The sequence below is a fragment of the Notamacropus eugenii genome, chromosome 4 (genome assembly GCF_028372415.1).
Source record: "Notamacropus eugenii isolate mMacEug1 chromosome 4, mMacEug1.pri_v2, whole genome shotgun sequence".
NCBI lineage: Eukaryota > Metazoa > Chordata > Mammalia > Diprotodontia > Macropodidae > Notamacropus > Notamacropus eugenii.
Window position 1 is genome coordinate 89,493,581 of NC_092875.1, and position 69,225 is coordinate 89,562,805.

At 44.3% G+C, this 69,225-nt stretch overlaps 1 protein-coding gene and 1 long non-coding RNA gene across 9 annotated transcripts; one reads left to right on the forward strand and one right to left on the reverse strand.

Moving 5' to 3' along the window:
- Positions 1 to 3,676: 3,676 nt before the first annotated feature.
- On the reverse strand, positions 3,677 to 54,786 carry RHPN1 (rhophilin Rho GTPase binding protein 1). 6 transcript variants are annotated; one of them, XM_072602840.1, is made up of 15 exons: positions 54,532 to 54,783; positions 35,434 to 35,549; positions 32,940 to 33,068; positions 30,055 to 30,130; positions 29,037 to 29,114; positions 26,421 to 26,545; positions 25,154 to 25,320; positions 24,014 to 24,201; positions 19,538 to 19,694; positions 18,104 to 18,223; positions 10,974 to 11,168; positions 9,685 to 9,761; positions 8,622 to 8,768; positions 6,129 to 6,287; positions 3,677 to 5,359 (listed from the first exon to the last, which is right to left on the reverse strand). In XM_072602840.1, the coding sequence occupies exons 1-15, from the start codon at positions 54,616 to 54,618 to the stop codon at positions 5,177 to 5,179; spliced, it is 2,004 nt and encodes a 667-aa protein (XP_072458941.1). In that variant the 5' UTR covers positions 54,619 to 54,783; the 3' UTR covers positions 3,677 to 5,176. The 6 variants fall into 6 exon arrangements, with proteins under 6 accessions (XP_072458941.1, XP_072458943.1, XP_072458942.1 ...); XM_072602842.1 differs by lacking the exon at positions 6,129 to 6,287 and having other exon boundaries at positions 54,532 to 54,786; XM_072602841.1 differs by lacking the exon at positions 29,037 to 29,114 and having other exon boundaries at positions 54,532 to 54,784.
- On the forward strand, positions 34,766 to 51,839 carry LOC140500345 (uncharacterized). Of its 3 annotated transcripts, none has more exons than XR_011965700.1 (3): positions 34,766 to 34,901; positions 39,375 to 39,599; positions 51,087 to 51,839. It is a non-coding gene; the product is annotated as an uncharacterized lncRNA (long non-coding RNA). The 3 variants fall into 3 exon arrangements; XR_011965699.1 differs by lacking the exon at positions 51,087 to 51,839 and adding an exon at positions 48,737 to 50,432; XR_011965698.1 differs by lacking the exon at positions 51,087 to 51,839 and adding an exon at positions 39,868 to 40,167.
- Positions 54,787 to 69,225: the final 14,439 nt, after the last annotated feature.

Sequence of the window (69,225 nt, forward strand, 5' to 3'; positions counted from 1 at the left end):
TAGTAACTGACTAATTAGTTGAGGTTATTTCCCTTCTTTCTCCAAAGGCCCATCTCTTTCCCAGCACTATGCAGACTCAGAGTCAGAATGAAAGTCAGTCCCTGGGATGGAGAGAAGGACCATGAGAATGGCTATGGGAGCAAGGACTGGGTGCTTAAGTGGGGCAGATAATAAGAGTGCTAAACTTGGAGTCAGGAAGACACTCTATCAGACACTAGCTGTGTGACCCTGGGCAAATCACATAACCTTTCTCTGCCTCAGTTTCCCCACCTGTAAAATGGGGATAACAATATAGCATCTACTTTCCAGTGATATTGTGAGGAGTAAATGAGATTACATTAGGCGAAGTCCTCTGCATATTTAAAGCCTATGCTAGCTATTATTCCTCAGGAGAGACCAAACCAGTTGAGTTTTTTGGGGGAGGACGGGGTAGAAGAAGTAGGGGAATTCTGCACGTTCAGATCTGACGTTAAGGATTGTATATAATCCCCTTGAAGCCTTTTAGTGAGAAAAGCAGCTCCTTCAGCTGTGTCTCTCTCTCCTTGTCCTGAATGAACCTAGCCAACAAATACCTGGGTCGCCAGAGGCAGAAAAAAATTCATGGCAGCTTAAGGAGAGAAGATGGCCTGAAAACTCGGGAACTTGTGGCACCCAATGCCTGCTGCTTCCATCCAAGGTCAGTGAGAGCCTTTCCTTCAGGCAACTCTGGTGTTCTCCTGGCTGTGGATAGGGTTCTTCCAGTGACCCCTCCACTGTGGCCAGTCACTACTACGCTGTCCTAGTTGCAGGTGGTGTCTCTTGGTGAGCAGATGCTGCCTCACATACTTCCTAGCTGTGTGACCCTGGAAGAGTCACCTAACCTCAAATAATAGTGCCCACCTCCCAGGTGATTTTTGTCAGGATAAAATGAAATCATATTTGTAAAGCAAGGGTGGGGAGGAAAGAGAAAAGAAATTCACATGGTAACTTTGTTGTCTGTTTAAAAGGAATAAACAAGTTATGCACAGCAGATTTGCAGTTTTGTGTGTAATTATGTTTTTTAATTGTACTGTGTTATGGAAATGCTTGTCTTATTCCACAAATGAAAAATAACTTTTTAAAAACAACCTTAAAGCGCTATATGGAGGCTATTGTCACTTGCATTATAACTGTAGAGTGACGCCACCCTTTGGACACACACATTTTCAGGACAGAGCCCACCACCTGGCCCTCCTCATCTCTCAGTATGAAAGAGAGAAGTTTCATAACTTCCCGTTGTACTTGCAAAAGGTTCAAAGGGTATGGCCTATGGTTCAAAGGGCATGCAGAAGGCCAACACAGGGCTGGGGTGGAGGCCTGGTCCTTCCTCTGCCCTGGCCAAGGGCTCTGGCTCCACCTTCCGGTCTTCTCTGAGAGCCCCAACCACACAGGTTCCCTTCCTTTGCTTTCCTTTCTAAGCAAACCCCATTCCCTCAGTGGGACTGCTTTCAGCCCTGGGCATGAGTGGGACTCCATGATGATACTGGTTTGAGCTTCACCCTGTTTTTCTCTTTGTTTCTCAGTGAAAGGAAAATGCCACAGTGTTATGGTCTACCATGTGATCTCAGGCAAATGACTTTCCTTGTCTAGGACTCAGTTTCTTCATCGGTAAAACCAATTAGAATTACTTTTCCCACCTATTATTTTTGAAAAATTAAATTGCATTTTTTTAATGAGCAAAAATTGATTTGGAAAATATTAGTGTATTTTTCAATAAACAAAAACTGATTTAAAATATTAAACTGTATTTTTTCATTGAAAAAGCGATTTTTCTTCCTCCCTTCCACTCCCGATCCATGGTTGGGGGGGAAACTTTGTAAGAACTCATCTTTTCATTTGTAAACTTCCTAAGGAAAGAGATTATTTAATCTTCATATTTCTATAGCAAAGCACAATATACAAAGTAGAAGTACAGTAAATATTTAATCTAATTGAATGTGGTTGCCTAAGTCATCTACTGCTATGAGACCTAGGACACATCCTGACCTCACTGAGCTTTAGCCTACTTAACTGTTAAATAGGGATGAAAATACTTGCTCTACTCAAAATTGTTTTTGAGGAAGATTCTTTCTAAATTTAACATGCCATAAGTATTTTAAAATAATTTTTATTAATAGCTTTTATCTCACCAATATGTTCCCATACATCTCTCCCTCCCTTCCCAGAGAGCATGGGATCCATACAAATAGAGAGGAAAAAATGTTCACTTACCAACACACAAACCAAGTCCACCATCATATGCAGTTTTCCATTCCCATACCCCCTCATTTCTGCAAAGAAGGGGTGAAGGTTCAATCTCTTTTACCTTCATTGGGGCCAAGCTTGGTCATTATGATTTGTTTGCTTTGGTGTTGTTTCCACAAGCACTGTCTTAATCATTTCACATTTTTTTCCAGGTTCTGTTTGCTTCATCTTGCATCAGTTCAAATAAGTCTTTGGATGCTTCTCTGAGGTAATCACAGCCATCATTTTTTAGAGCTGTTATATTCCACTACATTTACCTATTATAATTTATCTAGCTTTTCCACAATTTGTGACTCTCTGCTTTGCCTCTACTTCTTTACCATTACAAAATGGGCTGCTATAAATACTTTGATGAATATAGGACTTTTAAAAAACAATATTGACTTCCTTGAGGTATATGCCTAGTGGTGGGATCTCTGGGTCAAAAAATATAGACATGTTAGTTGCTTTCTTAGCATAATTCAAATTGCTGTTCAGAATGGTATGTCAAGTTCACAACCCTATCAAGTGTGCCTATCTTTCCACAACCACTCCAACATGAACATTCTCACCTTTTGTCATCTTTGCCAATTTACAGCATGTAAATTGCAACCTCAAAGTTGTTTTAATTTGTATCTCCTAACGATAAGTGATTTGGATTAATCTCTCATAAACTTAATAGTTTTCAATTCCTCCTTTGAGAACTCTTTAATATGCTGTATTAAAGGGCATTATGTATTACCTGAGAGAATCAGGATCTTAAGTTTTAGTTCTATTTTCTCTTATTCTAAGATTTCAGAAGATTTTTCTAAGCTCTGGACAATCCCTATTTAAAATAGAAGGACTGTTCCTGCCCATGACAACCCAGAGTCTACTGGGGATGGAAGAAAGGTAGGAAAATTCAGACTTAGGGCTTGGGAGGGAAGTAGGAGGCAGAGGTGGGGGAGGAGATTTTTCTCAGAGCTCCCTGCTCCATCTGTCCCCTAACTCAGAAATGTACTCTCCGGTTCTGTTGCCCTGGGACCAAGTAGTTAATCTGAAAATGGCTACACTCCTCCTGCCATTCAGAGACAGGAGCTGATACCCTGTCTGCTGAGAATCACAGAATCTGAAGACACTAGTGGAAGGCACCTCAGAGGCCATCTACTCCAAACCATACCAGAAATGGAATCTCTTCTATACTATCCCTGTTAAATAAACTTAGAAAGGTGCTTTGAGATGTGCATATCCCTGGGGAAGAGGAATGTCCTGAACCCCCACTCTCAGATGGGCCCAGGGACGAGGACCCCTCCCCTGCCTCCCTCCACCCTAATTTATCCCTGTCTCCAAGCTGATGATGTGTCATGTCTTTTCTCTCTTCTCAGTCTAACCAGGCCCCCTCCTATTGGAGTTTAATAAGCAGGATCCTGTCCACCCCCACAGGCACACAGACAAATTCCATTTGACTCAAACATTTATTAAGTGCCTACTATCCACGTCTCTGCCTTCCAGGAGTTCAGTCTGCTTCTACAGAAATAAGTATGATACAATGACAGTGTGATGGAGACCAGGCCAAGGACTCTGAAATCCAGAGGGAGAGATCACTTCAGATGGGATGATCATGGAGGGCTTCCTGGAGGGGACACCTGAGTTAAGTCTTCAAGGATAGGGCAGAGTACGGATTCAGGGGAGAAGGGAACTCAAGACTCCTTGGGCCCTTAGAGATGAAGAATTCCAACTTCCTCATTTGACAGAGGGGAAACTGAGGCCAAGAGAGTTGGCTCCTCCAGGGTCAGGGCCCATTCCACTGTCCCTCCTTTCCCCAACACCCCCCCTGCAGATGTTTACTGAGCACAATTCTCTGTTAATATAACCAGTGTGCACAGCACCAGGCCTGGTGTCAGGAGACCTGGGTCTCAGTTCTACATCAGTCTCTAACTCACCATATCACCCTCGGCAAGTTGGGTCCCTGTCCTGGTTCTGTCTCTTCTCCTGCCAAATGACAGGATGGGACTCCAGGTTCACCAAGCTGCCTCCCTTGGGCCTTCAATTAAAACCCAGTAGGATGAGGGCCCCACATGGGACCTGGCAAAGACCTGTCTCAGGGGCTGCATCTTATCCTGCTCAGGGTTTGTGAGGCTGAACCTCTGGGAGGAGGAGGAGGAGGAGGAATACCCTTCCTCCTGAGGAGGATGGTAGCTTTGAGGCAGAAGCCCCCACAGACAGCCTGTCTCATCCCAGAGATGGGCATCTCAGGGCAGGAACACAGACCCTGCACTTGGAATCAGAAGACTCATTTTTGTAACCAGTTGGATGACCCTGAGCAAGTAACTTCTCTCTTGTCTCTTGGCCCCAGTTTTGTTTCTTTGTAAAATAGATAATAAACCTAGGACTCCCTTCTCGGGAAAGTGCTTTGTACATTTTAATATGCTATAGAAATATGAGCTCTCACCAATCTGGTCCAATGGGATCAGCCCTTTCTATTTCTGCAGCACTTAAGGAAACTGAGGCTTGAGCAGGGGAAGTGATTTACTCAAGGTAACACAGCTAGCAAGTGGCACAGACAGGATCTGAATCTGGTTCTGCTGGCTACAAGTGCAACTGTTAGCTCTACTATATCACCAAGTCTCAAGAGAACAAGAAGAACAGGGCTCGTTTCTCTAGTGCTTTAAAGTTTACAAGGTTTAGAGGAAGAGATCCTGGGAATTCCTCCCCTTCCCAACACCTGTGGGTAGGGGGAAATGGGTAGGAAAGATGCCTGGGCTATCCACCGACAGCCCTGAGTTTCTGCAGGGCCTGCCTGAACCAAAAGGGAAATAAATCCTCAGGCCCTTTCCCATCACTACTGGAAAGCCAGCTGCCTCTTAGAGGTTCCCAAGCCGGGGCAAGGGGTGCTTCTGGCCCCATTCACCAGCCCTTTAGGGAGGGCCAAGGAAGATGTTCCAAGGCAGGTGCCTCAGCGGGAAGCTGGTGTGTTGTCTGCCGATGGGGAGAAAGGTTGGAGCCGCTTCAGGCCCTGGCCCCGCTTAGCCTTCTTGTTCCAGCCAAGGAAAGACCCGGGCAGTGTGACCTGCCCGCCATTTTCCTTGTCACTGCGCAAGACCCCAGCTGAGGACAAGGTGGTTGCCTTCTTATCCACCTGGTCATAGACAGAGAATGGGAGTAAGACAGTCATCCCCATACACCTTTCTCCAGTGACTCACCTCTTCCTCCTCCTATCCCCCAACCCCTCCTAACTATCATCCCCAGATCACTTCTCAAATCTTAAATGCAGAAACAAGGACCTGGCAAAGATAATATTTTAAAGGAGTCGATTAAAAAAAAAATCCCAAGCAGTAAATGACACCCATATATAGTGGGTCATCTAAAACCAACAGATGATCCTTAAACCAAAAAAATTACCCAGAACCATTAGAAAATGTCAAACAATAGATTAAAAAGTTAATGAACTTTTTCTTTTCTAAAGATTCTTCTCAGCTGAAGGAGCCAAAACCAGGAGCAATGGGTGAAAATCACAGAGACAGCTTTTGGTTTGATTTAGTCTGACAACTTCCTAACAATTAGAGCTTATTCTAAACTAGAACGGATTACTTTGGAGAGCAGTGAGTTCCCCAGCAAAGGAGGTCTCCAGACAAAGGTTGGATGCTGCCACCTATGGGGATGGAGTACAGTGAATCCTGTTCAGGTATACCTTGTCTTGAGGCCCTGCGATTCTGTAATTAAAGAAAGCACCCCTTCTTCTCTCTAGGACTCAATTTCCTGCCTCTAGGCTCTGTCTAACTCTCACTTCTATAAGGTATCACCGGTCAGACCTCCTCTTCCTCTAGAAAACTCTTCATAGAGGAAAGCTCCCTGACCTCTTGGCCCTCCCCCACAATCTCCCATCCCATCCTGGGACTCAGGGTTACCAGGATGAGCGGCTCCTCTCGCTGGGGTGTGACCACCTCGATGTCCACACCTTCCTCTCCCACACCTGTTAGCAGGGCCACCACCTCCGAGTGCTTCCCCCACTTGCAGGGTTCCCCATTCACAGAGACAATGTAATCACCCTCCTTCAGTCCAGCTGCCTGCAGAGAGGGTATGTAGAGAGTGAGCCACTAGGGAAAGTAACCTCTGACCTGATGCAGCTGGCTTCCTCTGGCCCTAACGCAGCCAATTTGTGATGAGCTCTCTGCAAATGGGCAATATTGCTTCCCAGGATCAGACAAAGCACCAGCCTATGTGGAGCTAGGCCATGCCATGTCTATTTATGAACAGCAGATTCAAACATGGGGTGTGGCCACGGCTTTGCTGCCTAGGCAGTGACTTTGGCCAGATCCTTTGGCCTTCAGGCTCCCTGTGGTGTGGCAGAAAAAGCCCTGGCCTGGAACTCAAGAGACTTGAGAACTCCTTCTAGTTCTCTCCCACTGACTTGCTATGTCAACCTTCAATAAGTCACATCCCCTCCCTAGGCTTCAGTTTCCTAATCTGTAAAATGAACTACCATGAATAACTCCTATGTCTACAGTGCTAAAGGTTTACAAAACACTTTCCTCCACAACAACCCCAAAAGGTAGGGAGGAACAAATGTTTTGATCCTTGTTTTATAAATGAGGATATACCCTCAGAGGACACAGTGAAGCGACTGGCCCAAGGTCATGCTGCTAATAAATGTCAGAGCGATAAAACAAACCAACAAGCTTTCCATCAGACCTTTCCGGATGATGACAATGGTCCTTCCCTTTTTAAAAAAAAATTAACTGAATTCTATTTTCCGTTCCAAATTCTCTCCCTCCCTCTACTTCCATCTATCCATTAAGAAAGCAAAAAATACAATACCAATTATACATATCAAGTCATGCAAAACATTTCTACATTAGCTGTAAGGTCCTCCCCCTGAACAGTTAAATCCAAGCTAAGCCTGCACACACAAGCTAAGTGGCATAGTGGATAGAGTGCCAGCTCTAGGCAAGAGGATCTGAGTTCCAATCCAGCCGGGGATGTTTACTAGCTGTGTGACCTTGGGCAAGTCACTTAACCCTGATTATCTCCAAAAAAAAGTCTGTGAACTTGTTTCTAGGGGCAGCTAGGGGGTGCAGTGGATAGAGCACTAGCCCTGAAGTGAGGAGGACCTGAATTCAAATCCAGCCTCAGATACTTATTAGCTGTATGACCTTGGTCAAGTCACTTAACTCTGATTGTCCCCCACCAACACAAAAAAAATAAATAAAAAGACTTTCACCCATTCCTTTCTTTTCATCCATACAATAGCCACTCAAGTAAAAAAAATACTCATAAGGTTACAGAAGTTGGAAGGATGGAGAAATCATTGCACTAAGGAGTTAGTCAAGACTTTCTGGAGGTAGCATGGCTCCAGATAAACATTGAAGGACAGAGAAAACCAAGAGGGGCTTCTTAGTAACAGGAATGGCTTGAGCAAAGATTAGGAATTAATTTTTCTCGTGGACAGGAAAAGCCCCATTGTGGCTGGAAGGGAAGGTGCATGTTGGGAAGGAGGAGATGATGCTGGTACAATGTGAGTCAAATTATGGGGTCTCACATGACAGGCTGAGTGGCAGAGCCAGTGCCCAGGCACGAAGTACGAAGCAGCTAGGACCACAACCAAGACAGTGAGCTCCTGAACCTGGGCCAGGTCTTGCAAGGCAGGAGAACCCCGTGGACCTGGGCCAACTTTGCCTCACAATGGCTGGCATCCTGGAAAGGACACCAGCCTTTCCAGTCCTGCTGCTGTCTCATGCTATCACCAGCCAGCCACCTCATTTCTATGGGCCTTAGTTTTCTCATCTGTAAAATGAGAAGACTGGATTAAAGGCCTTCTAAAAAGTCCCTTTTTAAAAGTCACTCTGTGACTCCTCCTCTGGGCCACGTCCATCCCAGGGCTAAAGTCAAACATACTTGGGGGAGGTGAGGAGTCAGGACATGGGCAAGAATTTAGCTTCTAGGCTGGGGAGCCAGACAGGAACACTGTGAGGTGCATATAATAGGTAGAAGGCAGGTAGGTCAGACAGACTTTACCACAGGCAGGGCCCAAGGAATCAGGAAGTCCTTGCCCCCCTTTCCTTCTGACAGACCTGGCTCCAAATTGGTCTCCTCCAGGAAGCCTCCCTCAGCACATTCCAGCATCTCTATGTATAAAGGGATGCTGAGCTGGACAGGTTATCACTGGCATCTATGTTCCTGCCAAGTCCCTGAGGGCAGGAGCTGTATCTTCCCCATCATCCATCAGGGCTCTCAGGGAGCAGAGCTAAGGGTCCCCTCTCATATGCAGAAACTCTCAGAGGGCAGGATATTCTCCCCCACCCCAACCTCAAGGGCTCCTTGGGCAGCATTGAGGCACCTCCCCCATTTCATCTCCTATTTGAGGGCAGGGCCATATCCCTGGGAATCTGGGGTTCACTTACCTCAGCCCGGCCCCCAGGGATGACAGCTGCAATGAGAACAGGTGAATCTCCCCTGAGAGTGAATCCAAAGCCGCCTTCACCTCGAGTCAGGTGTATGGGCCCCTTCAGTTGCCACTGGTTCTTGGCAGAGAACACGGACAGGGGTCCCTATTGGGAGACAGAAGCCTGAAGGGCCAGCCACACGCACTTGTTCTCCTATTCCCCTATTAATGCCTTCTTGGGGTCAAATTCCTTGCAATCAGCAGCATGTTACACAGCAACCCCAACATACTTGGAGTCTTGAGGTCCTGGCTTAGATTGCTACTCACCCTTCCTGCACCTCAATTTTCTCATTTACCCAAAAGCTATGAGTTGCTGTGTAGCCTCCTTCATTTTCCTGGGCTTCAGTTTCTAATTTGGCTAATCTCTTTTTTAAAAATTTATTTTATTTTTAATTTATGAAATAAAACAAGGTTAATCTCTTCAGAGGCATTTATATTGAGTGGGACACAGGGTTAATGGTGAAATAAGAACATGGAAGGAGAAAGGGCTTAGGAATGTTGAAGGCTCCTGAATGAGGGGGTTTTAATCCCATTGTCGGAGAGAAAAGGATGGAAGTGGACTGTAGGGGGAGAGTCTTGGGTTCCAGACTCAGTCACGGGTTTGTTCTGTGCCTGGACACCTTTGATCCCCTCAGGATGTGAAATAGGGAGAAGGCCTCAGCCACCTGTCTTCTGGAGCAGCAGCAAGAAAACCATGAGGAGAGTCGACTAGGTGATATACTAGAGTGAGAGCTGGACCTGGAATCAGGAAGACCTGAGTTCAAATCCAGCCTCGACACTTCCTAACTACATTACCCAGGGCAAGTCATTTCATTTCTTCATCTGTAAAATGTAATAATAATGTAATAACAGCACCTACCTCCAAGGATTGTTGTGAGCGCTCAGTGAGACAGTGTTTGTAAGGAGCTTAGACAGTGCCTGGTATATTCATAAGCAGTGTATAAAAGTTAGTTATTATTACTAAGGAAGGAAGGGAGGTGCGTTCCCTGATCAGAGACTCAGGCAGGTCCTTGAAAACTCACCAAGCGGTGGAAGATGTCTGTGACCTTCACCTGGGAGAAGTTGGGTGTCTTTATCTCTGGCTTCTGGTGGGTCTTGGCTAAAAATATAAAAATCAAAAATTGGTCAAATCAAGGACCAGAGAGAAAAGCCAGGACCGGCCTAATCCATCATTCTCCCACCAAATGACATAAAGAGAAACACTTTTTTACCTCCCACAGGAAGCTTTCCCAGATTAAACACTCCCTTCTTGCCTCACCCCCAAGATTCTTCCCCCTGCCACTTAACCACCAGTCTTTCCCCCAAGAAACACACTGATAAGAAACATCACCCCAGAGAAAACAAGCAAAGAAGCTTTTCTTTAGCCTATCACCTATTCTCACTGTATCTCCACAACCTGACTTCTCTTGGACCCTGTATCACACTGACTTACTCCTCTCTAGTTAAAGGCCACATAACCAATGGGGAGAAAGTGTCCCATCCCCCACTTTAAGAAAGAGAAGAGGTAGATCTTGGTTGGGTACTAACCACCTAAATGGGGAGTCACAGACCAACTAGAATCCTGCCTTAGTTTCCCCATCTATAAAGGGTTCCATTCTAAGGTCCCTCTAGGATCTAACATTCTATGGAATAATATCCTGTGTTCTAAAAATCACATTTTCTGTTGTAAATGAGTCAACGTGGGACATGCGAGAACACTCTGCAGATGCTATTTTTGCCTCTGTGTGAACAGAAGGTAAGAGGGTGAGGAGCAGAAGGAGTCCCGGGCTGAGAATGAAGATATCTGGCCCACTGACTCCCCGTGTGATACTAGCAAGCGGCTTTTTGCCCTTGCTGGACTGTTCCTCCTCTGCTCATCCTCTGAGCTGTGAGGACCAGGCATCAAGGGAGCTGTGTAAAAAATGCAAGATCTGGCCCGGGAAAGGACATCAGGCATCACCTAAGTATAAGCTCCTCATTGTACACAGGCCCAGACAAAGGCAGTTATTTGTTCACAGTCATAGAGGTAAGAGGTAGCAGAACAAGGAGCTGCACCCAAGACTTCTGACTTCAGAGCATATGATTGCCTCTTTGTAATGGATGAGGGAGATGAGAGAGATGAATTATTGACAAGTCGATTAGTCCCTTTCAGCTCTAAATCTATGTCCTAGGATCCACAGTGCTTAGGAGATGGAGGGGGTCGCTGCCTGGCCCCCTCTCTCCCTCCCTCCCTGCCTTCAGGTAGAATTCTCTCCTTTCCCTCACCCTCCAAGGTAACCACACACACACATACACACACACACACAGCCCCACTCCCAGGGCCCCCACTCACGGTGGACGTCGGGGGCTTCAGCAGTCTCAAAGAAGTCATCCTCATGGTCAATCTCTGAGTACTTGGCCAGGGAGCGCCTGTGAGCCAGGGACACGACTTCCTGCAGCAGGTCCATCTTCCGAAGGATGCGGCAGACAGCATGGAGACGCAGGGCTTCCTCATGATTCATCATGGCCTTCCGCAGGTGTGCCTTTGCTGGAGAGACTCAGAGGAGTTAGAGATGCCTGACCTCATCATGTTATCAAAGGACTACTGAGGTTTGGAGAGGGGAAGGGGCTCTCACAAGGCCACAGAGCTAGCAAAGTAGAACCCAAGTCTCCTAAATCCAAATCAATTCCAAAATGTTTATTAAGCACCTATTGTTTGCAGAGCTCTGTGCTCAGTACTAAGAGAGATGGAAAATGCAAATTAGACATAATTCTGTCTTCATGGAACTTAGAATCTAGTTAGTATCCCTAGTACTCTGCACAACTGTTGGCACACAGTAGGCAGCTAGGTGGCTCAGTGGATCAAGCACTGGGCTTGGCTGGAGCCAGGAAGACCTGAATTCTAATCCAGCCTCAGACACTTCCTAGCTGTGTGACCCTGGGCAAGTCATGTCACCACTGTCTTCCTCAGTTTCCTCATCTGTAAAATGGAGATAAAATGGGCACCTCCTTCCCAAGGTTATTGTGAGGATAAAGTGAGATATTTGTAAATTACATTGCTAACCCCAAAGTGCTATATAAATGCTAGCTGCCAGCATTACTATTATTGTATAAGCACTTCACAAATTCTCATTCATTTGTTCTTTCACAGGGTGACAAGGTACGTGCCAGGATAATTATAATGCCAAAAGAAACTGCCCCTGCTTATCAGGCTGTTGTGAGACTGATGAGACAATAATAGCTCCCATCTCTATAGTGCTTTAAGGATCACAAAGTGCTTGCCTTTGAAGTAAATGGTTTGATACGAATGCTCCCATCTTACCCTTGAAGAAACTGAGGTTCTTAAAGGTGAAGTATTCAAGGTGGGATTCAAACCCAGGACGCTCCATTCCAAGTCTAGGGCTTTTCCCATCATTCATGCCATATATTCTCAGGGCTGGGAGACCTAAGAGATCTAATCCAACATCCTCATTTTCTAGATCACAGAATATCAGAGTTAGAAGTGACTTGTCCACCTTGCACCTGAGCAGGAGCCTGTTATTAAAACATTCCCATCAAATGATCACCCAGCTTTCTCTTGAAGATCTCTGGGGATGGGGAAACTCGTTACCTCCTAAGACAATCCATTCAGCATTTGGATAGCTCTTATTCACAGTGTATAGAGAGCCCCAGGCCTAGAGTCAGGAAGACACATCTCCCTGAGTTCAAATCTGGCCTCAGACACAGACTAGCTGTGCCACCCTGGGCAAGTCACTTAACCCCATTTGCCTCAGTTTCTTCATCTGTAAAATGAGCTGAGAAGGAAATGGCAAACTACTCCTGTATCTTTGCCAAGAAAATATGAAATGGGGTCACAAAGAGTCAGACACAACTGAACAACAAAACAGTTAAGAAGTTATTCCTTCTGTGGAGACAAGTTTTCCCAACTTCCCCAGGGTTATTTTCTAAGGCCACGAAGAATAAATCTAACCCCTCTTACAAACAGCCTTCAATCAATCCAATCAACAAGCATTTCTTAACCTACTACTACCACATGTCAGGCACTGTGCTAGGCACTAGGGACAAAAACATATGATACTAGCTGAACTCATAGGAAGGAGTTTTAGTATAATTTAGTATAATCTCAAAAATTTCTAATATTCTAACTTCAAATACCAGAACACAGCTGTCATGTTTCCCTTAAGTTTTTCTTTCTTCAGGTTAAACATTTACAGTTCCTTCAACCAATCTTCATTTCTTATAGTCTGAGACCCAGAGAAGCAGGTACATCAGCCAGTGAGTCAACCAGCATTTATGAAGTGCTCACTCTGTACCAGTCACTGTGCTAAGCACTGCGGATAGGATGAAAGACAAAAGACAGTCCTGCTCTCAAAGTACCTTATAATCTAATGGAAGAAATAACCTGAAAATGACCACGTACAAACAAGATATAGATAGACAGATAGATAGACAGATGATAGATAGAAGTATATACATATATATATATTGTGTATATATATATATATATACATATATATATAAAATGATAGATTGGAAATTACCAATAGAGGGAAGACACTGGTATTAAGTGGGCCTACTTGAAGAAGGTAGGACAGCCAGGGAAACCAGTAGACAGAGATGAAGAGGGAGAGAGTCATAGGCATGGAACACAGATGGAGAAAATACCTGGGGTCAGAAGATGGAGTGTTTTAGAGGCTCTGCCTCCAGCCAGGGGGCCAGTGTCACTGGACTGCAGAGTATATGGAAGGGATTAAGGTGTAAGAATACTGGAAAAGTAGGAAGGGCCAAGTTTACGAAGGGCTTTGAAGGCTTATAAAGGATTTTAGATTGAATCCTGGAGTCACTGGGAAGCCATTGAGATGGGCACACATGCATTTTAGGAAGATACCTGAATGGAGAATGGATTAGAGTAGGGAGAGACTTAGGGCAGAGACACCAGTCAGCAGGTTCTTGCAACCATCCAGGTGTAAGGGGATGAGGGCCTCCAGCAGGGTGGTGGCAGTGTCCCAGGAGAGAATGGGGCATGTACAAGAGATATTACAAAGATAAAACTGACAGGTCTAGACCACTGACTGGTTATTGGGGATGAGAGAAAGTGAAGAGTGAAGTATGACAGCTAGGTTTCAAGCCTGTAGGCCTTGGAGGATGGTGGTGCTCTCAACAGTAATAGAGAAATTTTGAAGGGGAGATGGTTTGGGGAAAAGATAATGAATTCAGGGGGGGTGGAGCCAAGATGGCGGAGTAGAAAGACGCACATACACATAGCTCCGAACCCACAACCCATAGAACATCTACAAAGAAGTAACTCACGGCGAATTCTGCACCCAGAGGCCACAGAACATTGGAGCGAGGGAGATTTCTGTTCTGGAGAGACCTGCAAACCTCTCGCAAAAGGTCCTTTGCACCGTGGACTGGGCGCTGGGACTGGGAGCTGAGTACAGCCCTGCCGCGGCTGCGGCTCCGAGAGGAAAAGATCCAAGTGGGCTTCAGGGACAGGATCTCCAGCGGCCACGCGGGTCCCTCCACCCACAGGTGACAGGGGTCGGTGAGAGGGTCTCTTTGGCGGGTCGAGAGGGGAGTGGGGTGCCCCCATACTCAGGCCCCCTCAGAAGGCAACAGTGGAGGCAGGAGCAGACCAAGGCTCCCCAAGCAGGCAGAAGCCCAGATCCATTGTAGAAGGTCTCCGCATACACCCCCGAGGGAACTGAGCCCGTGAGGCGGCCCTGCCCCGACCTGAGCACCTGAACTTAATCTCACACTGAATAGCAGCCCTGCCCCCGCCCAAAGCACTGAGGCTGGGAAGCAGCATTTGATTCTCAGACACCAAGCGCGGGCTGGGAGGATCCGGAGGTGAGGTGGGTGTGAGGAGAATATTCAGAGCTCAAGTCACTGGCTGGGAAAATACCCAGAAAAGGGAAAAAAAACCAACTATTGAGGGTTACTTTCTTGGTGAGCAGGTTTCTCCTCACCTCCCTTCTGATGAGGAAGAGCGGAGCTCACCATCAGGGGAAGACACAGAAGTCAGTGCTTCTACATCCCAGCCCACTCAATGGGATCAGTTCTGGGAGAAGGTCTTAAAGAGCCCAAACAATTTTCAAAATCATGATAGAGAGGCGGAGGAAAAACTGGGAAGAGCAATAAAAGACTTGCAAGCAAAGTATAAACAACAAATCAGCACCCTGCTGAAAGTGACCCAAAAAAATGCGGAAGAAAATAACACCCTGAAAAATAGGCTAACTCAATTGGCAAAGGAGGTTCAAGAAGCCAAGGAGGAGAAGAATGCTTTCAAAAGCAGAATTAGCCAAATGGAAAAGGAGATTCAAAAGCTCACTGAAGAAAATAGTTCTTTCAAAATTAGAATGGAACAGATGGAGGCTAATGACTTTATGAGAAACCAAGAAATCACAAAACAAAACCAAAAGAATGAAAAAATGGAAGAGAATGTGAAATATCTCATTGGAAAAACAACTGACCTGGAGAATAAATCCAGGAGAGGCAATTTAAAAATTATGGGCCTACCTGAAAGCCAGGATCAAAAAAAGAGCCTAGACATCATCTTTCATGAAACTATCAAGGAAAACTGCCCTGAGATTCTAGAACCAGAGGGCAAAATAAGTATTCAAGGAATCCACAGATCACCGCCTGAAAGAGATCCAAAAAGAGAAACTCCTAGGAACATTGTGGCCAAATTCCAGAGTTCCCAGATCAAGGAGAAAATATTGCAAGCAGCTAGAAAGAAACAATTCAAGTATTGTGGAAATACAATCAGGATAACACAAGATGTAGCAGCTTCCACATTAAGGGATCGAAGGGCGTGGAATAGGATATTCCAGAAGTCAAAGGAACTAGGACTAAAACCAAGAATCACCTACCCAGCAAAACTGAGTATAATACTTCAGGGGAAAAATTGGTCTTTCAATGAAACAGAGTACTTTCAAGCATTCTTGATGAAAAGACCAGAGCTGAAAAGAAAATTTGACTTTCAAACACAAGAATGAAGAGAAGCATGAAAAGGTAAACAGCAAAGAGAAGTCATAAGGGACTTTACTAAAGTTGAACTGTTTACATTCCTACATGGAAAGACAATATTTGTAACTCTTGAAACTATTCAGTATCTGGGTACTGGGTGGGATTACACACACACACACATGCACACGCACACGCACACACACATAGAGACAGAGTGCACAGAGGGAATTGAAGAGGATGGGATCATATCTTTAAAAAATGAAATCAAGCAGTGAGAGAGAAATATATTGGGAGGAGAAAGGGAGAAATAGAATGGGGCAAATTATCTCTCATAAAAGAGGCAAGCAAAAGACTTTTTAGTGAAGGGAAAAAGAGGGGAGGTGAGAGAAAAACATGAAGTTTACTCTCATCACATTCCACTAAAGGAAGGAATAAAATGCACAGTCATTTAGGTATGAAAACCTATCTTACAATACAGGAAAGTGGGAGATAAGGGGATAAGCAGGGTGGGGGGAATGATGGAAGGGAGGGCACGGGGAGGAGGGAGCAATTTGAGGTCAGCACTCATGGGGAGGGACAGGATCAAAAGAGAGAACAGAAGTAATGGGGGACAGGATAGGATGGAGGGAAATATAATAAGTTCTTACACAACACTACTATTATGGAAGTCATTTGCAAAACTACACAGATCTGGCCTATATTGAATTGCTTGCCTTCCAAAGGGAAGGGGTGGGGAGGTAGGGAGGGCAGATTGGCAGACAGGGGCAATTAGAACGCTCGGTGTTTTGGGGTGGTGGGAGGGGACAAAAGGGGAGAAAATGTGGAACCCAAAATTTTGTGATAATGAATGTTAAAAGTTAAATAAATTAATAATGAAAAAAAAAGATAACGAATTCAGTTTTAGACAAGATGAGTCACCTGCCCCAGATTACATAGGTACTATGTGGGCAATACTGGGATTCAAAAGCAGATATTCTACCCAAATCCAAAGTCTTTTCCCATTAAACTATGCAGTCTCCTTCCTTGAGAGCCAGAACTGTTTCATTTTCTATCTTTGGATCCCCCAAACCAAGCACAGCACCTAGCACACAGTAGGAGTTTAATAAATGTTTGTGGAGTTGGATCATTCTCTTTGTTTCCTCTTTTCCAGCCAACACCATTTCCAGGTCTGAAAAGGCCTCCTTCTCTCTCCTCCCCTTCTCCAATTCCCATTTCTTCACAGCCCAGCTCTGGCCCCACATCCTCAGTGAAGCCCCTCTGAACCCCAACCTGTGAGGATCTCTCTCCTCCCCAAATCTCTGAGCTGATTACATACCCTGCCATATGCGTATATTGGGGCAGGGCGGGGAAAGAAATCTTCCTCTATGTGGGAGGCATCTTCTCAGCTGGCATGCTGCCTCTAATTTCTGCTGGGTCAACAAAGGCCTTAATTAAGCAAAAGAGGACCTAGGCTGGGGGAGTGGTGACCTAGTCAACAAAGGGGTGGAGTTGGGATGAAGCCTGCAGTGCCCAAGGAGTTTAGCAAAACAGGGACTGAGTAAAGACTGGCTGAGTCCAGGCTGGAAGACTTCTAGAAGTGAGGCTAATGGTGAAGGGACCAGGAAAAGACTTGCCCACTGGGTGGGTCATGGCAGGCACTCCCTATAGAGCTGCTGCTCCAACTGAACATAGGTATTACTCCCTGAGAAACAGCCAGGTAACACCTTCAGTGTCTTGATGTTGAACTAGGTAAGGGATCTAGTTGGGGGAGGGGGAAAGGAACCAAAGAGAGGATTCATACATCCAGATCTGGAAAAGCCAGGCAAAAGGGAAGACAAGTGTTAGCATGATAGCATTTAGAGTTAAAAGGGACTTTGATAATAATGATTAAAGCTAGCATTTATATAGCACTAATGATATGCTAGGCTCTACAAATATTATTTCATTTGATTCACAACACAAAACTGAGAGGTAAACGCTATTATTATTCCCATTTTACAGTTGAGGAAACTGAGGCATAGCTTAAGTTACTGCCCAGGGTCACACAGTTATTAAGTGTCTGATGCCAGAATTGAATTCAGGTCCTCCAGAGTTCAAGTCCAGCATTCTATCCCCTGAGTCTCCTAGCTGCATTGACCTTAGAGATTATCTAGGTCAAACCCCTCGTCTGATCTGCCCAAAGTCACACATCCAGTAAGGGTCAGAGTCAGCATTTGAACCCAGAGCCTTTGGCACCTTCCTCCTCCAGCACAGTAATGTTTCCACCATATCACATAACTGGGCTTAGTTGGACTCTGTCACCATGCCGTGTCTTTACAATTTGCCTTCTCATGTCAAGCTTGCACCCTGAGATTCCTCATGTTATAAAAAGCTTCTTTTTCTCTCTAAACAGCGAACTGAATGAACTCTAGGACATGCCTGACTGCACCGCTGAGGAAGAGGGATGGGGAGAAGTATGAAGCAAAAGCAGTAGGTTCCTTGGCACCAGGCGGAAGCCTGTGGGGCCCTTTCCTCCAGCCCCAGTGGACCCTTTACCGAGTTTTCTCCGCTCCTCTGAGTCCTGAAGGAGAACAGGTAGTGAAGGGCCCTCAGGCACAGTGATGTGGAACTGGAGAAAAGCTTTCTCATATTTGGGGATCTCAGAGTCTGCTACAGCTGCCAAGAGAGGAACAGGGAAAGATAGCTGTGCCATCCGTGATGTGGGAAGACCTACCACTCTGCCCAAGTCAGGAAGCTAAGCCTTCTCTACTGAGTCTGTGAGTCACCTCCTCCAGGAAGCTCTTCCTTATTGATCATCTACCTTCGTTCAGTTTACTCTGGGATTCCCAATGCCCTCAGTATTTATAACTCAGCTTATATCATAAATGTAAAACAAGGAGGACCTTCAAGATCATTTAGTCTAGAGGTTCTTAGCCTGCGGTCCATCAATTGCCCCCCAAGGGGTCCATGAACTTTAATGGAAAAAACCATAGCTTTATTTCAACATAATTGGTTTCCTTTGTGATTCTATGTATTTTATTTTATATATTTGAAAAACATTATTCTGAGAAGAGGTCCATAGCTTTGTCAGGCTGCCAAAGGGTCCACAACACAAAAAAAAGATAAATTATAAAATTCCTCTCATTAAGGAGAGGCAGGGTTGGGTGCCATATGCAAGTGACCAGCAGAGCATCTCAGCCCTGATTCATGGGTAAAGGTTGTATTTCAGTTTTCATCTCTCTATAATCCAGCCTACCCCAAAACCAAACCCTGGTCTCCCTAATAATACCCAGGATAGAAAAAGATTTGGCTGATTTTTATGAAACAAATCACAGAGATACTGGTGACAAGGAAGACAAGAGGAAGTTTGATGTGAAATGGTCCCAACAGCTTTCCCATGCAGGAGGGGAGGGATGCTCTCCCAGCAGGCCACTCCTGCTAGCCATGGGGGCGTGTCTTTCCTGATACTCCCCCCTCCCCAACACTCGCACAGAAGTTAGTAGGGCAGAAGACTCTCAAGCTTGAGGATCTGGACTCTGGGAGAGACCTCCTTCCTCCCTCCAATCTCTCCTGAGTCTGCACAACAAATAAACTGCCCAGGAGGTGACAGTGTCAACAAAGCAATCTAGCTCACAGAGGGCTGTTATAACAACAAATGAGCCAGATAAAGGCAGCAGTATTTTTTTAAAAGGAGTCAAACAGGCAGAAGAGATAACAGTGTTAATAAAGGAATGGAGCACCAGAGGGGCAAAGACATCTTCAAAGGAGCCAGGCAGAGAGGGCCGTATGCAAGGCTTCATGGAAATCATGACAGCATCAACACACGTGTCCAATCCCAAGCCAGGGCAAGAGTCAACAAAAAAGGTGGACTGGAGAAGGGACAATTGGCTTTCGTGGAGCTAGCTTCCCCCCAGGGTTGGGAGGGGTGTGGGAAACGAAGGGAAGGGAAACCCAGGGGGCCAGGGCCAGACGGTCTGGGTGTTTACTCACGGGGCCCATCACAGAGGGCGATGGCAGCATAGTAGTGGGACAGGCCTCGGAAGTGTTTGGCCTTGACATTCACCATGGTGGTCCAGGAGAAGGGCACGTAGTCTCTGACAGGTGGCTGGACCATAGTCTGGTACACAAGGGAGTACACATCCTCCACCTGCCAGCAGTGGTACCGTGAGTGTGGCCCATCAAAACATGGGGAACATGCAACCCCCAAACCACCTGCAGCCCCTGCCTGCTAGCTCCTACCCCTCTATACAGGAGCCAGACCACTCACTGCCCTTGTCCTTCCTCCCTGGACCTATCCCTCTCAGTCTCCTCCCCCTGCCTCCATCTCCCTTGTTCTCTATCCCCCATTCTATTCCTGCCGATGTACCTTCATGCCCTCTTCCAATCCTCTCTCTGCACCTGTCTCTCCCATCTACGCCTGTCCCCTCCTTTCTTCTGTTAATGCCCTTCAAACTTCTGTCTGCACCTGCCCTTTCACTTTCCCCAGTCTCCTCTCTCCAGATTCACTCACTTTCTTTTCCATTGCTCTACCAACTCTTCTCTCTTTTCTATCTGTTCTCCCTCTCTCTATCTACTTGTCTGTCCCTTCTGCCTCTTCTCTTCCTCTTTTTCCTTAGAGTCCAGGTTCTCCATTACCATACTCTTCCCTCAGCATTCTCCTGCCCCCCCATCATCTTCTGAATCCTCATCTGCCCATCTTCCCCTCCATCTCCTCTTGTATCTATCATCCTAACTCTGCTGACCCATCCCTCTATCCCCACCCTCCATAACACCTATCTCTCTCCATCCCTCCACCTCTATTTCATGATCTCATCCCACTCCAAAGAGCTAATTCCATTGAGAGTCCTTCATTCTGTCTTTTCCTAAGTGTGGTGACAGCTAGGTGGCACGGTGGACGTAGCACTGGACGTGGAGTCAAGAAGACCTGAGTTCAAATCCAGCCTCAGACACTTATTACCTGTGTAACTTGGGCAACTCATTTAACCTCTCTTTGTCGCAGTTTCCTCCTCTGCAAAATGAGGATGACAATAGTGCCTACCCCTAGAGTTGCTGTGAGGATAAAATGAGACACTATTTGCAAAGCACTTTGTAAATCTTACAAAACTATGTGAATACTAGTTATTCTTGGGATACCTGGGCATCAATCCCTTCCTATCATTCAAGTCTCCCTCCTTAATAACTCAAAACCCCTCTGCACCTTCAGCCATTTCTCTCCTCTTTTATCCAGTTTATGATAACAAGGTGGTCTTTCTAGTCAAGGCCAACCTCTCTATTTGTGCTCTTTATCCCATCCTCTCCTGCTTCTTCCAAGAGTTGGCCCCTCTGATCATTCCCTTTCTTCCATCTTCTTTCTCTATTTGTATTGGCTCCTCTTATGTCTACAAACATACTCAAGTGTCCTCCATCCTCAGAAAATCCACCCTCAACCAAGCCACACACTCAAGTTAACTTCCTATTTCTCTCTTCCCTTTTATTGCCAAACACTTAGAAAGAATCATTTCTGTTTGTTCAGTGTCCTCACTTCCCCTTCACTTCTTAATCCTTTGCAATCTAGCTTCCAATCTGACCTCTTAAAGCGTACCTCCCAAGCTTACCAATAATCTGTTTATTACTAAATCCAATGGGCTTTTTTCATCCTCATCCTTCTTGACCTCTCTAGCATCTGACACTGCTGGCCACTTTCTATTCCAAGACATTCTTTCCTCTCTTGGCTCCCACAATACCACTCTGTCCTGGTTCTCCTGCCACTTGCCTGACTGTTCCTTCCCAGTTTCCTTTCCATCCCTTCTTAGTGTTTTATATCTGTATGTACAAAAACAGGCTGTAGCCTGGGCACTCTTCTCTCTCTACACTTTTTTTCCTTGGTAAAATCATCAACTTTTATGGGTTCCATTATTATTTCTACAAATAGTCCCCAAATAGTCCTGTTTCTATCCTCACCTCCAGTTGCATATTGCCAGCTTCCTCCTGGACATCTCTACTGGATGTCCCAAAACAGAAATCATCATTTTTTCCATTAAATTTGCCTTCCCTCCAAACTTCCTTTTTTTGTGGCCATGGTACCACCATCTTCCCAATCACTCAAGTTTTTAATCTCAGTCATCCTTGATTCGTTCCTCCTCCACTCTCCTACCCCATTCCCCATTCAATCATTTGCTGAGTCTATTGATTCTGCTTCCAGCATCTCTCTCACCTCCATTCCTTTCTCTACTTCCTACTTAGATACCACCCTTGTTCAGGTCTTCATTATTGCTTGTCCAGATGACCATAAGAGCCTCCCAATTGGCTTCATGGTCTCCATCCTCTCATCTCCAATCCACCCCCCACATAGTTGTTGGAAGAATCTTCCTAAGGCATGGGTGTGACCCCATCTTTATCTCCTGATGAAAAACCTTAAATGGCTCCTGATTACTTCTAGAATAAAATACTCCTCAGCCAGACCTTTAAGGTCCTCCATCATCAGGCTCCGACTGACCTTCCCAGTATTATTTCATATTACCTCTTTTCACCCACTTTATGTTCCAGCCAAATTACTGACAAAACTAACTGCCAAATCTTCTGGCCTTCTCTCAGTCCCCATCCTTCTTGCCTCTTCAGTCTTTGATACTTATCATCCTGCTCTCCTCTCAATCAATTTTGCTTCTCTCTAGGTTTCCTGATTCTCCCCTACCTGTCTGATTGATCTTTTCCAGTTTCCTTTGCTGGATCTTCATGCAGGTCATGCCCACTAAAGCTGGGTGTCCCCAGGCCTCTGTCCTGGGCCCTTTTCTCTTCTCTCTCTATAGTGTTTCCCTTGGTGATCTCATTTGCTCCCAAGGTTTTAATTGTCATTTCTATGCTAATGATTCTCAGATTTACTTATCTAGCCCCAAGACTCTCTCCTGCAGCCTTCAGGCTCTAATCTCCTGGTGCTTATTAGACATCTCAAACTGGGAATACATTCAAACTGAACTCATTATCTTTCTCCATCAAACTCTGCTCCTCTCCAAACTTTCCTATCACTGTCAAGGGTACCACCACCATTCCAGTCCCAGGCTCATAACTTGGGTATCTTCCTCAACTTTTTACCCTCTCATCTCATCCCACCCCAGTATCCAATTTGTTGCCAAGTCCTATCAAATTTACCTTCAGAGTGTCTCCTATCTATGCCCCATTTTGGGGCACTGCCATCACCCTGGTGCAGGCCCTCATCACTTCCTGCCCAGACCCGTACAATGGCCCGATATTTCCCCACTCCAGTCTATCCTCCACTCAGCTCCCAAAGTGATCTTTTTAAAGTACAAGTCTCACCACATCAGCCCTACTCAATAACCTCCAGTGGCTCCCTATCATTTCCAGGATCAAACACAAAATCCCCTTTTTGGCATTCAAGGTCTCACCACACCAGCCCTACTCAATAACCTCCAGTGGCTCCCTATCATTTCCAGGATCAAACACAAAATCCCCTTTTTGGCATTCAAGGTCTCACCACACCAGCCCTACTCAATAACCTCCAGTGGCTCCCTATCATTTCCAGGATCAAACACAAAATCCCCTTTTTGGCATTCAAGGTCTCACCACACCAGCCCTACTCAATAACCTCCAGTGGCTCCCTATCATTTCCAGGATCAAACATAAAATCCCCTTTTTGGCATTCAAGGTCTCACCACACCAGCCCTACTCAATAACCTCCAGTGGCTCCCTATCATTTCCAGGATCAAACATAAAATCCCCTTTTTGGCATTCAAGGTTCTTCATGGCCCAGGCCCCTCCACCTAGCTTACTCCTTACACTCAACCCCATACTCTGTGATTCAGTGACAATGGCTTCCTGGTTTTTCTTTACCCAAAATGCTCCATCTCTAGAGTGGGCATATTCACTGGCTATTATCCATGCCTGGAATACTCTTCCTCTTTATACTTCCTTTAAGTCCCAACTACAATCCCACAGGTTAGAAGATGGCTTTCCCAATCTCCCTGAGTTCTAGAATCTTCCTCCACTGATTATCTCTAATTCATCCTATCTATAACTAGTTTGTACAGAGTTGTTTTCATGTTGTCTTCCCCATTAGACTAGGAGCTCTAGAGGGCAGGGGCTTTGTATCTCCAGGACAAAGCACAGTGCCTGGCATACATGCTTACTGACTATTCCCCATCTCTTGCTCTATGTGTCACTGCACGATTTCCTCTGTGCCTTTAATCTACTTCTTCCTCAGTTCTGCCTCTCAAATGTGTGATCTTCCTTCCAAGACTCCATTTTATTTTACAGATGAAGAAACTGAGGACCATAGTGGGGAATGAACTTGCCCCAGGTCACATAGGTAAGAAGTGGTGGTGCTGGGATTCAAATTTAGGTCCTTAGATATATGGGAGTAACTCTTGCTTCAAAGACTGTTTCATCTCCCCTCCCCCTCAGAGGCAATCCTGGAATCCTTCATTGTCCTCAAGAACTTGAGACAGGGAAGTAAGTGTTCAGTGAGGGGCCTACCCGGGAAGCTTCCTGGGCAAGTCTCATCTGGGAGAGAGGTTCTCGGGGGGTCCCAGACAAGGTAAGCTGCTCAAAGACACACTCTTGGACCTGGGCAGTCATGAGTCGAACCAACATTGAGAGAGAAGCCACACTCATGTCCAGGCTTGGAGCATTAGAGAAGTTTTCCTTCAGGTAGTTAAAGGCACCTGTGGGATCAGAGACACAATTTGGGAAGTGGTCCCCTCTAGGTTCCACAAAATTCCTTCTCAATGCTTGGGTCCAATTGTAACCCCAAACAGGGAAGCAAGGTAATTGAACCTTGAGGGTCAGGATGGGAACAACTATTTCCTTCCAATATTCCTGATGAGGACACCAACCTCTCTGCTGCTCTGAGATTGTCTATAGGGAGTAGGTCAAATCTGGCAGAGCCCAAGCCTTTGCAGTGGTGCCCTGTAAAATGGCCCCTTATACTTTAGCTATAAAAAGGAGTATGTTGACAGAAGAGAGAGGAAGAAATCAAAGTGAGACCTTGTCCTGGTGCAGCAGTCTGTCTCTAGTGAGCCTGGTGACCAGGGTGGCACATTTCATATGGCTCATATCTGTGGGCCCTATGTTGTATACCCATGAAAAGAATCTCATGCACTGTGCTGTGCTGCAAGCACTAGAGTACAATGACCCTGTGTCACAAGGTCATTGGAGTCCTTTTATCTTTTCCCAGTTTCATCTGTGGTCAAGAGACCTTGATAACCAGGTGGATCTAAATATGACCATCTCCTTTCCCTCTGCCCATACTCTCCTCCAAAGCAGCATTTAGTCTTGCCCTCACTTCACCACCACCTAGTCCCTGTGCTTGTTCTCTGACCCAGAGACCATCCCACCTGAGTTTATTTTCATTGCACATGGGCCCATTGGTTTGCTCAGTTTTGTTTTAACTATAACTTTCCCCACCCCAAAGCCCAGTGAAGACAGGGGCATATCTCCTCCCCCTCTGATCCCTTATCCTATACTACAGAGATCAAAAGAAAAATACATATACATTATATGTAATTTGGGCCCTAATACATCCTGATATATGGCTTATTCCTAAGAAGCTCCAACAAGAAATGATTCTGTTACCCGAAGGTGACTATTCCATCACTAGGGAATGGACAAACATACCTGCTGCTCTCTGGAAGGCTTCGATGGCACAATCAATGCCCGTCCTGGTGCCCCTATCCTGCCGGGCCCCAATCTGGGTATAAAGGGCACCAATGTTAAAAAGGACACTCCCCTTCTCAAAGGCAAGGGTCCTCTGGTGGGAGGGGACTCCAGTGAGGGAGTCATACCTGCAGAAAGAAAGAGAAATGGAAGTCTCTGAGCCAAGCTGGCGAGTTCTCCACCCAATACATATAGGCCCATTCATAGAACTACTGGCTCAGTCACCCCTTCATGCTTTCATCAGGCCAATCCATGTGGACCCAGGCCAAACCAGAGTACACTGTGGGTGAGGAAGACAGGAAGAAGGAGATAAGGCAACATCCCTTCCCTCAGAGAGCTTCCACTCTGGTTGGGCAGATAAAATTCATACAAAAGAAAAGATAAACGATTTCTTCATCCACCTGTAAGAGATGCTGGAGCGGGGATCACTGCACCAGGAGGAGGAGAGGAACAGACTAAGATGTTACTATGAGGTTTCTTCCCACTCTCAGGTTCCAATAGTTCAAAATTCTATAATCTCAAAATTCTATAATTCTCATAATTCTTCTAGGACACCAATGTTCCGTGAGTCTAAGGTCCTACAATTCAGTGATTCTATGACATACTTTACTTCAAGCCTTCCCTGATCCAGGATTTTGTCATTTCCTCTATAGGTTGTATATCATACTCTTTCCAGACCTTAATCAGTGGTCAAGGCTACTTCCTGGAACTACGCACTCCACTTTGGGACAAATCTAGCCCAAATCCCCTCTACAGCAGCAACCTCAACACATCTACTTTATACCACCCAGTCTCTGATCAAATACCTCTAGTGAAAGGGAGCTGAAAGGAGCAGCTACAGGGCACAGTGGATTTAGCACAGGCCCTGGGCTCAGGAGGACCTAAGTTCAAATGTGACCTTCTGCAGACACTTCCTAGCTGTATGACCCTGAACAAGTCACTTACTCCTGATTGCCTCAACAACAAAAAAGCGGGGGGAGCTGCTCATTACATCCCAAGGTGGCCCATTCCAAAGGTTTGACTATTGCTTTACACCTAAGATGGTAGCTGCACATGTGTCTAGACTTCAGGAAAATGGAAAAGGGAGAAAAATAGGGGTCGTGGTTAAAATTAGGAAGGTTTGTCAGACTTGTACATCAAAATTGAGGGCAGAGGCCATGTCCTGTGTCCCAAACCATTTTCTATGTCTCTGAAGAAGAAGACACTAACTAGTTCATCCCTTGCTCACCAATGGAAGAAGACCCCAAGGCTTCTATTGGGAGAAAAGAAGCGGATGTCTAGGAAATAGAGATGGTTATAGTATTCCATGAGGAGGTCCAGACCCGCCTCATTCCTGCTAGGGGTTCGGATGGCCTGTAAGAGAGAGAACCAAGACAGTCAAATCAACAAACTTTTATTCAGCACTTATAATATGTCAGAAACTGGGTTAAATAATAAGCAAACAAAGAAAGGTGAAAACAGGCCCTGCCCTAATGGGGTTTACATGTCTTTACATGACAACATGTAAGTAACTACACACAAACAAGTTAGTCAAATGGGATAGATTGGAGATAATCTCAGAGGGAAGGCACTAGCATTAAGGGGTATCAGGAAAGGCTTTTGCAAAAGGCAAGATTTTTAACTAAGACCTCAAGGTTATATGATTTGTCCTTTGTTCTCCAAGAGGACCATGATATCAGGAAGATGATGACATGAATTGCAACTGACTTTGATTTGAGGGAGGGAGAGCTGAACAAGGTCATCAGCCTCTCTTTCTCCTCCAGAGCTATCTGGGTCCAGGCCAGGGAAGACAGGAGGAGGAGGTGAGGAGGGCATGCAAGACAGCTAGTACAAAGGCCGTGAGGCAGGGATAGAGAGGGTCTTGTTTAAAGAACAGCAGGAAGTCCAGGGTCACTGGATCATAGAACAGAAGAGGGGAATTAGGCAAGAGGTGACATTCCAATCTCTTCTTTGTACTAAGGGGGAAACAGAGGCCCAGAAGAGAGAAGTATGCACAGTCACAGAGCAAGTAAGTGTCAGAGGCAGGGCGAGAACTCTCAATCCGGGTCTTTGTCCACTACCTGACCTTAGCGAGGAGGAGGAGAGGAGGTAGAGTGGGGAACTCCAGGATTTGGGGAATACCATGTGTATGTGGCACAGTAAGATAGAGCTCCAGGCCTGGAGTCAAAAGAGCCAAGTTCAAATCCCTCCTCAGACATTTACTAGCTGTGTGACCGTGAGCAAGTCACTTAACCTCTGTTTGCCTCAGTTTCCCCAACTGTAAATTAGGGATAATAACACCTACCTCCCAGGGTTATTGTGAGGACCAACTAAAATAATAATTATGAAGCACTTAACCTAACACATAATAACTTTTTATACATATATATGTTATTTTGTTATGGTCATTATTATCATCTCCCCTATCAGAGTGGAAGCTCCCTGAGGGCAAGGAAGCTTCACACCTTCGAATTTGCTGGACCTCAAATTGTCACTTTTTGACTGGTACCAAAACTTCTCTCTAGTATGGAAAAACAGGTTGGGATTTGGAATCTGGATCTATAAAATGAGGGGGCAAGTGCTAAGCGATATATAGCATCCTTTCTAACTCTTTCTATTGGGCAGAGCTGGGATTCAAGAGACTTGGGCCCTACCTATTCCCACTTGGGCAGCTGGCTGGCACAGAGGATAGAGTGCTGGGCCTGGATTCAAGAAGACCAGAGTTCGAATCTGGCCTTAGATACTTAGCAGCTGTGTGACCTTGGCCAAGTCACTCTGTTTGCTTCAGCTTCTCCATCTATAAAATGGGGATAATAACAGCATGTCCCCTCCCCCTCACACCCACTTGGGTTGTTGTGAGGATGAAATGATATAATATTTATAAAGTTCCTCAGACGGTGCCTGGCATGTATTTTTGATGTTTAGTCATTTCAGTCGTGTCTGACTCTCCATGACCCCATCTGGGGTTTTCTTGATAGAGATATTGGAGTAGCTTGCCATTTCCTTCTCCACCTCATTTTACAGGTAAGGACACTGAGGCAAACAAGGTTAAGTGACTTGCCCAGGGTCATATAGCTACTAAGTGTGTGAGGACAGATTTGAACTCATGAAGATGAGTCTTCCTGACTCCAGGCCTGGCACGCTGTGCACTATGGTGCCACCTACCCACCCCTGACACATAGTAGGTACCATATAAACGTTAGTTACTATTTAAGTGCTTAGCCCAGTGCCTGACATACAGTAGGTACTCCATAAATGTTAGCTATTATTATTATTACCTGCAGAATCACAAAAGCTTAAAGTTAGAGGAGACCTGAGGGACAATCCAATCTAATTCCTTCCTTCTTACAAACTGGGAAAATGAAATCAATAGAAGCAAAGTGAGTTGCCCAGGGCTAATCAGCCAATAAGTGGCAAAGCCAAAATTGGAACCCAGGTACAGAGATCCCTTCCACATCATGACTGAGAGTCAGCATAAGAAATTAAATGGGAATTTGGGGAGGAATTTTGTGGAAGCTGCAGAGGACAAAGTTAGATGACATAGAGCCTATGACCAAATACTTGACCCAAATTTTACAATAAAGTACTGTAAACACCCCATAAAAGAAAAATAAAAAATTCAGACTTCTTCTCTGGTACAAGGGGAGGGCCAAAATAATTTACATAGATTTTCCTGATCATGGGGGCACCGGACCTTTAGCCCCTGCAATGTAGCAGGGGTAACTGTATTTTCTGATTCCAAGTTGAGCTCCTTCCATCCACCCTGTCCTCCCCCTGAGCTCCTTCCCCACACCCCTCACCCTCATATGTTCCACTCATGTCTCTCTACGTGGTCTGCTGAGTCACTGGGTACCTGCCCACACACCTGTCTCAGGTCCATAAGTTTCTTGATCTCCACTTCATAGGACGTGCTGTCCTCACCATAGTGTTCTGAGATCATCTCCTGGGGAATGAAAGGGAACGAAGGGATGGTATATAGTTCTGAATGTCCCATTTTAGAAAAGCCACAGATAACTGGAAAGGGTCCAAAGGAAGGCAGCCAGGATGGTGAAAGGGACTGAAATCATGCCATAACAGGATCAGATAAAGGGACTAGGAGTGCTTATCCTGGAGAACAAAAATTGAGCAGGGCATAGTAGCTATCAAGTATTTGAATCAAAGTGGCAGACCTGAGTTCTAATCTTCCCTCAGACACTAAACGGCTGCTCAACCCTAAGCAAGTCACCTAACCTCTCGGTCTCAGTTTCTTTCTTTATTAATAAAATGAGAGGGTTGGACTCATTGGCATCTAAGGCCTGTTCTAGCTCTAAGTCTGTGTTCCTGTGGTTTGAAGGGCTATCACAGAGAAGAAGGATTTGAATTGTTATGTTTGGCCCCAGATGGCAGAACTAAAAACACTGGGTGGAAGGTATAGACTGAGGTTCAGCATACAGAAAAATTTTATAAAATTTTGTAAAACTTAGAGTTATCCAAAAGTAGAGCAGCCTTCCCCTGGGAGGAGCTCACTAGAGGTCTCCAAGGGATGATTAGACGACTACTTCTTGAATGCATCTTAAAGAAAATTCCTGTTTGAGGAGGAATTGGACTAAATGGTCTGAAAGACCCATTCCCTAAGAATCTATGAATCTGGCCAAAGCAAATCGACAGTGCGATCCATTTTACAGGAGAAGAAACTGAGGCAGGAGAAATAACTTGCACCTGGTCAGGCAGCTAAGACATGTCAGAGTAGAAACTGGAACTCAGGTTACCAGACTCTTCCCAACCAGGCTGTACGGTCCCCTCAGGAAAGAGTCATCTTCCTCTCAGACTAGGGGCTCCCTGAGGGTTGAGGCCCTGTCCCTCCCCCAGATTGGAACCTTCCTCAGTCAGGACCAAGGACTTACCCTCAGGGGTGTGGCCAGATCCAAGTCTTTGGTCTCCTTCAGCCCCAGTGGAATCATGGGGACACAGATGCCTTCACTGAAACAAAAGGGACTCTGAGCTCTGAGGTTCCTCCAGAGGTCCAGGACCTCTCCAAGACCCCTCATCCCACCCTACCCCCAGGCTAAGTAGCTAGCCTGGACAAGGAAGGGGGTTAGATCCACACTTCTTCACCAAGGCCAGATAATACTTGTACGGTATTTAGCACCTTACTTACAGCAGGTATTTAATAAATACTTGTTTCCTCCCTCCCCAATCTGGGTTGTTCCTCCACCCTTCAGACCAGCCCTTGGAAGACCATGCTCAGAAGGAGCTAAGCCTGACCTCCAGTGCCCACTCTGGCACCAAGCTTCTTAACCCAGGCCACCTTCTGCTGTTGCCTCACACAAATCCAGATGGACCCTCCTGGCTACCTCTAGGCTTGAAGAACTGTATTCAAATCAATACCAACATGCCCTCTGGAAAAGACAAGCCAATGGGCTGGCCTGTCGTTTTATTCACAGCTTTCAGAACTGCCTAGACCAAACCCTCTCAAGTGTGTCATTCACCCTGTTGAAAGTCATTCCTTTAAACAAGTAAAAATAAAAAATAAATATTTAAAAGTAAATAAATATTAACAACAAAAATAAAAAACCAAAACCAAAACCAAAGCAAGCTCTTTGCAGGCGGGAACTACATTGTGCTGATGCTTGCATCTCCAGTGCTGAGCCTAGTGTCTAGCAAACAGGGACTAATAAATGCTTTTTTCACGTAGTCTTTCATTCCAACAACCTTTTAAGTCCCTTCTAATTCTGAGATTCCATGAACCAGAGTCTCTCCCACCTCCAAACCAGGAGCCCCAGTCCTATGGTTCCTGTAGTCAGGCACCTAGCTCTCTCCCAACCCCAGACTCAGGGGACCCTTATTTAAAATGAGGCACCAGGAATGGGGTAAGGAAAGACAGTTATAATAACCATTAACATTTCTATAGCACTTTATAAACCCATAACAACCTTATACAGGAGGGAGAGAAAATATCACTGCATCCATCTTCCAGATGGGAAAACTGAGACTTAGTAAGAAGGATGGGACTAACTTGCCCAAAGTCACCCAGCTAGTAAGCTAAATGAGTGCTGAAATGAGACACTTGGTAATACAGTGAGAAAAGCACTGGTTTGGGTTCAGGAGACCAGGGTTTGAATTCATTCACATTCTGCTATTTTTTTTTAGCTGTGTGACCTCAGACAAGTCACTTCCCTCTCTGAGCCTTCATTTTCCTCCTCTGTATTACAGAAGAGTTTGGATAGAATCCAGCACTTCCCAGAGTTTAAGAAGAGCTGAAGGGATTGCAAGTGGAAAAAGTTTAAGAAACCCTGGATTAGACGATGTCTGAGGCCCCTTCTGACTCTAGTCTCTTGAACCCAAAGCCAGCATTCTTTCCACTTGGCTTCTCAGATAATAATAGCTCTCATTTCTAGAGTGACGGAGACTTAAGACTTGCAGAAATCTGTGGCTCTAGGAGGGACGATGGACGCTGTGCCTGAAAGAAGAGGCTGCAGGGACCCTGAATCAGGGCAACTGTGTGGTAGTAGAAAATCAATCAGTAAGAATCTATTAAGTGCCTGTTATGTGCCACTGATGATAGGAAGAGGGAAAAAAATTAACTCCTGCCCTCAAGGAGCTTATATTCTAGGGGAATACAAGTATACCTAAGTATGTACAACAAAATACTTAGTAATTTCAAAGGAGAAGAAATCAGGAAAGGCCTCAATTAGGAGCTGAGCTGTGGATGGACCTAGGGGCTCTGAAAGGTAGATGAGGAAAGAGGGTATTACAAGCCCAAGGGAGAGTTTGTGCAGGCAAGGGGATGATAGAAGGTAGAATTTTTACCTGTGGGGAAAAGTCAGAAGGGGCATTTAGCTGGACTGTAGAATTCATAAAGGGGAATAATATACCAGAAACTTAGAAGGCTGTTTGGAGTCAGGTTGTGGAGGCTTTTAAATGCCCAACAGAGAAATTTGTGTGTGATTCTAGAGATAATAGAAAACCACAGGTTCTATTGAGCAAATCGAGATGTTCATTTTAGGAATATCAATTTGGCAGCTGTTTAGAAGGTGGATTAGAGGAGGAAGAGCCAGGAGGCCCAAGTGGAAGGTCACTATAACAGCTAGGACAAGGTTGAATGAGTTGAAGGGAAAGTAACAGATTCAAGAGATGTTTTGGAGAACAATCCACTATACTTGGCAACTAATTAGCCACTTATGAGGGAGAGTGAGGGGTTGAGGATGACTTCAGGGTTGCACAACTAACTGACTGAAAGGGCCGGGAAGAAGATTTGGAAGAGAGGGTGTTGTGCTTTGGACATGTCAAGTTTGGGATGCCTGTAGAACAGCCTGTGGGAAGCATCCCATGGGGAGCTAGTGATGCAGAGCTGGAGGGGCTCCAGAGGGGCTCTCAGGTCTGGGGGTCATCTGAGAAGAGATGATAACTGCACCCACAAAGAACCAATAAAATCCCCGGGAAGGGGTAGAGAGAGAGAAAAGGATCCTGGATTTCTGGTGAGAAAACATGGGTTCAAATTCTGACTCTTACTAGCTGCTTATTAGCTGCCGGTGACCTTTCCCGGTTGCCTCAGTGCCCTCATCTGCAATATGGACCTAGTCATTCCTGTCTCCCCCCACCTCCCTTACAAAGGACAAAGGAGAATAATTTAAATATAAGTGGCACAGAAACATTAAATGTTTGTTATTATAAGCCCCAACTCCTACACCAATGGGACAGGGATCTTCTCAGAGCCTCAGTTTCCCCTTCTTAAAAATAAGAAGTCTGGATTCCAAGTGAAAGCCCCCTCCCCTCCCACACTGGGCACCTCTCGTTCTGGTACACGTCCACACTACTGTTCAGCTCCTCCAGCTCCTCCTTCAAAAGCTGCAGGTTAGAATTCACATAGCTCAATTCCAGGGCGACGGTCTCCTTGACTCGGTGGTTGGTGGTAGCTCTAGGGAAAGAACCACAAATGTCTTGACTTAGGGAGTCTGAAGTTGTTCTTACCAGACAGTGTGATGAAAGAGGTGGGAGACCAGTGTAATTATTAGCCCCATTTCATAGATGGAGAAACCCAAGGCTCAAATCAGGGAAGAGACTAACTGGGCCCAGAGTCATCCCTAGCAAGTCAGAGAGGCAGAACTCTGCCGCATTTATTAAACACTTCCTAGGCACCAGACACTGTGCTAAGTGTTTTACAAATATTATCTCATTTGATCCTCACAACAACCCTGAAAGAGAGGCACTATTATTATGCCCATTTTACAGTTGAGGAAACCGAGGCAGATAGAGACCAAGTGACTTGTCCAGTGGCAAAAAGCTAGTAAATGTCTGAGGCTGGATTGGAACTCAGGTCTTCCTGACTTCAGACCCAGTGCTCTAACCACTGTATCACCTAGATGACCCCCACATTTTTCTCAACAGGGTCATTAAATAAGTAGAAACATATACAGAGAGCTGTGACTCTGTTATTACAGGAAAATGCCTATACTGAGGAAGGAGTCTGGAGAACATTCCCTTTGAAGCACTTACTGTGGAAAAATGTTGGACTTGGAATCCGAAGACCCAAGCTGGAATCCTAGCACTAAGACCTAGTGTCTGTGAGGCATTGGCCAAGTCACTGGAAGCAGCTGGGTGGCTAAGCAGCTAGGACACTGAACCTGGAGCCAGGAACACCTAAGGTCAAATCCAGCCTCAGACACTGACCAGCTGTGTGGCCCTGAGCAAGTCACTTTATTTCAATCAGTCTCAGTTTCCTCATCTGCAAAATGGGGATAATACCACCTCCCTCCCAGGGTTGTAATGAGGATCAAGTAAGATAAAGTACTTTACAAACCTTACTTAGAATAGTTCCTACTCTGGTACCATAAGGACTAAATCCCCTCAGAGGAAGCCAGGATGAAGAATACCTCCCAGACCCCCGGACTCCCAGACTAGAGTTCTTTCCCCTCATCAAACTTCCTTTAATCCCTCTTCCTGCCGAGGGGGAGTCAGAGAAGAGGGGTTTTCAGGGCACCTTTTGGGGGAAAGGGATGGTTTAAAGGGATGAATTTGCAATCCAAGTATCCTAAGACTCTCTGCTTAGGCAAGCCCTGCTTTCCCATCCTGTAGAGACACAAGTTCAGAGAAATTATCTCTATGAGTCTCTTCTAGTTCTAAACTATATTTAGAGTTAGCAGCAGTGCAGTAGAATGAGGGCTGGATCTAGAATCAAAGAAGTTTACTTTTCATTGTATCCTTAGAATTTAGTACAGAGCCTGGCACACTGTAAGAGCTTAATAAATGCTTGCTGAGGGTCTGATCAACCTGGATTCAAATCTTGCCTCTGCTACTTACTAGCCACGTATCTAACCTCTCTGGAGACCTAGTTCCTCCTCATTGGACCAGATGATCTCAATCTCTTTCTACTCTAAATCTGTGACCTGTGATTCCATGAATCTTAACCCAGCTCTGAGTCCTTCCTTTGTGGGCCAGGCATCACCAAGAGCTGAGACAGTGCATTCCTCTCCAGAGTGGCTCTGAGGAAGAGGGGAGGCCTGTGAGGGATGACCAAGGGAGGAGCTGTTCCAGGACAAAGTCATCACAATCAAGGCTTACATCATCCTCCAAATGTCCCAGGGTGACTGGGGCTTGGCCAAGGGGCTGTGGGGGCTGAAATGGGCACAGTGTGGGCAGAGAACATGAGGGAGAGGAAGGACACCTGGATCCACATACTGAGAGTGAGCCTGAGGGGAGGCACCCTTGCAAAGAAGGAAGAAGTCCTGAAGGAAAGAGAAAGGAGGAACTGGTGAGTATAGGAGTTAGAATAGGAAGTCAGGTGTCCTTGAAGAATAAGCATATATTTACTCTCCCAGGGTACCAACTCTCATCTTAGCCCCTGCTCCAGATAGGCCCTGAAACATGATAAAGCCCCTGCCCTCAGGGAACCTGTGCCTATAGAAAAGTCAGTTGAAAATGCCCACTGGGCAGTTGGTAAGGCCAGGGCTAGGGAATTCCCAGAAAGGGAAAGAAGATACAGAACCGGCTTTCAGGGAACCCCTAGAATTGGGAGGAGACAACTATTGCCTTCAGGATAGGAGATATACCTGGCCTCAGAATGGGGGGAACACAGACCAATCCTCAGAGAACCCCTAGAGTGGGGGAGGGAGGAGACAGCTCTTGCCTTTAAGAAGCGTCCAAGACTGGGTGGGGAGAGACATGGCCCACACAGGGAAGTGGGTTAGGACCAATTTTCACAAGGAGTTTCCCAGAGAATAACCCTGGAATGTTATGTTGCCTGCACCACTCTGAGAACCTTTTGGCTAGTCTAGGGCACTTACCTGAAGAGGTTCTCTGCCCCTGTGCGCATCCTCATCTCCTTGTTGATCTGCTGGTTGATCCTGGCCCGGTGGTTCTGCAGGCGGCTCCTCTGGGTCTGGACTAAGGGGTTGCAGCCCTGCAGGGAGGTGATTGAAGAGGGTTCATGGTAGGACAGATGGCCTGTCCAGCTGGAGACCTCAGACCTCTATCTGTCCCTGCTGTCATGCCTACTTCTAGCCTCCCTGGCTCCAAAACTCATTTCCTCCAAGAAGCTTGCTCATAAGAACATCTTGCTCCCTTCTCCTCCTTACCCCATATGGATATCCAGAAATTGGATACCTTCCTCCATGCCCTACATTATCAGCATAAGCCCCCAGGATTGTCACTGTCCCTGCGATATCTGAAGAATGAGACTGGCCTGGGTCACATTTCAGAAAATAGAGAGGACTTTACAAGCATTCCGAACTGCTCATTACTATACCCAATCTCGTCTCAGAGAAGCATGGAATTTATGAGCTGGAAGAGACCTCAGAGGCCTCCAAGTTCAACCTCTGCCTGACTATAACATTCCCACTGAATGATCACCACCCTCCAATGATGGAAAGGCCAATACTTCCCTCAGGGGCCCACTCTACTTCCCTCAAAAATCATGGTGAAAGCCACAGTGTTACCTACCTACAAGAAACCTAAGACTAAATCTGGTCCATTAGTTAATTTACCATGATAAATCCCTCCCCCTTCCACTTCCTAACCCCAGACACTAGACTGAGTCTGGTCTGAGAATCTGGATTTTAGACCATACTCTGCTTAATGAGTTTTTGATTAGAAATATCAAGTGAGGTAAAAAATAGATTATCTGTTTTCAAAAAATGTTCACCACTGGCGTAGAATATTTCTAGTGCAGAGTGGAACTGTAGATGTTATGCCCCTATACATGGTTAAGAGGTTATAGATGCTACTGTTGGTGGGTGACATCATATTGTAAATACTGCTATATACTGTAGCATAAAGCCCCAGGGTACTAGGATACAGTCACAAATCAGATATTCAACACTCACATAGGAAAAATGATACGGATAAGGAAAAAGAATGTCTACTGTCCAAGCAATGGCGGGCAAGTGGACGGGCAATCCACTGAATTAGTCTGTTGGCACAGATGCCTAAGAAAGGCACTACAGATGGAACCATGACTCGGACCCCGATTTGAATAGGAAGATGTGAGCAGTCTGGATTGTCTGGTAAATGACACAAGGATTTCAAGGCTCCCATACTTTTCCCTAACACAAAAAGCCCATCACTTTAACACCAATATTTTTCTGATGATGCTCTATGTCAAGCATTATGGAACATCACAAGCATAACTGATGCAGAAGACAAAGACATATGGTAGATCAAATGACACAAATACTTGTAAAGTGCTTAGTACAGAGCCTGGCACGTTGTAGGCCCTCTCTCCCTCCCTTCATCCCTTCTTTCTCTCCATTTCTTTCTTTTTTCCTTCCTATAAAAAGGCTGCAGTATATAGCCAGTCCATTAAGAAGAGTAAATGGCATTCTCAAGGAGACGTACATTCAGAAGATGTAGGCTTGTCAGCTATCAAGAGTGAGAGATCTCACTCTCGGACGATGGACAATGGGGTACTACATGGGTACTAGAGAATGTTAAAAGACCTAGGAGTAGGACTCCAGAATGTTGGATAGATTCTAGGGCAGGTCAGTGGCAGAGCTGGTACAGTACTAGGCCTATAGTCGGGAAGACTGTGTCCTGATCAGGAAATTCAAGAAAAAAATCACAAGTCATTTTTCCAGCTCAGGCAAGCATAGACAGGGGCATCTTTGAACGCAGGGGACAGGGAATAGCCAGGTACAGCCACATGTAGACCATTCCAGGACAAGAAGAGCTACGCACAAAGGCTAGAAGAGGCCTCAGACACGTCAGAGACAGGCCTGGCCTTCTGAAAGGTACAAGAGCAGGTGCCAACTGGTAGCTCAGTTACTCAATACTCAGTTATGGGTCACAGATCTTGGACAGACTGGGGGGTGGCATTTCAAGGTGTTGCAGGCCATAGGTTATGTACCAAGAAAGAAGCAAGTTTAGAAATAAGGAACAGCTGTGTGACTGACCTCAGCAGCAAAGTAGAGCTGAGGTCTAAGTTTCAGCCTCCAGACCAGTCTGAACCCTTTAGCAGAATAATCAGCCAAGGAATCCCAGACCAAAGGGGAACCTACAGTTCTGTCACTGCAAACAAGTAGAGTTCTCCAGTTAGCTAATAGTGACTGAGTCCAACAGCAGTCTATTGGAACTCCAAACATGGCAAAACCACAGGTCTGTTCATACCCAAACCCAGGCAAGGAACTTTGCAGAAGACAACAATCAGACTTTACCCTAGATTCAACCACTTTGGGAGCCCTGAAAGCATAAGGACTTTCACTCCCGGACTGTCCCTGAGATTTTGGAATGATACAACATTCAATAATCTTCGGAAAGCAGCAATAAGTCCAGGCCAGACATTTCCTCCAGAAGTATGCAGAGTCTGGTCCTAACATAAAGGTTAAAGTCAGGATGTAGGTCAGAAGAACGAGCAAACAAAAAAGAATCCCACCATAAAAAGCTATTATGGAGGCAGGGATATTCAAGATACAAACTCACAAAAAAGAAAATAACTCCAAAACATCTACAAAAAAAAAAAACTCAAAGAAAAACATAGTTTGAGTTCAAGTAGAATTTCTAGGAGAGATGAAGCAAAAGTTTGGCTTTTTTAACGAGTTAAAAATTTTTTAAGATGGGCTCTAGAGAAAAAAAAATGGAAAAGAATGGAAGAAATAATTAGAAAGTGAATTAACAGCTTAGAAAAGACATACAAAAACCTTGCCCAAGAAACAAACTCCCTGAAAATTAGAATGGACCACACAGAAACTAACGACTCCATGAGACAAAAGAAATATTTAAAACAAAATCAAAAGACTAAAAAAAAGAAGAAAATATAAGGCATTTCACAGCTAAAGCAACTGACGGGCAAAATTGACTAAAGAGAAATAATTTAATTTGTGAACTATCAAAAAAAAAAAGCCATTACCATTAAAAAAAATCCTCCACATATTTCAAGAAATCTTAAAAAGGAAAATTTCCCAGATCTCTTAAAACCAAAGGGCCAAGCAGAAATAGGAAGAATCTACCATTCACTTCCTGAAAAAGAACCCAAAATGAAAATTCTCGGGAACATTAGAGCTAAAACCCAGAGCTCTCAGGTTAAAGAAAAAAACACTGCAAGCAGCTAGAAAGAAAGAATTCAAGTACCAAGAAACCACAAGGATCACACAAGATTTAGTTGGGGCAGCCGGGTGGTGCAGTGGGTAGAGCACCAGTGCAGGAGTCAGGAGGACCTGAGTTCAAATATCACCTCAGACACTTGACACTCACTAGCTGTGGGACCTTGGGCAAGTCACTTAACCCCAATTGCCTCATCCTGGGTCATCTCCAGTCATCCTGATGAATATCTGGTCACTGGATTCAGATGGCTCTGGAGGAGAAGTGAGGCTGGTAACCTGCACAGCCCTCCCTCACTCAAAACAAAGTCAAGTGCAAGTCATGTTATCATTTCTCTGATGGCATGGTCTTCTTCGACAACAAAGGACAAATACACACACACACACACACACACAAGATTTAGTAACTACCAACATAAAGGAGTGAATAGCTTAAATTATGATATTCCAGAAGGCAAAAGATATAGATTTACAACTAAGAATAGTTGGTTGGTTGTTGTCCTTCATTCTCAAAGAGGACCAAAACAACATCACCACGATAAAGACAAAGTCGTTTCAATGTGTCTGACTGTGGCTAATCAGACCAATACGAGCTGGGAATGCTCTACCATAGATTGGGTACTAATAGTCGGTGTGAATATTTAGGGTGGATACTCCAAATCTGGGTATCCCATGTTTCATTTGTGCCGTTTCAGACAGTGTTAAGGGCACCTTTTCTAGCCCCCTTCTTCATACCAGGAGATAAGCAGTACAATCCTTAAAAGGCTGCTCAGACACCAGGGGGTTGCCGAGTCCCACTGCTGCTTCCAGTGAGAAATGACCCTGTGGCCTGGGCCATCTGTGTGCAGGGTTATGACTACAGCTCCCAGTGTATCCACATCTGCTGCTTCATCACTTGCCTATCAACACAGGACTCTGAGGTAAAATGGTATGGGTGATGTCTTTTGATTCGTGAGTAAATTGGATTTAAGTGAGCCAGAGTTCCATGAAGTCCTCAGCCGCACCCTCCTCCAAAGTCATCATAGTTCAGTGGCACGATAGAGTCAAGATGACTGGCAATGGATCAGGATGCAGTGGATGACCTTGGCGTCTTTGATGTGTAACCAAGCTCTAAGCACTTCATGTTGCCTGCTTCAGCAGCCTTCATGGCTGTTGGAACCAATTGTTCTCATCCATCCATTCCACCAGGGGAAGTCTTCATATGCTTGGGGTAGACACTCTCCTAACTCGCCAATGGGTTTGATATCCCTCAACCTGGTTTGATCCATCTGCCAAAAAGGTTTACCAGGGTGTGGCCACTGCACATGTACAGCTTTCTGGAGCCACAGGTAAGAGTTGGGTGGAACAGGTGGACACCAAACGTGGAAAGCAGCCCTGAAAAGGGCTCAGCAGCCATCACACCAAAGGTACTGGCCCTCCCTGAACATACCCTACACTCTGCAACTAAGAAAAGCTTCCTCACTGAAACTGAATATATAATCCTATGGGGGGGGGGGGGGCAAAGAATCTTTAATGAGAGGACTTCCAAACATTCCCGACAAAAAGACCAGAGCTCCACAGAAACTTTAAAAAACCAACATAGCAATGTTGAGACATAAAAAGGTAAATATAAGTAAGAAATTATACATGTGCCTCCTCAAAATCCTTTCAACCATCATCAGAGGTCATAGAGGGAGTCTAATAAGGCAGAGGGCCTGTTAAGTTTTGATGATCTTAAAAGAAGAATGCAAAAGGAAAGGGGAAAGAAATATATCAGGAAGGACAAAGGGAGAGAAATGAGAGAGAAAATGATATCCCAAAATTCATATGAACAAGTAAAAGTCTATATAAACAAGGAGGAAGTGGTGAACCTCTCTCATCAGAACCAGTCAAAGGAAGGAAGAATAAATACACACACACACACACACACACACACACACACACACACAGCAACTAGGTACTGAAGTACATTTCACTAAAAAGCGAAGTAGCATGGAAATGAGATTAAAGAGGTATAATAAAATGAAGGGCAAATTAAAGGAGGGATTGGTCCCAAGCAAAACAAACTCTAAAAGGTGTCATAAATTAAAGGAGCAAGGAAGAAATAAGCTGTTAGATGTAGGGATAAGGGAAGAGTTCATGACCAAACAAGACACAGAGGATCACAGGAAGTAAAACGGACAATTTTGCTTATTACAAAGAGGGAAAGGAAGTTGTCCTAGGTAACACATAGTGGAGCCAAGATTAGAATCTCAGGTTCCTGGCTCCCTTGGAGTCCTAGGACTCTGCATTCATCTGAAGCTCTGAAGTCAGGAAGAAAAGAGGGAGCCTAACTTCTAATCCACTGGGTCCTTCCTTGTTAGTCAATTAAACATTTACTAAACACCTACCATGTGCCAAGCACTGTATTAAGTGCTGGAGATACGAAGAAAGGCAGAAGAAAGTGTCAGCTCTCTAGGAGTTCACAGTTTAATAGGGGAAACAAGTACAACTATGTACAAACAAGCTATATACAGGATAAACTGAAATAACTGACAAATGAAAGGCACTAGAATTCAGGGGGAATTGGGAAAGGCTTCCTATAAAAGCAAAAGTGGGATTTTGAAGGAAGCTGGAATTTGAAGGAAGTCTGATGCCTAGAAATATGGCCAGGACTCCCTATCCTTAAAAAAAATTTTCCTTGACTTTATCATCCTATCAGGTTATCATCTCCCTTTCATGTCCAAACTCCTAGGAAAAGCTGTCTATACTCTGCATCCACTAACTCTTACCTCTCTCATATCTCTACTCCTAACAATCTGGCTTCCAGCCTGGAAATTTCCTCCAGGTTAACCAGTGATTTTTTGGTTACCAGATTCAGCAGACTTTACTCAGTCTTTGTCCTTCTTTACCTCTGTGCAACATTTGTCCACACTCTCCTCTTAAGTACTCTTTCCTCCCTGGGTTTTCATGACATTGCACACTTTTGGTTACCCTACAACCAACCTGACTGCTACTCTTCAGTTTTCTCTGCTGGATCATCATCTATGTTATGCCCCCTAATTGTAGGTATATTATAGGTATATATCCCTGAGATATATCTATATACCTATAGATATACCTATAGAAACCAACAATGATAGGCCCACTTCTCTCTCCACAGCTCCTCTCTCAGTCATCAGCTTCCATGTATTTGTTTTTTTTCATCTCTATGCAGATGACTCCCAAACTTTACATCTAGTCCTAACCTCTCTCCTGAGCTCCAATCTCATATGACCAAGTGCTATCAGACATTTTGGATGTCCCACAGACATCTCAAACTCTACATGTTAGCCCAGTGCTTGGCACACCGTAGATACTTAATAAATGTTTATTGACTAACATATCCAGAAAGTAATATCACCTCTCCCCAAAATTCACCACCGCCTTCCCACTTCACCTAATTTTGCCAAGGACAATCACCACCTTTTCAATCACTTATGGGGATCATCTTTGACTACTGTTACATTTTTTATCCACCATTCTGTGAAGCTAAGTCTCAACTTCATGTAAGTCATATGATTTTGGAGAAGTCACAAGACTTCTCCCCCTCCCAACTATCACCCAGCTTAAGGAATGTCACAAAACTACCCCCACTCCCTCCCACCTCAATGTCTCCTGGAGTCTCAATCCCTACATCCTGTTTTTCCTATTTCTTACTCCCTCCAAATTGTACTTTAACTGTGTAGAAACCAATAGTCAGTGTCCTTGGCTACAAAGAGCCTTGAACTCATCTGCTTCTGCAGCTCTTTGCATTGTTAAGTAAATCTTTATCTGGAAGCAACTACTTTGTATTTTTATTCCACAGTAACACTCTTCACTTTCCCTTACTCCACCTACCTAATCAGTAGCCAAATTGTTTCTATTTCCACATTTCCCCCATTTGAACCCTTCCCTCTGTTCACACAACCAACACCCCAGCTAAGACCTTCATTACATCTCTCCTGAACTATGGCAATAAACTCCTAATTGTGTCTTTCTGCCTCAAGTGTCCCTCAATCCACTTGTCACACAGACAACAAAGTGACATTCCTGAAACACAGGTATGACCAAGTCACTTCCCTGCTCAAAAATTGCATTCTTATTAAAATACAAATATCCTTTGTTTGGCAATTAAAGCCCTGCACCATCTGGTTCAAGTCTACCTTTCTAAGCTTATTACAGATTACCACTCTTTATGTATTTGTGCACTTTGGGCTACAACCATACTGCTCTATGGGCTGTTTCTTAACTAGAACTTCCCATTTCCGATCTCATGCTTTTCCACAAACTATCCCCTATTCCCTCCTCACCCCTACCTCTAAGCTCCTAGCTTCCTTCAAAGCTCAAATGCCACCTATTACAGACCTTTCCTTATCACTACCCCTACCCCAGCTGCTAATATATAATTTATATCTTCCCCTTATTTTGTGTGTGTTTGTGTTCGTCCTTCGTTGCTGAAGAAGACCATGCCATCAGAGAAATGATGACATGACTTGCACTTGACTTTGTTTTGAGTGAGGGAGGGCTGGGCACGTCACCAGCCTCACTTCTCCTCCAGAGCCATCTGAATCCAGTGACCAGATATTCATCAGGATGACTGGAGATGACCCAGGATGAGGCAATTGGGGTTAAGTGACTTGCTCGAAGTCACATAGCTCGTAAGTGTCAAGTGTCTGAGGTGATATTTGAACTCAGGTCCTCCTGACTCCTGCACTAGTGCTCTACTGACATAGTGTGGCCAAGCAACTTGTCAAGAGTCTCACTACTAGTAAGTGTCTAAGGCAGGATCAGAAGCCAGGTTCTCCTGACTTCATCACCAGTCCCTTGGCCACAACACTCTATCTTCATCTCCATCTTAAAAATTAGTGGGTTAGACTAGATGATCTAAGGTCTACTCTACCACTAAATCTTGTATATTTCTCATTGACTTTCCTACCTGCCACCAAAGGACTCTCTCTAACTCTCCTTCTATTCAAATACTACTGCCCTTCAAGGTCCAACTCAGGCCCCAAACTCCTCCACAAAGCCTTTGTCTCCTTTAGAAGCCCTGGATTCTAATCTCTGCTCTAAAATGTCCTAGCTGTGAAATCTTGAGAAAGTCATCTCACCTCTTTTGGCCTCGGTTTCTTTATCTGTAAAATGAGAATAATAATCTTCGGGCTCTCTGCCTCATAAGGCTGTGGAGGAGAAAGTACTCGGTCAAATTTAAACTTCAGAATTAGGAGCAAACCTTATATCCATTCCTGGCCCTCACAAGAGCACCAGTAAAACAGGTGTGGCAAGAGATTATTATTCCCATTTTACTTAGGGGCAAACAGGCTAAGAGAGGAAAATGTCCTTGCCTAGGTGAGAGAAGTAAATGGCAAAGTGAAGAATCAGTGCCAGGACTTTCAGCTTTGTGGCCAGGTCCCTTTCCGCTATACCAGGCTGTCCAGAAAAAGGAGAGTGGGGGAGAGAGGACAGAACAATGGGGAATGGTAGAAAACAAATCACTGAACCAGGAATCAGGCTGCAGGCTAGATTCAAGGGGGAGTGAGGTTTGCTACGATACAAACAAACAGACATGATTTATTAGCTATAGAAGGGGAACAGACTGTGCAGGGCCTTGAATGCCAAGCTACAGAGCATAGATTTTGCCTCTAGGATAATAGAGAGCCAAGGATACCCCCCTGAAGCCCTCCCCCCCCGCCCCCAAGCAGTGGAGGGACAGATAGAAAATGGCAGAAAAAGAAGGCTGTCCTTTGGGAGTGAAGTGGGGGGAGGCTGGGCAGAAGTATATGGCTGAAGGATCTCTTTCTGGAATGATGTTCTTAAGGCCTTAGGGAATGCATGGGGAGGAGGGAGATCCAGTCTTATAGCCCTGTCAGATTAAACCTTATGTTTTGAGTCTGACTTTTCACTGGGCAGGATAATCACGTCTTGACCTAGTTTATCTAATCTAGTTATCCTCCTCTTCAAAGAGTCTTTTTTCAATCTCTCACAGCGAGGAGAGCAATAGGTAAGTCCTAAAGTACCATAGAACCATCAGTTATTATCAGAGACGGCAGTGGTGTGGAAGAGAGAGTGCCCAGACTTGAAATTAGGCAGCCTGGGTTCAAATTCTGACTCTGATCCTTGCTAAAGCTGAACTCAGGCAAGAAGCCCCTTCCTGGGTCTGGGCTGGCCCTTAGCTTGCGCACTCCTTTGGGACCTGGCAAGAAGACAAGAGGAGGACTGACCTGCTTCATCCCCCACTCAGGGGAGAACCAAAGCACATGAACTACTTGGGTTCCTGAAGGATTAGTAGCATATCTCAGCAGTACTGTAGAGGAGAGGGATCAAACTCAAACACAGGTGATCCCTGTTGGCAACACATTGATTTAGAAAATCATCAACTAACATTATCTACAATGTGTTGTATTTTTCTTTAAATATTGCTCAATTACATTTTAATCTGGTCCTGGCTGCACTTTGGAGTTTGTGAGAGCTGCTTGGATCCATCTGACTCCTCTCCTTAGTAGAGGATTACTCTGTTCAGTAGAGCTGAAATGACCTGAGAGCCCAGGCCATCGAATCCCTCCCTGTGGATAGATCCACACCCCCAATTTTACAGATGAAGAGAAGGTTCATAGAAGAAAGACTCAACCACACTCACACAACTAGTAAGTAGGCAGCAGAGCTTGCATTCTAACCAAGGTACTCTGGCTCCAAATGTGGTGTTCTTTGAAAAGAGGCATAAAATAAGAGATTCAGGGAACCTGGGTCCAAGGCTTGGCTTGCTACTTACCAACTGTGTGACCTTGAGCAATTAGAATTAATCACTTAAGGTTTCTGCCTCAGCTTTCACATCTGTCTAATGGGGATAATACCAGCACAACCTACATACGGAATTGATATGGGGAAAGTATTTTATAAGACTTAAAAGAGTCACCAAACTACTATTATTCATTAAAAGCCCAGGAGTTCATTTTAGTTCCTGTTTCAGAACACTGAACATAGAACAATGAGGTGTGGCGGAAAAACAAGTCCCTGGGCGAGCAGGCCTGGGTTCCAGTGGCAACTGGTCTGCTTCAAAGTCACAGGTCAAGAGCTGGAAGAAACCTCAGAGACCATCTAATCCAACTCTCTTATTTTACAGATGAGAAATCTAAAGCTCAGGGTTTTTAAAACTCTAGGAGTTCATTTAGTGTTTGCTTCAGTTGGAAGATTTGAACCCAGCCTCAATGTATGAAGCATCCTGTCAGGCTCCTGTTCTGTTTACTGGGTGGGGTTTGCTGACTGGGCCACGAAGGAGCTGCTCAATAATGGAACCAGCTGTTGAATGAATGACCTTGCTAAGTAGTGAACTCACCATTACTGGAGGCATTCCAATACAGGCTAGATTACTATTTATTTTGTTAGGGTTTTTTTGTTAACTTTTTATTTATTTAATTTTTTTCTCCAGTTAGGGATTTCTGTTTCTTTATGGGTTGAACTAAATGCCCCCTGGGCATTTTTCTAATAACTTGGTGTTGGAAAGCTTGCTGGTATAGTCAAAGGCTATAGTAACCAGGTGTGTAGTAGAGACATTCACTTTCAGGGTAGTCTAACTTCCTGTGAATCCTCATTCAAGGCTCTTCATCATGTAGACTCTCAACATAACATGGCAGCTTTATCTCCCAAGGTTCCTGGAGCTGTATTCCACTGCTAAAACTGAGCACTCTCCTCATTGCTCCTTACTCTTGGTCATCTGTCTATCTCAGTTAAAAGGGATTTCTGAGATCACCTAGTCCATCTCTTTCCTACCTGTTGTAAAGGGAATGGTCGTATATCCTCAACGAGGGGTCATCTGGACTCTGCTTGAAGACCTCTGGTGAGAAAGAACTCACTACTTCCCAGGGCTGCCCATTTCATTTTTCTTTAGCTCTAATTGTTTAGAAGTTTTTCCTTTGGTCAAGTCTAAATATGGCTCTGAACAGCTTCCATTCCATGCTTTGGGACCAAGCAGAACAAATCTGATCTCTCTCTTCCACTCTTCCAATATTTGAAGAAAGCTATCCTGTTCTCTATCTCTTGTTTTTTTAAGTACATATTTTTATTTTATGAAATATTTTCCAATCATATGTAAAAACAATTTTTAACTATCTTTTTTCAAATTTGAGTTCTAAATTCTCTCCCTTTGTCCTTTCCTCCCTCCTTGAGAAGAATTTGATATCAATTATATGTGTGAAGTCATCCATCTCTTCTAAGCCAAACATTCCCAGTTCCTTTGACCCATCCTTTTATGACACTTACATAATCAAAGAATATTAGAACTAGAAAAGACCTCAGAGATTTTAACTCCTGGCCTAGATTTGGGGGGAGGAGGGTAACTCAGCTGAGGAAAAAATATATATTTTCAATAACTTCTAATTTAAATTAAGCATTTCCTTCAGTTATTTAAAAACATCATTCTAAGGAGTTCACAGGTTTCATAGGACTTCCAAAAAGGTCCATGATACACAAAAAAGTTAAGAATCCATGGTCTACCATATGTACAAAACTATTCATAGCAGCTTTTTGGGTGGCAGAGTATTGGAAACCGAAGGGATGCTCATCTATTGGGAAATGGCTGATCAAGTTATAGAACACAGATGTAACGGAATGCTGTTATGCTGTAAGAAATTATGAGGGGGATGGTTTCAGAGAAACATGGAAATAACTGATTCAGAAAAAAGTGTGCAGAACCAAGAGAAACATTTCTACAGTAATAATTCTGTAAAGACAAACAACTTGCAAAGATTTAGGAACTCTGATCAACACAATGACCAGCCATAATTCCAGAAAATTCATGATGCTACCCATATGTCCAGACAAGAAGTGCAGATTAAGGCACATTTTTTAAGACTCAGTTAATGTGGGAATTTGTTTTGCTTGACTCTATGTGTTTGTTAACAGGCTTTGTTTTTCTTACTTTCTCAATGAGGGGAAAGAAGTAGGAGGGAGAGAATTTGAAGCTGAAAATAGTTGGATTTTTTTTTCCCAAAGAAAAGAATCCCTGTCTAGCGCAACCCCACCATTTGACAGAGATGGAAACTTTGATACAGGAATCCCCCCCACCCCTATCTCTCTCTCTCTCTGTGTCTCTGTCTGTTTGTCTGTCTCTCTCTTTCTCTCTCTGTCTCTGTCTCTCTGTCTCTGTCTCCATCTCTCTCTCTCTATCTGTCTGTCTGTCTGTCTCTCTCTCTCTCTCCCCTCCCCCCTTCTCTCTCACACACTCGCAGGCATTTATTTCCATTTTTATCACAGTTATTTGTGCAGGGAGAGGAATTCTGTCTTTCCTGTGATGGAAAAAGTTGCTCTGAGGTGAGTTCTCTCTTTCATTCTGTGGGCTACTCCTTACCTAGTCAGTCAAGCAGCTAGAGCTTGGGAACATTTGCTCTGCAGTTCAATTCAGCAAAGTTTTTTTTTAAAAGACTGATCTCCCCTTCTCCCCTGTCCCCCAGCCTTCACCTCAACCCAGTCCCAGGTGCATCAGTGCTGGGAACAAGGTTTGGAGGCAAGATGGGAAGATAGAAGAGAAGGAAAAAGACCTGAGCCCTGGCCCAAGGATATCTCAGGCTACCTCAGAGGGAGATAAAATTCATTAGCCCTTGAAGGCTTTAATGCACTTTCTTCTTAACAATTCCAGAGAGTTAATTCATGCAAATATCCTTATCTGCACTTCTCGGAAGACAGAAACTGAGGCTCCAGGTCACTCAGGTGGGCAGTAAGCAGGCAGAACCAGTTCTTCAGTCCAGATATCTGGATTCTGCATCTTTCCAGTGGAGGTAATACCAGCACCACCTACTTCCCTGGACTGATGTGGGAAATGCATCTTACAAGGTCTAAGTGTCACCAAAATGAGAGCTATTATTATTCTCATTAAAAACCCTAGGAATTCAGTTTAGTTCCAGCTTCAGAACACTAAAGACTGAACAATAGAGTGCAGCAGAAGAAGTAGGTCCCCAGGGCAGGAAGCAGGAGGCTTGGGTTCCAGGGGGAAGCTAGTCTGCTTCAGAGTCACAAGATTACAGGCTCATCACAGATCTGGAGCTAGAAGGGACCTCAGAAGCCATTAAGAGCATCCTCTTTTTTACAGATAAAGAAACTGAGGACCTGAGAAGGGATATTTATTAAAACCCTAGAAGCAGGTTCAGGACCACCAATTCCCAGTTCTGCTTCCAGCCCAGTCCTCATACCAAAGAACTCGTATTGAGATGACACCAACTGCCCACCCTCAGGGCAGTCAAGCTGACGCAGCTGCAGCATAAAGTCAGCCAGAGGGAGAGACAGGAGGCAGCATGGGCCAGCCAAGTCAAACCATCAACTACCACTGTGACCACCATCTCCCCCCGGATCCTGATGGAAGCAGCCCAAGATGCCAAATCCATGAGCCTGTCCAGTGCTCTTAGCCATTGTCCTGGGAAGCAGGAGAGATGTTGCCAGCAACCTGGCAACTACTCCTGTGGATGCTACAGTCACAGTTACTGAAGATCCAGAAAAGAAAGTTCTTGTCCTCTGGCACTGGCAAATGGTTCAAAACTGATATTTTATTGGAAATGGCATTAAAGAATAGGCCTTAACATCTGCTTTTCCCCTACACCCTAACTTTTCCATCTGACTTATAGCTTAAACCTCCCCAGTGTTGTGATCCCTAGCAGATTGTGAGCCCTTGAGAGCAAGGACTGTCTTACTTTTCTTTTTATATCCCTAACACTAAGGATGATACTATGCACACAGTAAGCACCAAATAAATGCCTTATATTCATTCCCTCCAGTGTTCTACACAAAGAACATACATGAAATACCAGCTCTGGCAGTACCCTTCCCCAGCTCATAACACTCTCATGGCTTCCCACTGCCCACAGGATAAATTCTACACTGCTCAGACTGGCATCCAAATCCCTCCAGGACCTAACAACCTATCTTTCTAGTCTTACTTCTCTTTTTTCACCTTCAATACAACTAAAATGGATACTCACCATCCCTGGATCTATCCTTTGTTTTGCTGCCTCCATGCTTTGTTCTTAAGATCACTCACTTATGTGGTGGAGAGGTTTCAGCTATAGTATTCTAACTCCTGGGGGCTCCACCTCTTCCACTCCCTCCTCTTTTAATGTACCATTTCCCCCCACCCTCACCCCCCAAGGACATCGCCAGTTGTCCTAAATAATGTCTTGCCACTAGACTCCGATAACTCTGGAGGAAAGAATAAAGCTAATGACTTGGCACAGCTCTGCTTCACTTAAATCCAATTCACTTGCAAGTCAAGACATCATCCTCCTGATGCCATTCAGAGGGAAGGATAAACAAACAACAAATAGTACCATTGGTCCCTATTCACACTCAGGACAACTCCATTCTGGAAGAAAGGAGGAAATTAAAAATTATAGGTGAAAGGGCTCCCCTTGCAGGGAGTAAAGGAAGTGAAGGAAGATGACACAGAGTGAAATAGCAGTCTCCGAGGAAGTCTTCCATCACCTATCTCCTTTGAATTTTCTTTACAACATTCAACTGTCTGCATCGCTCACCTGGCCCTTAGCAACCAGCCCTCAACCTCATGCCATGGGATCATAGATCTAGAGCTGGGACATCAAAGACTATCTTGTCCAATCCCTTGACAATATAAATGAGGAATCTGAATCCCACAGAGCTTAAGAGACTCAATCACACAGGTAGTGATAGAGGCAAAGGATCTGAATCTAGGTCCTCTAACTTCAAATTCAGGGCTCTGTACTCCATACTCAGCTGGAATCCAGTACTTTCCCACTGAGAGGTAGGGCACTGGGCCTAGATTCATGTATGTCCCGATTCCAACATTCACTAACTGGATGACTATGGGCATTTCACATGTCTTCTTGTCCCACCTGTCTTACTGGATTGCTTAATGGTAAGTAGTGTCAACTGTGAAATTCTATAGAAACTAGAGGTAAAGTTATGGTTATTCCCCCACTATTCTTTGACAAATCACTGAGACTTTTGCTTCTCTGTCTCCAAGAGACTTCCCAGTGCCAACATTCTATGGCTTGATGAATCCTAAGAAAGTTAACAAAGTATGGCATTTGGGAAGAGAATTTATGTCCTGTCACTAGAGATGGGGAAAATAGCTTTCCTGTGTTACAAGATCCCCCAGAACAGGGCTGTAGGTAGCCCTTTCAAGTTAGCAGCCCCTGACTGAAACAATACCCAGGGCCCCCAGCCAGTCTGGGAGTGGAAACTGGAGATGGCTCCATTGAGTCTCCTGGGAACACTCTTAGAGCTCTCAGCTCTTAGCTCTGCTGCTCTCTCTTTTCTTTAAAGCCTTTTTAAAAGGCATGGCACCCAGAGGGGTGATCTGGACTTAGAATATGAAGACCCTATGTGCCAGGACTGGCTCTTCTCCTCTCTGAACCTCAGTTTCCTTGTCTGTAAAGGTAGGATACAAACATGTGCTCTACCTATCTTTACAGGGTGGTGATGGAAAGTACTTTTGTCTATCTAAATCAAGACCCAGAGAGAAAAAGCGAAAATCAAGATCATTAATTCAGCAAATTAGGGGTAGAGCTGGGACCAGAACTCAGTTCCCCTGATTCCAGGGCCAAGCCTCTCTTGTTCCAATGAATCTGAGGCTGGGACCAATCAAAAACATCAAGACAATTGAGAAAAGCTATCTGCAATTTCTTCTATGGCCTTAGGCTCAAAACAGACCTGAGAACTTAAAAGTCAAACCAACAAATAACTACTGTCCATCTACTCAATGAAATTGTGTGTCCTAGACCCAAACTAGGATGTATACAGCAAACACTTAATCAAAATGTTAATGGAAGGAATATTGTGATATGTAACTCCCCATCTGGTTCCAGCCTATCTTTCCAGACTCATTGTGTATTCATTACTTCCCCTTCACTCACTCTACAAAGACAGTTGAACAGGCCTTCTTATGGTCATGACATACAATCTCTCTGTGCCTGGGAGACTCTGGATCCTCAACTCTGCCTCTCAGAACCCCTAGGCTTCTTGGAGCTCAAGCTCAAGAACTACCTTGTACATCAGGCCTTCCCGGATCTACCCAGGTACTATTGGCTCCTCCCTCATCAAAAAAAATTTTTACACACACACACGCACAATTACCTGTATTTCCTTTGTATACATTTTATACACTTAGACATGTACATGGCATTTCCCCCAAATATAACAGAACATAGTAAGTTCTTTGAGGACAAGAACTGTTAATTTTTTAATCTCCAGCGCCTAACACAGAGTCTGGTACTGAGTGGATCCTTTTTTTAGCAAACATTTTATCAATCACCTGTTGTGTACAAAGCACCTACTAGGCTTTGGAGGAGACAGTGTGACATGGTTGTGACATCAGAAGTTAGACAAAAAGTGCATTAGAATCTCCTGCTAGATATTTGCCAGCTGTGGCCCTGGGCAAGTTAGCTTCTCAGACACTGATGCTTCACCAGTGATCCTCTTCCAGACTGAGGGACAAACAACAAGTTTCCTCAATGAGGAAAATATATATAAAACTAAACCCCACAGCAACCCAGGGAGGTTTCAATTTAGATTACAAATTGCTTTGGGAAAAAAATCCTTTAAAATTAAAGCAAGGGAAACAAAGCCCCAGCCTTAAATGTTTTTATTATTATTATTATATCAATCAGAGAAACTCTCTAGCCAGGAAAGGACAATGTATAAGGTCACTGCCTTCCATAAGGAGGGCTGTCTTGGGAAAAAAAACAATGTTGAGATTTTGTGGCTTTCACATTTAGCCTCCTAGCTTCCTTCAAATTCTAACTCAAATACTATCTTTTCCAGGAAGCCTGTTCCAAACCCTCTTAATTCCAGTGCCTTCCTTAGGTTAATTACTTATCCTGTATGTAGCTTGTTTGCACATATTTTGTTTGCTCCTAGTCTCTCCCATTAGATTGTGAGTTCCTGGAGGGCAGGGACTAAAACATATTAGGCACTCAACAAATGCTTATTGACTGACTACCTGTGTGAACTTGCACAAAGCATTTTATCTCTCCTTGTCTATAAAATGGAGATAACATGCATAACTACTTACTTCCCAGGATAGGAAACTGTTTTGTGAATCTTCAACTGCTATAGAAATGACAGAAAATTTAGATGACAGGTCCCAGCTTTCATGGAGGGAAGGGGGAAAAGACACAAACATGGTACGTAAGTATATTGGGGAGGTCCTTGTAACCTTTTGGGTGAGGCTAGAAGGGGAAGGTCATTGTAACCTGCAAGGAAAATCAGGAAAAGGCTTCCTGGAGGAAGTGATTTTTGAACTGGGATTTAAAGGATAGGAAAGGGTTTAACAAATGGGGACCATCATGGGCAAAGATGTGGCAGTAAGAGAGTTTGGCATGTTCGAGGGGAAGAGAGTAGTCCATTTTGGCTGGAGCAGAGTCCTTTGCAAGAGAGTCATGAGAGATAAGGCTAAGAATTAAAGTGCTGCCAGATTGTCCTGCTCCTTGACTGCTACTACTACCCTGAAAGTGACTGAAGATTTCTGAGTAGATGTACGTATGTATGTATGAAAGAATGACCAGATTTCTGAGCAGAGCAGCATGACCAGTTTAATTCATAAGGATTTGTATTGTGGAAATAGTATGAAGGATGGATTGGGGGGAGGAGAGAGTAGAGATGAGGTCACTGCAATGGTCCATGCAGTGGTGGTGATGGTGTGGTAGAATGGTAGTGGAAATGGAGGGGAGGGGAAAGGAGGGATGTGAGATATTTGGGGAAGGTGGAATTAACAAAACCTAGTAACTGGTTATGAGAGGCCAGAGAGAGGAATGAGAACAAGGAAACTTATCAAAAGTTAAAGAAAAAATAGAGCTCTAAAAAAATAGTTCAGGACAACCACCACCACTGCAACAAAGCTGTCCCAAGCATCCTATGGAAGAGGTAAAATGGAAGCCTACCAGGAAGAGAGGAAGAAGTCATGATTTCGGGCTAGGGCAGCCCCAGACTTCCCAGAGGCAGTATACTTGGTAGCAATGGCCCAGACAAGTGCTAATCTTAACACAGTAACAGGGACTGAACTCCCACAAAAGTTCTCTCAGAGCTTAATGGGAGCCAGGAAGTGCTGGGTTCCAGTCTTGGTTTTAGAAGGTACTCTGACCACAGCCAAGTTCTTTCTCTTCTCTGAGTCTCAGTTTTCTCCTCTGTTAACCAATGAGCTAAATGGCTATTTCCAGCCCACCGAGTCCCCCTCCCCAATACATCTCCAAGCCCTAAAACCTTCTCCAGCTCTGCCCCTCTCAGTTCTATGGTCCCTTCTGCCAGATTCTGTATTCTAGGATCCTGTCCAGCTCCCCCAGGAGGGATTCCTGGATCTCCTAGTAAGTCCTACATACTTGGAGGTTTCTTTCGAAAACTAGTCAGTAACACCCTCACAGTCTTGACCTGGGGCTAAGAATTTGGTGGTCCCAGCATCATCTGGAGATTCTCAGACTGTCATAGAAGTGGGAGAAGGGAAAGATGCATTTGGTTGGGTAGGGAGAGGAGGGGGCTGGAGGTATTTTAACAATTGGCTGGGGGTTGGGGGGGAGATAAGGGGCTGAAGAGAGGGGCCCCTAGGAGGCCTGTCCTCAGGCTTCAGGTGACAGCCAGCTCTACCTCTCTTCCTCCACATCCTTACTCCTGCCAACAGGTCTCAAGCAGCAGGTGTTAGTCCCGTCAGACCTGTCACCTTCCCTTCTGGGCTCCCCGCCCTAGTCCCAGGGTGTGCAGGAGGGGGGAAGGGATGCCAGGCTGGGGACCCTCGCCCCTTCCAGTGCCCAGGTCATGGGCCGCCCCTCACCCTGGAGACTGGGGTGGGGAGGGGCCACTCGGCACCCGCACAGCGCTTCCCCAGAGGGGTTCCCCGCAGGGCTCTCCAGCCCCCGACGCCCTCCTCACCTTTCGGACGCTATCCCCGTCCGCAGGCTGAAGCAAGAAGCCATCGCCGCCACCGCCCTCGCCGTCCGGGCTCTCCTCGAGGATCATCTCGGCCCACGCCGCAGGGACATCCAGCAGCCCCGGTCCAGCGGAGGACAACCTGCGGCGATCCCCCGGGGACGCGGCCAAGTGCAAGCAAGTGCACGAGCCAGGGGCCGGTCCGGAGCCCACAGGGCCGGGCAGTTGGGCCAGCCCGCTCCCTCCTCCCTCTCCACCCCCTCCGGCGGCTGCCGCCCGCCTCCCCCCCTCCACTCCCACTCGACCCCCCTTACGGGGGGGCGGGGCTGGGGCGGGGTGCCGGGGGGAGGACTGGGAGGTGACCGCTGGAAGGAGGACTAGGAGGGAGGGGGCGGGCAAAATTGGACCTCTCCCAATCGCCAGCGGCAGTGGCTGGGATGGACGTGACCTCGGGCCAATGGGAGTGCGGAGGGGGCGGAGCGGTCTCGGAGGGTCCGCCCCACTTCTCTCCCTCCCCGGCGGGTCCCGGGGGAATTCTGTCACCCTGGGCAACAGGGGGAATTAGAACGCTCTGAGGCCGGAAGGCGAGAGCCGGGAGGGGCCGCCTGGGGGCAGCGAGAGGCGACCCGCGCCTGCGCCGCCCCAGGCCGTTCTTTCCTCCCTTGTCTACCCCCCTTCCCCCGGTCAGTCTGTCCTTTCCCGAGGTCTGGGAGCCGGGCGGCCCCCGGGTCTGGTGGCTCCAACCCCCTCCCCCACGCCACTTGGGAAGAAAAGTCGCTAATGCAGTTTCCTAGCCCTGGCAGACTTACTCTGTGGCCTCTTACGATGGCACCACAGAAGTTTACAGATGGAGGGAACCCTTGAGATCATCTCTGTGGTCCTGCACCCTCATTGTACATGGGAGGAAACTGAGGACCAGAGAGGGATAGGGGCTTTCCCAACCTCAGACAGCAAGCAGGTGGCGGAGGCTGGACTGGAACCCCTAAGAGCTGGCTTAGTGCTCTTAGTTTACCTTTCCTGAGAGCCTTACTCTGCGGGGTGCCTTGAGGAAGCACTCCCCCTGACATCTGAAGACCTGCGTGCCAGTTTGAGTTCTGCTGTTACAAGCTATGAGACCCTGGGCAAATCCTTTTCCCAGGTGCTTCACTCTGCTTCTAAGTAAAATTAGGGTACTCACACTGCCCTTGCTTCCCTAGCAGAGTCCTTGCGAGGAATGCGCTTTCTGAACCTTAAAAGTCTGCAGAAATCGTAACTATTCAGTTTAGAGTGGTGCAAATAAAATGCCCATACCTTTTGGTGCAGGGATTCCACTGCTAGGTATATACTGTAAGGATCTCATTGATAAGAAGAAAAGATCTCCTATACACCAAAATACTTACAGTAAGCATTTATTTTGGGATAGCAAAAAAAAAGCTGGAAACAAAGTAGATGCTCATCGATTGGGGAATGGCTAAGCAAATGGTGGTATGATAATGTAATGAAATATTATTGAGCTGAAAAACTACCAATATAATGAATAGAGAAGCTTGAAAGGGCATGAAAAAAAGTTCATGGAAAGCATGAACTGATTCACAGTGAAGTAAGCAGAGCCTTCCCCACCCAGACAACCTGGTGGCACTTCCCCTATTCCCCCTTTTGAGCTTCCTTTTGGGTCTTGTCTTCCCCATTAAATTATAAGCTCCTTGAGGTGAGGAACTGGCTTTTTTTCTTAAATGTATCCCCAGCACTTAGTGCAGTGCCAGTCGCACGGTGGGTGCTTAATAAATATTTATTTAATGGAATTGAATTGAATATAAATAATGACAACAATAATGTAAATGGAAGAACAACCACAAAAATCAAAATTGAGTGTTACAAAAGTGCAGTGAACAAGCATGACCCCCAAGATATGAGAAGACACGTCCACCCTGCACCTTTGCAGGAGTGGGAGATCCATATATGTGAAACATTGCATATTTTTCAGACATGTTCTGTATATCAATTGGTTTTGACAATTTTTTTCCTCTTCCTATTATCTCTTTAAAAATCTTTGTTATTTGGAATGGCTCTCTAGGAGGGGAAGGGAGAGGGAAATAGTGATATGATAAATGACATCAAAAAACATATATTTTTAAGTATGTTGAGAGACCTCTTTAATCACCAGGGGAAAAAATGTGAACTATTATGAGAGGGACTATGGAATCCTTGTGTATGTCAGCTTCATCCAGCCTGAATCATAGAATCTAAGAACTGGAAAGGAACCTTAAGAATTATATAAGGAGGGGCAGGTAGGTGGTACAGTGGATAGAGCACCTGTCCTGGAGTCAGTAGAACCTGAGTTCAAATGTGGCCTCAGACATTTGACACTTAGTTGTGTGACCTTTATAAAGTCATTTAACCCTAAATGCCTCCAGAAAACAAGAAGATGTTCCCAATTTCAAAAAACCATGTAACCTCAGACCTTAGTTGAAGTCTCAACTAAAATCCTGCCTCTTTGAGGAATCCTTCCCCAACCTCTCTTAATTCCAATGCCTTCTCTCCTTTAATTATTAACTATTAAATTTGTAGATAGCTCACTTTGTATATATTGGCTTGTTTGTTGTCTCCTCCATTAGATTTCCTTGAGGGCAAGACTATGAAAGTCCTTCAGAGACAATCCAGGCCTTTCTAAGCAAGAATCCCCTTCTACAACCCTGTGTGCACACATGCTGTCTCCCCAGCTAGAGTAGGTTTGAGGCAGTGTGGCAGGTCTCCCTTAAGGATGGCTTCCATCCTATGCCCTGTTCAGGCCACATCTGGAATACTGTGTTCAGTTCTAGGTACTGCATTTCAGAGGGCACATTGACAAGATGGCATATGTCAAATATGGGGTTTCTCTCTTTCTCTCTCTGTCTCTATCCCATATTCCCTCTCTATGTCCCTCCCTCCTTCCTTTTGTCTCTCTCTTGTCTCTCTCTATGGTTCTGTCCTTATCTGTCTCTCTTCCCTTTCCCTCCACCACCCCCAGAATGTGTTCATTATCGAGATCCTGAGGTTCCATCAGAAGTCTCACTGATAACCAGTCTAGATTGGTTTGTTGGTTGGTTGTTGTCCTTCATCTTCGAAGAGGACCAAAATGATATCACCATGATAAAGTGAGATTTCAGTGTGTTTGACTGTGACGGATCAGGTCAATATGAGCTCAGAATGCTCTACCACAGGTTGGGCACAGATAGTCCATGTGAATATTTGGGGTAGATATCCCAAATCTGTGCATCCTGCATTTACTTTGTGTTATTTCAATTCTGATTTGCTCAAAGAACACAGCACCCTGATGTGGGCACGCCATGCTGAGTGGTCCTGTGCCAATGTCTTCCATGTTGCACAATCAAATCCAAAGTTCTTGAGAGAGACCTTGAGAGTATCCTTGTATAGCTTCCTCTGGCCACCATGTGATCACCTGCCCCATCCAAGTTTTCCATAAAATAGTCTTTTTGGCAAGCGTACATTTTGCATTGAAAACCAATCTAGATAAAGACCAACAGAGCTAGGAGCAGTGACTGCCAGATTACTGCCAGAGCAGTAATCCCTTGTGACAGAGACATCAACTGTGGTACCTACAATGACTCCAACTTTCAGAGTCCAACACAGAGCTTCACCTAACAGGAAGTTCATGGGGACTCTACAAAGGGAAAAAAAGGATTTCCAGTAACCAGGAGCTGTTAGATACCTGTTTGCCACATATATTCTCTCTACTCATTTGCCTCACTATCATTTTACTAAGTCTCCCCAGAGACCTTGAAGATAGCTGTCATGCTTAGCCAATCTGACCAATATAATGATCCATGACAATTCCAAATGACTCATGATGAAAAATGCTATGCACCTCTAGACAGAGAATTGATGGACTTCAAGTATGTACCAAAGCATATTCTCTTTGTTTTTCTTGCTTCTTTTTTATTTACAACATGGCTAATGTGGAAATATGTTTTGCATTACTTCATATGTGTAAAGAATATTCTAATTCTTAATTCTTACCTTCTCATTAGGGTGCAGGTGAGAGGGGAGAGAGAGGGAAATAATTTGGAACTGAAAATAAAAATTAAAAAATAAAGACAGCTGTCATAAGTCTTTTTTTTTTTGTTGTAAGCATTCCCAGTTGTTTCAGCTGATGCTTGAATAACATGATTTTGAGACCTTTTGCTACTTTGATGCCCTTGTCTGGATGCTCTCCAGATTTCTAATGTCTTTTTTCTAATGTGGTAGCCAGGAACTAAATACAATTGTGTTCAGAATTCCTTTGACAATAAGAAATTAAATAAAAACATTATATATAGTGCTTTCATCTCCATTGTTTCATTTGACTCTTACAATATCCCAGTGAAATATACAGAGTAGGTATTATTAAACCCAAATAAAGATGAAGGAACTGAGTTCTGGGAAATATGTTTTAGAAATGACATAAACAAGAGTAGCACTGGATGAGAAATCGTAGATGAGTTATAATCTGCACCACTAAAGGGAGCACTCACAGTGATGAGATCATAGATATATTGAGACAGAAAGCTACATATCCAGAAGATGATGGCATAGTCTGGGCAAGGAAGTGGGTACCATGCCATATGAGGATTTATCTCACATATCATTTTGTCTCTTGAGTAAATTATCAAGTATTATAGTTACATGTGTAAGTGTGTTATCAACATTTACACCCACACACACCCACACCCATACCCACACACATACACACACATACACACATAACTGTGTAGTAGAAACTGCAAAATTAACTCCCTGTCTTCCTCCCCAGAAGTAGCTGGCTCTACTTTTTCCCCTTCCTTTTGAAGTTTTTTTCTCAAATTTACCACAAGGTATTTAAAAACCTGGACCATCTATCTTGGTTAATTAAAAAAAAGGTAAGAAGGAAAGACAAACAAGAAGAAAGATCTTTTTAAAAGCAAACCATCTTGGGAAATGCTGATGCAAGCATGAGGGAGACCATCTGGATCCTGGGGGAGAGAGGATTGAGTCACCTGAGTTTTCATGGAGTTGGAAAAAAGAAATATGCTTGAACTATGCAAAAAAGGATCATTCCTCTAGCACCCTCAGAGAACCTTAGATTAGGAAGATTTTGGTTATGGCACACAGGTCCCATAGCTTCAAACAAATAGAGGTATACTGCCCCACAGGTATGTTCTGAGCTATATACACATTTGACCAAGAATAGAAATTTCCAGTCATTTTTTTTTTAAATAAGGACTGCTAGGGAACTGGTTTATAAGAGCTGCTAGGGAATCAGCTGCTAGGGAACTGGTCCTCTGGAGGAGGTAGTGATTGCCATCTTCTGGGGAATGGCAGAATTGCAGAAACCTACAGTAGAGCTAAGCTACAGGTTTCCACACTATAGAGTGTTCAAGAAGAGTCTATGAGGAGTAACCACTATCTGCTGGGACATGAGGAGAACTATAAGAGGCAAAGAATGGAGAAGGATGGAAAGTAACAAATGGTGACAGTTGCTGGGGAAAGAGCAAGGTAGAACAGTCAAAGGGCTATGGAGAAGAGCCGATGTGGAAAATCAAACCCCAGCCTTTTCTCCCTTTCAGTAGTTGCACAAAAGATAGTATTATAAGTTATGAAGGGAATCTTTAATGTTCCCTTTAACTTATAAATAAAAATATTTAATATTTTGAGTTTTTTCATGCTGATACTTGTAAGAAGAAGATGGCTATCTTCTGGGAATGTCAGATACTGGTAATTCCAGGTTTTATTAGTTCTATTAACAACAAGGCAGAGAACTGAGAAATCTCAAAGCAGATCTATATCCTTTGCAAAAGTTAGGAGGAAGGCTTCCTTTTAAGTTTCAACTAAAATTCCACCTAGAGGAAGCCTTCCCCAACCCCTCTTAATTCCAATGCCGTCCCTGTTTTCATTATTTCCTATTTATCCTGTATGTAATCCACTTTGTGTATATTTGTTTTCTTGTTATTTTCCCCATTAAATTGTGAGCTCTTGAGAGCAGGACTGTCTTTTGCCTCTTTTTGTATCTCCAGTGTTTAGCAAAGTGGCTGGTACATAGTAGGCACTAGATAAATGCTTATTGATTAGTTGAATGATTGAAGGGTTACAACTGTAAAGGCTGTGAGGGCAGATCTCAAAACTTTATACTATTCTAAGAGCCTAACACAGTGCATTTTTATTGAGTTGAAACTACAAGGAGGTGGATTTCAATCCTCTTCCTAGATTGCCTTGGGTAGTAGTGAGGTTCCTTAATCAATCAACAAGCATTCTTTAACCATCCCAGCAGTGTGCTAAGCACTAGGTTACAAAGAAAGGCAACCAATATAGTTTCTGCCCTCAAGGGCTTACATTCTAATGGGGAAGACTGCATACTTCAACTTGAAACATACAAGATAAATACAGTATAAGTGGGAAGTAATCTCAGAGGGAAGGCACTGTTAGTGGGGAGAAACCAGGGGAGATTTCTTGTAGAAGGTGAAGTCTGAGCCGAGTCAAAGGAAGCCAGGAAATGGCGAAGAGTGAGAGTATCCCAGACATGGGGGACAGCCAGTGTAAAGGAGACTTGGGAGACCAAGTGTGTGTGTGTGGGAGGAATAGCAAATACACATTATTATCGTAGAGCAAGTGGAGGGGAGAAAAGTGTAAGAAGACTGAAAGGTTGTGAAAGACTTTAAAAGTAAATCAAGATTTTATATTTGATCCTGGAGATAATAGGAACACACAGGAATTTGTTGGATAATTTCAGACCTTAGCTTTATGAAGATTGAATTTAGAACTAAGTGGTGGAGAGACTAGAGTGGAGGAGAGACAGACCAACCAGAAGACTATACGATGCAATATACAATTATCCAGGTGTGAGATGATGCAGGCCTGCACCAGGGTGATGACTGTGTGAGTAGAGAGAAAGGGACATATTATTATAGGAGTTGACAGCCAGCAGGATATATGGGATGAGTGGGAGTGAGGAGTTGAGGATAACATCAAGGTTTGGAGCCTAGGTGGGAAATGGATGTTCATTTGTCAGAGATGCTGTAGAAGGGTAGGGTTAGATCCTGAGGTTCTGACCAATGCAGATTCTGGAAACTCCTGGACATCAGGAAACTCATCTATTTACCTTAAATGTTCAAAAGTAATGTCATGAGATATTTTATGAAATCAATTTTATTAGAAGTATTTAAATAATAGAATGATTTCCAAAGAATAGAAATTTCAAGATATAATGAACACATTATCAATTTTTTTAGTCTTCTAAAACAAACTAGCTTTTCTCAATTTGGCTGCTATTCCCTTATATATTTATATGTATTATCCAACAAATGCTCCTTGAAGGCAAGGACTATTTTCACTCTTACTTTTGACACCACCACTGTGCCACTGCCTCTTTCAGTTTTTCTCTTAATAGCAACATTTTTCTGGTGATACCATGTGGCCAAGAATCATGGAATCTTTCCAAGGCACAAGTTTGGCTCTGTTACTCCCCAGCTCAAAAATCTATAGTGGCTCCCTATTGTCTCTAAGATAAAGTATGAATCCCCTAATCTGGTATTTGAAATCAGCCACACTTGGGCCTTAACTTACCTTTCTGGCCTTATTTCATCTTTCATATCATATCCTTCACTCACTCTACATTGCCACCAAACCAGTAAAGCTGGAGCATGTTCACAAGAGGGCAACCAGGATGACAAAAGGACTTGAGTCCATGAGGACTGGATGAAGGAACTGGGAATATTTATTTAACTTGGAAAAGAGAAGATTTCGGGAGGATAACAAACATCTGTATAACACTTTATGGTTTGCAAAGCCCTTTACAAATATCATCCCATCTGATCTTCACAACAACCCTGGGAAGTAGGTGTTGTTATTATCCTTTTTTGTGAGTCAAACAGGTGAAGTGACTTGCCTAGAGTTACACAGTAAATATCTGGGGGAGGATTTGAATGCTCTAGCTTTTTTATTATTACTTGGCGAAGGATATGATAACTCTCTTGAAGTATCTGAAGGCTTGTCATGTGGGGGAGGATTAGAGTTGTTCTATTTGGCCCCAGAGGGCCAAATTAAGGGCACTGAGTGAACATTGAAAAGAGACCAATTTAAGCTTGATGTTAGAAAAAAAAATTCCTAATAATTAGATAATTAGACAGGTGATTGACTGATAGATAAAAACATTCATTAAGCTCTTTTTGTTGTTTCAATTTTATCTGACCCTTTGTGACACCATTTGGGGTTTTCTTGGTAGAGATACTGGAGTGGTTTCTTATTTTCTTCTCCTACTAATTTTACAGATAAGAAAACTGAGGCAAACAAGGTTAAGGGACTTGCCCAGGATTACACAGCTAGTAAGTGTTTGAGGCCAGATTTAAATTCAGGAAGATGAGTCTTTCTGACTCCAAACCTGTAACTCTATCCACTGCACCACTGGTCTGCCCTTTATTAAGCTCCTACTATGTGCCACACACTGTGCTAAGTGGGGACACAAGCATAAGCATGCAAGACACAAAACAGTCTTTTGCCTCAAGTACTTTCCCTTATGGGAGGGCAGCACAAAGAAACGTGAAGGCCTGATTCCAAGCAAATTAAGGAAAAAACTCAGCTATCAGAGCCCTGAATTAGAGGTAACCCAAAGTAGAGTAGGCTGTTCCAAGAGCTAGTGTGTTTCCCCTCCTTCTAGGTCTTCAAGTGGAACCTTGTCCAATTTGCTATAGGGAAGATTCCTTTTGTTTATGGGTTAAATTAGATGCTGAGATCCATTCAGCTCTCAAATTCTGTGATTCATTCTGGACTTGTAGCTTGTCCTCAAACTTGACATGCCTTTTCCCACCTTGATGCACAAGCTATCCCCCATAGCAGTGCCTCCCCTCTCAGATGACCTCCCATCTACTCTGTATACACTCTGTATAGGTGCTCAACACACAGCAAGCTTTGTATAAACTGGCTCCTCTCATGGTATCTTACCAATCAGCTTGGGAGTTCCTTGAGGGCAAGGACTGTTTTTGACTTTTGTATCCCCAAAACTTAGCAAACACTTAATAAATGCTCACTGACTATGGACTTACAGGCTAACCTCATTAATATTTTTCAGAATTCTTTTCTCCCTTCATGGCTCAGGTCAGGGGCCATGCCCTCTGTGAAGACTTCTTGGACTTCAACTATCATTTACTGCTCTCACTTTGAATATGTCTCTCATGTCAAATGCATCACTTTACAACTTGTGGGTTGCTTAATAGATGTCTGTGAAAGGAGAGAGGAAAGAAGCAAGAAAGAAAAGGAGTGGAGAGAGACAGAGGAATGAAGGAAAGAAATGAAACTGTAGAGTAGTGTGTTAGAGCATTGGATTTGAAATCAAGTCAAGTCAACAAGCATTTATTATGGGCCTATAGGTGCTAGGCACTATGCTAAGTGCTGGAGATAGGAAGAGAGGCAGAAACAAAAAGCAAATAGTTCCTGTTCTCAAGGAGTTCCAGTCAGGAGAAATGGGTACAAATCCAAGGTCAAATATTGATTAGCTGAGTGACCTTGGGGAAGCCTATTTGCTCATCTGCAAAATGAGGCACATGTCACTTGTACTCTACCCCCAGCATTGTTGTGGGAAAGGTGATATGAAAGATGAGACATACATGTCTAGACACAACCGGTGATGGAATTCGTTTTGCTTGACTATAAATATTTGTTACAAGGGTTTTCTTTTTCTTTTTTTCTATTTCAATGGGGAGGGGACCACAGGAGAAAAAGAAAATAAATGTTTGTTAATTAAAAAAAAAATTAAACACTATTGCACATGTCTGCTATTACTGTTGCTGTTGTCATTAGGATAAGACCTGAACTTAAATACTAGTTCTGCTACTTGTTAACTGCATGATCTTGGGTGAAATACTTGGCATCTGTGGGCAGAGCTATACCTAGACCAGAACACCAGGGGCATTGGCCAAGCGTCTTGATGTGTGTGTATGTGTGCATAAGTCAAAGAATGCCTTAAATTTTTCTCCCACAATTCTACAGAATCACAGTATTTGGGAATTAAAAGAGATCACAGGGAACATCCAGTTCAACCTATACCTGAAAAGAACCCTTACTATAGCATACCTGACAAGTGATCACCCAGCCCATTTGAAGACCCCAAGGAGGAGGAAACTACTACCTTTTGACCCAGTCCTCTTCTGTACACTTTTCATTGTTAGTTTTTCTTTTGCCATGGAACTTAAATTTGCTTCTTTCCCATTTCCACCTATTTCTTCTAACTCTACCCTTTGGGACCAAATAAAACCAATCGATTTCCCTTTCTAAGAAATAGCCCTTAAGAAACTTGAAGATCTCTCTGAGTCTTCTCTTTTCCAGGATAAACATCCTCAATTCCTTCAACAAATCCTCCATTGACATGAGCTAGAAGTCCTTCACTCTCCTGGTTGCCTCTTCTCAGCATTCTCTCTAGATTATCTATGCCCTTTTTAAATTGTAATGTCCAGAACTGACCAAAGGATGGACTAGTGCATGGTAGAGTTACAAGTTATGGTGGGATTATTGTGTCCTTATTCCTAGAAGACACATCCCTCCGACTGCAGTCCCAGATCATGGTAGCTCTGGCTGGCTATCCCATCACACCACTGACTCATATAAGCTTACAGCCCACTGAAATGCCCAGATCTTTTTCCAGACAAACTGCTACTTACCCATGGCTTCTCCATCTTGTACCCATGAAATTGATTTTCTGTACCCAAGTGTAAGACTCTACCTTTCTCTCTATTGAATTTCATCTTGTTAGATCCAGTCCAATGCTCTACCTACCCTGTTAGGATTGTTTGGGGTTTTCAGTTCAGTTACCCAATGATCAACAATGCACAAGCATTTATTAAGTACTTACTATGTACTAGGCACTGTGTATTAGCTATCCTTCCCAAAACTGTGTCCTCTGCAAATTTGTTGAACATACAATCTGTGTCTCTATCCAAGTCATTGATAAAATTGTCAAACAGTATACAGTCTTAGGGCCTTTCACTGGAGATGTTCTGCTACACTGACATTGAACCATTAAACAACCATAAACTACTCTTTTCTATAGCATTTTTTCCAATTACATGTAAAGACAACTTTTAACATCCCTTTTGTTTTTTATAAACTTTTGAGTTTCAAATTTTCTCCCTTGTTCTCCCCCTATCTTTCCCCTTCCTTAAAATGGTAAGCAATTTGATACAGGTCACATATATGCAACATGTAAGCCCTATTTCCATGTTAGTCATGTTGTGAAAGAAGAAACTGTTTGCAAAACAATTAGTTTGCAAAAGGACAAAACAACAAAAAAATAGAGTGAAAATATTCTGCTTCAATCTACTTTTGCAGTTCAGTTCTTTCTCTGGAGATGAATAGCATTTTCCATTGTGAGTCCTTTGGAATTATCTTGAATCATTATTTTGCTGAGAAGAGCTAAGTTAATCATAGTTGATTATTGTGCTGTTGCTTTTACTGTGTACAGTGTTTTCCTGGTTCTGCTCATTTCCACTTTGTATCAGTTCATGTAAGTCTTTCTAGCATAAACTAAGTCCAGCCATCCAACCAATTCACAATCTGTACTATTGCCTAATCCACATCTCTCCGTCTTTTCCAAAAGAACAATATGATATATTTTACCCAAAGTTTTGTTAAAATCTGGGTAAACTATATTGGCAACATTTCCCTCATCTACTACTTTAGAGCCTTTTTCTATATAGGGAAGGAGGTTAGTTTGGCTTGACCTATTCTGAACAAAGTCATGCCAGCTCTTTGTAATCACTGCTTCCCTTGCTAGATGTTTACTAGCCATCTCTTTAATGGTTTATTCTAAAATTTCCCCAGGAATCTAGCATGCCCTCACTGGTCTGTATTTGGCAGACTCTTCTCTTCCTTTAAAAAAAATCAAGACATTTGCCCTTCTCCAAACTTGTGTTCCCTCTCCCTTTCTCATGTTCCAGTGTTTCAACTATTACTGCTATTGGCTCAGTAATAATATATATCAATTCTTTTAGTACCTGAGTTTGTGGTATATCTAGGCAAGGTAACTTGAACTCAAGTGCAACTAGGTACACTCTTATCATCTCCAAACTTATTAAGTTAAACTCTCTGTTGACCATTTTTGTCCTGTCATTTACCACTGCAAAAGTCCACAGAAGAGAAAGCAGAAGCAAATAGCTCATAGATTTCTGGTTCTACCCCTCTCTTAAGATTCACCTTCCCCCACAGTTGTTCCCCGCCTCCCCTCCCCGCCACTCCTCGACTAGATGACCTCTGATGGAAACTTGTGATCCTGCTAGGGGCTAGGGCTGGAGACCATCAGCTATGCTCTCCATAGAACTATACACAGACACATACCCAACTGAATATGGCACGGTGAAAGAATCCCTAGCTACAGCTCTGTCCATGGACTTCATTTTCCTCCTCCAAAAAATAAGGGGGTGGGCCTAGGTGACTTGAACAATCCCTTTCTGCTCCAGGGATCTACAGTTCCATCATAAAGCAAGAGCACACAAAAATGACCCCTTTGTGTTGGGAGGGAATGCTTTAGGGAAAGACAAAGGGCCTGTCTAACTCAACTCCAGCCAGACTTTAGAGACTGCCTGTTTCCTTAGACGCTGCTGAGGAATTTGAGGTGCTTTGATTCAGACATAATGACTTCATGAGAAGTGATGACTTGTCCTCTGTTCCCACAAAGCCCCTCTTACTTGAGCAGCCCCAATGAGGCCTCCAGATGGGGTTGCAGCTGACAGGGGGGAGTGGAGGTGTGGTTGGAGGGTGACCTTGCTAAAAAAAAGGATTCTGTCCAGTCCTGATTCTTGGAGTGCTCCCATACCCCACCCACATCTTTAGCTCTTAGATTCAGTTCACAACTTCCTACCTATCCCTCTAAATTAGTTGCTTTTGTGAACGCCATCTAGTCTTCCAATAACAGACTTCCTTCTCTGAGCCGTCAGCCTGTGCTACGTTCTAACATGCTCTGACCTTCTCAAATGCCCAAAGAGGCCATAGGATCCCAACATATATTTAAGTATATAACAAAAATGATAACCTTTTCACTAACTGAGTCCCCAGTGCCTAGGATACTCTCCCTTCTTTATTCTCCTTCCTGACTTCCCTCCAGACTCAGCTATAATACCACCTTCTGCAGAAAAGGCTGCAATCTCCCTGTCTGCTCTCGGAGACTACCTTCCATTTATACTGTAGGTCAGTTTTTTTTAAATGCAAATTACCCAGACTCTGCATGGTAGATTACAATTTTTGTGCCTGAGACAAATGGAACAAAACACATCTAGGATAAAAGTGGTAGGAAATACATTATGAATCCTCAGCAAGTTATGTGTCAGGTACAATGCTAAGCACTGGGGATACAAAGAAAGGCAAGAGCACTCTCTACCCTCAAGGAGTTTGGATTCTAATGGGGGAGAGAGCATGTAGGTAATTAGGTGCACGCAAGATAAAGACAAAGTAACAGGTAGAAGGCAGTCTTAGAAAGGAAGGCAAAAGCAGCTAGGGGAACTAGAAAAAGCCTCCTGCAGAAGGTAGGTTCTGAGCTGGGTCTTGAAAAAAGCCAGGGAAACTAAGACACAAAGGTGAAGGGTCAGAGCATTCCTGGAATGAGGGATAGCTAGTGCAAAGACATGGAGATGGGAAAATGGAGTGTCGCATTGGAAGAACTGCAGCTAGGCAGCTTAGCTCAAACTGTAGAGAATATGGAGGGGAGAAAAATTTTTTAAGAGAATGGAAAGAAGGCCACATTATTAACCTTTAAAAGCTAAACAGAGGACTTCACTTTTGATCACGGAGGTAATAGGGAGCCACTGGTGTTCATTGAGCAAGGAGTGACATAGTCAGAAATATGCTTTAGGAAAATCAGTTTGGCACCTGAGTAGAGGATGAATTGGAGTAGGGAGATGCTTGAGGCAGGGAGATCAATTGGAAGGCTGTTGCAACATAGTTATCCCATTTAGCTGGGAGTTAACGCTGCCAAATGGTACAGTGGATAGGGTGCCAGGCCTAGAGTCAGGAAGATGTAAGTTCAAATTTTACCTCAGCTACTTACGACCTATGAGACCCTGGGCAGGTCACTTAACTCAGTTTCCTCATCTGTCAAATGAGCTGGAGAAGGAAATAACAAACCACTCCAGTATCTTTGCCAAGAAAACCCCAAAAGGGGTCACAAAGAGTTGGGCACAACTGAACAACAACAAGGTGATAGGGGTGTGTGGGATTTGTGTATATTTTGGGGGAAGGAATGTTATGGTGAGAAACTAAGGGAGTATAAGTGCTCCCCAGCCTTCAAAGTTGAAGCAAAGGTCTGATAGCCCCAAATATTACTGCTAGAGAGACAACCAACATGGGTATAAAGTACTCTATAATGGCAGGTTATTAGTATTGTATAGATAATTATATGTATATTAGTATTAGTATAGATAACAGGTTGCTGTTATCATCATCTTGGACAAGTGCTATGGATGGATAAAGGACTGGGCCCAGAACTGAAAGAGAGGAAGAGACCAGCTTTCATGAAATTTGGGAATTGGATAGGGCTTTCAATGATTCCAAACATTTGTTGCTACAAAAGCCCACCTATCTCCCTTTTTTCAGTTCGTTTTTTATTTTATTTTTAGATCTATATTCTCTCTTACCCCCACCTCTGATCAGAAAGCAAGAAAATCAGAACTTGTTGCAAAGGTGTGTAGTGAGGCAAAGCAAATTCTAGAATTAAGTCTTCTCTTTAAC

Bases quoted from the DNA above. Each gene is read 5' to 3' on its own strand.
- RHPN1 (XM_072602840.1), bottom strand. From the start codon at position 54,618: ATGATCCTCGAGGAGAGCCCGGACGGCGAGGGCGGTGGCGGCGATGGC. The intron at 25,321-26,420 runs GTGAGCAAGGGA...TTCTTTCTGCAG, and splicing joins CTTGGGGTCTTCTTCCATTG to GTATGACTCCCTCACTGGAG. The intron at 6,288-8,621 runs GTAAGTGAACCC...CCCTCTCTGCAG, and splicing joins TCCCTGGGGGCCGGGCTGAG to GCAGCTGGACTGAAGGAGGG.